At 38.1% G+C, this 71656-nt stretch overlaps 6 protein-coding genes across 6 annotated transcripts; 3 read left to right on the forward strand and 3 right to left on the reverse strand.

Annotated features, from left to right (window-relative positions):
* The first annotated feature begins 10293 nt into the window (after window positions 1–10293).
* Window positions 10294–13826, forward strand: LOC137720317 (BTB/POZ domain-containing protein DOT3-like). Its single transcript, XM_068459370.1, has 5 exons — window positions 10294–10650; window positions 10760–11655; window positions 11758–12016; window positions 12086–12214; window positions 13224–13826. Exons 1-5 carry the CDS (start codon window positions 10294–10296, stop codon window positions 13590–13592), a joined length of 2010 nt encoding a protein of 669 aa, XP_068315471.1. The 3' UTR covers window positions 13593–13826.
* A 148-nt stretch (window positions 13827–13974) lies between these two features.
* On the reverse strand, window positions 13975–14827 carry LOC137720318 (uncharacterized). The gene has a single exon (XM_068459371.1). The coding sequence runs from the start codon at window positions 14710–14712 to the stop codon at window positions 14194–14196; it is 519 nt and encodes a 172-aa protein (XP_068315472.1). The 5' UTR covers window positions 14713–14827; the 3' UTR covers window positions 13975–14193.
* A 13089-nt stretch (window positions 14828–27916) lies between these two features.
* Window positions 27917–31291, reverse strand: LOC137720932 (UDP-N-acetylglucosamine transporter ROCK1-like). Its single transcript, XM_068460051.1, has 6 exons — window positions 31059–31291; window positions 30691–30966; window positions 30233–30431; window positions 30005–30148; window positions 28893–28967; window positions 27917–28399 (listed from the first exon to the last, which is right to left on the reverse strand). Exons 1-6 carry the CDS (start codon window positions 31187–31189, stop codon window positions 28238–28240), a joined length of 987 nt encoding a protein of 328 aa, XP_068316152.1. The 5' UTR covers window positions 31190–31291; the 3' UTR covers window positions 27917–28237.
* A 4551-nt stretch (window positions 31292–35842) lies between these two features.
* LOC137720770 (asparagine synthetase [glutamine-hydrolyzing] 2) lies at window positions 35843–41824 on the forward strand. Its single transcript, XM_068459885.1, has 14 exons — window positions 35843–36011; window positions 36119–36257; window positions 36455–36550; window positions 36686–36827; window positions 37139–37234; window positions 37593–37687; window positions 38154–38315; window positions 38934–39014; window positions 39422–39643; window positions 39805–39939; window positions 40331–40405; window positions 40626–40712; window positions 40994–41101; window positions 41392–41824. Exons 1-14 carry the CDS (start codon window positions 35932–35934, stop codon window positions 41620–41622), a joined length of 1749 nt encoding a protein of 582 aa, XP_068315986.1. The 5' UTR covers window positions 35843–35931; the 3' UTR covers window positions 41623–41824.
* A 1414-nt stretch (window positions 41825–43238) lies between these two features.
* On the forward strand, window positions 43239–45735 carry LOC137721203 (uncharacterized). Its single transcript, XM_068460306.1, has 4 exons — window positions 43239–43326; window positions 43869–44136; window positions 44917–45061; window positions 45250–45735. Exons 1-4 carry the CDS (start codon window positions 43243–43245, stop codon window positions 45254–45256), a joined length of 504 nt encoding a protein of 167 aa, XP_068316407.1. The 5' UTR covers window positions 43239–43242; the 3' UTR covers window positions 45257–45735.
* A 5652-nt stretch (window positions 45736–51387) lies between these two features.
* On the reverse strand, window positions 51388–53775 carry LOC137721440 (linamarin synthase 2-like). The gene is made up of 2 exons (XM_068460534.1): window positions 53216–53775; window positions 51388–52502 (listed from the first exon to the last, which is right to left on the reverse strand). Exons 1-2 carry the CDS (start codon window positions 53727–53729, stop codon window positions 51577–51579), a joined length of 1440 nt encoding a protein of 479 aa, XP_068316635.1. The 5' UTR covers window positions 53730–53775; the 3' UTR covers window positions 51388–51576.
* Between the last annotated feature and the right edge of the window lie 17881 nt (window positions 53776–71656).

Raw genomic sequence — 71656 nt, forward strand, 5'->3', positions numbered from 1 at the left:
CCATAGCCATTATCACTCTAAAAGCATCTTTAGTTGATATTGGACTAAAAGTCTCTTTATAATCCACACCCTCTTTTTGAGTAAATCCTTTCGCCACTAATCTTGCTTTGTGCCTTTCGATATTACCATTGGAGTCTCTCTTCATCTTGAACACCCATTTTGAACCTTTTGGTTTGACACCCTTAAAAGGTTCCACCAATTCCCATACACCATTGTCGTACATCGAATTGAGTTCATTTTTCATGGCTTCAATCCACTTTTCTGAGTTGTCTTCGAGATTGCATCGTTGAAGTTAGTAGGGTTTTCAAACTCTAATAAATTTTCTTCATAATTAGCCAAGTATACAAAATCACTTAGAATAGTAGGCTTTCATACCCTAGTAGACTTTCTTAAAAGAATGTCAACATGCTACACTAGGTTTAAGGGTTGAATGGGCTGCTGCTCATTCTCATTCACGACTCCACCATAATTATTTGTTGCAACATCATCTTGAACATGCTCATTTTAAAATTCTTCCACTTCACTTGTAATTACTGCTTCATGATCGTCAATGCCTCATTCTTCTTCTGCACACCCAATGATGTCGATCATTATTGTTTGTGGTGCAAGTTTCTTAACATTAGTTTTATCAGTGGCTATCTCCTTGAGAATAGAACCCTTCAAATTTATTCCAGGATCTTCTTCTTGTAAATGCTTGAAGAAAATGGCCCTTCGAGTTTCAACAATCTTGCTACTGTTATTAGGACAATAAAAGCGATACCCCTTTGATCTATCTGCATACCCCACAAAATAACAACTTATGGTTTTGGCATCTAGCTTCTTAGCATTTGGGTTGTAAATCTTCGCCTCTACCTTGCATCCCCAAACGTGGAGATGGTTCAAATTGGGCTTCATCCCTGCCCACAATTCAAACGGTGTTCCTTCCACTGATTTTGTAGGAACTCTGTTGAGGATATAGCTTGCAGTTTTCAACGCCTCACCCCATAGAAATTCTAGCAAGTTTACCTTACATATCATACTTCTTACCATATCAAGTAATGTCCTGTTTCTTCTTTTTGCCACCCTATTTTGCTTAGGGGTTCTTGGGGTAGTATATTGGGCAACAATCCCATTATTTTGTAGAAAAATGGCTTGATCATATTTACCATAGTATTCCCCTCCGCTATCGGACCTTACAATCTTTATTTTTCTTTCCAATTGGTTTTCAACTTCATTTTTATAAATTTTAAAAACCTCAAGTGCCATAGATTTTTCATAATTAAGTATACATAACAAAACCTAGAAAATTTGTCAATGAAGGTGATAAAATACTTGTTTCCTTAAATGGTTTTTGTTGGAAAGGGACCACAAATATCCGTATGAATAATTTCCAAAATTTGATTACTACGATTTGATCCCTCCTTTCTAGACTTAGTTAATTTTCCTTTGACACACTCCACACAAAAATCAAAATCTTCAAAGTTTAACGATGGCAAGATTTCATTTTTAACCAAAATTTCCATTCTTCCTTTTGAAATTTGACAAAGCCTTTTGTGCCAAGGATTTGAAGATTGTTGTGGCTTAAGTTTTTGGTCTTCCATGTTTAAAACAATTTGATCAAGTTTTAATTTGAACGTAAACATCCCATCAACTATAAAACCAGTGCAAACATGAGAAGAATTATAAAAAAAAGGTTGAAGTCAATCTTATTTATAGTAAAATAAAACCCAACAATACCAGCCTTGAAACTAAAACTAACTTCCTTCTCATAGAAGGTACATAAACAACATTGTCTAAATCTAAATAAAAATCAAAACCAAACTTAAGCCTAACGGTGCCTATAGCCTTGACTTCAACTCTTCTTCTATTGACTTCATCTTTATTTGGTGTTTTCTTTGTGATGAAGTCCTGCAATGAATTTGTAATGTGAATAGAAGAGCCAAAGTCAAGCCACAAAGCATTGCTAGGTATATCAATCAAATTGGACTCAAAACAAGCAAAAACATTTGAAAAAAATATTTTTACCTTTCTTTGCCTCTTGTTTGGCAAGCCATGACTTGTATTTAGGACAGTTTCTCTTCATATGGCCTGCCTTTTTGCAAAAATAACACTTAAAAATTGTTGAGTTATTAACCTTGAAGGTCTTTTTAGAGGGAGGAATGTTTCTGGCAAAATTCTTTTTGGTAGTATCCAAGTTATTGATATTGGCATTCTTTGCATAACCCTGAACAAAATTCACCGACTCACCCTTTTCCTTTTCAGCCCTTTCCTTATTAATCCTCACTTCCCCACCCACAGATATAGATATTAATTCATTGACATCCCACTTTGCTTGCAGTGCATTATAGGATACTTTCAACTGAGTATAAGAATCATGCAAGGAATTCATGATGACATGGACCTAAAATGTTTCAGAAATGGGTACCTCGAGTGTTCTAAGTTTCCTAGCAATGTCGGTAACCTTGAGAATGTACTAACGGAGACTACCTTCACCATATCTAATGGTTGTCAGCGAGTTCATCAAGTTTCCAGTTTCTATCTTTCCTTTGCATTAGTTGCATCTGGGAAACCTCCATGAACTACATCAATCATAGACCTTTTGTTTATCATGAGACATATTTTGTTCGATTTCTCCCATTTTTCATGCTTGGATCTCTGGCTGGAATTGCATCCTTCATTTGGCATTGGTGGTTCCTTGGTTCTCAGCACTAGATCCATATCCATGACACCCAAAAGTATCTCCAAATCTTGTTTCCACTTCTTATTGTTGACACCGGTGAGGTGTTCAACTGTGTTGAGGTTTATGGAACTTAGGTTCAATGCTGTATTCATATAGAATGAAAATATTAATCTTTAATCCCCAATCTTTATATCACAGACCCATAAATCTTTGGATTAACGAGTTATATGAAAATTTTCTTTAATCATGTCACCTTTATAACCAACATTCGAATTTCTGTAATCAAAATTATAAATGTTTGTGGCTTGACAATAGTAATTCGATTCAAACATTTGTATGTAAAGTGATATACCGCTTAAATTCTAAGCATGAAAGAATGATCTTCTTTAGATGACCAGTGATCACGTCTTGAATTTAAGCACCATCACTGGTATGTACAACTGAATGAAAATATATGTCTTTATGATCAAGGATAGCTTTGTGTTCATATATATTTCCCTAATGATATACTACCAGTTCTGTAACCTGCGAGACAAGAAAAATTTCTTGATGCCTTCAACATAAGGTTAAATGATATGTGAAGTGCTCTGATACCAAATGTTAAATTATATATAGCGGAAACAAAAAAAACTCAACATATCCAATTAACCACTAACCTTGCAAAGACATTTTAGCAGAAAATAAAGGTTCTTCTCCTCTCAACACTAACTGTATGCACTGTCAATTAATGGGGCTTGACGTTTCTGTTTTCATGTGTTATTTGAAAGTATGGACCCTTTACTTATATTGTAAATAGTGGTCTTTGATAAGGATATTTCCCATCATGTAATCCTTATCAAAGTCATCAGTTTGATAACCCTTATCACTAATATCCAAAGCATCCACATCAGAATGGTTAACACCAATTGCATCGGGACTTCTTTAGGTTATATTTTAGTCTTTATACATTCCTTAATAACCAACAAGTATTGTCATATACAAACTATTATGATCTCAATCCCTCATGCATGTGCTAAACAAGTGTGCAACTCTTATTAGACTTACAAATGGGTCTTCAAGATCAAGTACCATTTTGATGGTACAAAGCCCGCCTTGTCGCAAAGGGGTTCACTCAACATGATAGCATCAATTACAAAGAAACGTTCACTCTGGTTGCTAAACTAATTACTGTCCGTTGTCTTTTAACTATTATCGTTGTTCAGAATAGGCATTTGCACCAGATGGATGTGCAAAATGCATTTCTTCATGGTGCACTACATGAGGAAGTATATATATTACCGCCTCCTGGTTATCATCGACAAGGGGAGACCATGGTTTGTCGACTCCACAAGTCTTTATACAAACTCAAACAGGCTTCTCGCAACTGGTTCCAACGATTCTCATCTGCCATTCAAGAAATTGGTTTCCAATAGTCACGTGCTGATTGCTCGTTGTTTACTCAGGTTCATGAAAATTCTATTACTGTGGTGTTGCTTTATGTTGATGACATGATCATTACAGGGAATGATGATGAAGCAATTAGTAACCTCAAGAAGTTTCTTAGTGGTTGTTTCCGAATTAAAGATCTCAGACCATTAAAATACTTCCTTGGTGTAGAAGTTGCACGTTCAAAAGCAGGGATTTCCATTTGTCAATGTAAATATACCCTGGATATATTGGAAAAAGCCGGTTTACTTAGAGTAAAACCTGCCAAGTACCTATGGAACTTGATTTGGTATTGACAACAACAGGAAGTGATGCTCTCAAGGACCCAACTCGATATTGATGTTTGATTGGGAAATTGATCTATCTTACAATCACAAGGCCAGAGATTACGTATGCAGTGAACACTTTCAGCCAGTTCATGCGAGAACCCAAGCTTCATCATCTTAAGGCAGCACACCGTCTTCTCCAATACCTAAAGGAAGCACCAGGACAAGATTTATTGTTTTCTTCAGGAAACCAACTCAATTTGATTGGCTATTGTGATGCGAATTGGGCTAGATGTCTAATCACACACCGATCAATGACAGTCTTTTGCATTTTTCTTGGTAAGTCACTTGTATCATGGAAAAGTAAAAAAGCGAGTCACGACCGCAAGATCTTCAGCAAAAGCTTAATATCGCTCCATGGCTGCAACCACTTGTGAGCTTACTTGGCTAAGGTACTTATTGAAAGATTTACGTGTACATCCCCCTGAGCCAACGAGATTGTTTTGCGACAAACAAGATGCCTTACATATTGCAGCAAATCCCATGTATCATGAGCGGACTAAACACATAAAATTGGATTGTCACATAATCCGTTAAAGTATTCGACGGGGAGAAGTCAAGACCACTCATGTGCAAATAGGGAATCAGATAGCTGACATATTTATGAAGCCGCTAAGAGCACATGCCTTCCACTCGCATCTTAGCAAGTTGGGTGCCATTGACATCCACACTCCAACTTGATTGGGAGTGTTAAAGGAAATAAAATAGTTAACTATCTGATATGATTTGGAGTGTTTGTAGGATACATTAATCCATCTTGGAGTGATTGTAGGAGATGATTGTAATAGCATAGAATTAGTTCCAGTTTACCTAGAATAGCAATCACAATTCTTATTTAAATTCATACCTCTGTACAGCTTCAGTTATGTAATACAAAATACATTCACATAACAATTTGATAAAATGCAACATCAATAATTGAATTTCCAAACCAAGTGGAAGAAAGTGAGGGTAATTATAATGATGATTTTGTCGTTCAACATGGCAATTGTAATATTGATGTGTTGTTGCATGGTAAGCATCAAAGTGATGATAATGTAGGGTGCATGGAGGTGACAACTCCAAGTGGCAATGACCGCCGACTAGAGCATGGCACTGAAATTGGAGTATTATTTAATGGTGAGAAACATGCAGAAAATCAGGAAGGTCACGTGGAGGAAGCAGCTGCAAAAGGTAGCAACCACTGACTGGACTCACCAGTTTTGGCAGTTGGTGATGTTCCACCATTTTGAGGAAATCAAATAGGGTGAGAAAGTCAACATTCTCATCATATTTTATGTATTTGGCAAAGTCTGATTTCAATTTATCAAAGTTCGATGATCCTGGACTTTCAAACAAGCCATCTTGAATCCAAAAGCAGACAAATGGATTAAAACATGCACCAAGACAATGGTACCTAAAATTTCATCGAGTTGTAAAAAGGAATGTTTTCATAGAGAACCCCTCAGACAATTGTGTTTATTTGAGAGTTAGTGGAAGCACTTTTATCATTCTAGTTTTTATATGGATGAAATATTTGCTTGCCACAAACAGTCATAGCTTGTTGGATGAAACCAAAGTTTTGTTGCAAAGACACTTCAAGATGAAAGACCTGGGAAAGATCACTTATGTCCTAGGGATTGAGATCAAAAGAGAGAGAAGAATAGGCTTACTGGGATTGTCACAGAGGGTGTACATTGAAAAGGTAATGGAAAGATTTAATGTCTTCATTTGGAAATAAAAAATGCCTATATCAAAAGGGAGATAAAATGAGTAAGCTGCAATGCCCAAATACTGACTTGGAGAGAGATTATGGAAAACAAGCCATATGCATTTTTGGTTAGTAGTTTGATGTATGCACAAGTGTGCACAAGGCCTGACTTAGCCTTCACCATTTCGGTGCTTGGTAGGTTCCAATCCAATGCTGGAGAGACTTACTAGAACACAACACCAAGAGTGCTGAGATATCTTCAGAGAACTAAAGATCATACGTTAGTGTACAGAAGAACATAGGACCAAAGATCATATGTTAGTCTATAGAAGGACATAAAACATAGTTTTAGAAGGTTATAGTGACTTAGATTTCACGGGTTGTCCAAATGATATGAAATAAACGTGGGGCTATGTTTTCTTAATGTCATATGGAGCAATTTCTTGGAAGAGAGTAAAACAACAGACTCTGGCTACTTCAACTATGGTTGCAGAATACTTGTCTTATTGTGAAACATTGAATCTAGCCATTTGGTTGAAGAATTTCATAACACAACTACAAGTGGTGGACTCAATCTCGAGACTTATATAGATTTATTATGATAACAATGCCGCTATATTTTTCACTTAGAATGATAAAAGGTCAAATGCAACAAGGAACTTTGATATCAAGTATCCCATTACTCAAGAAAAAGTGGTAGCTAGTTTGGTCAAGATTGATTACTTGGAGACGAATTCAATGATTGATGATCCATTGAATAAGGTTGTTCCCATGGCAGTTTTCAAGAAGCATGTCACGAGCATGGGGGTATTGGGTGATTGTGATGCAACAAACTCATGCAAGAAACCAGTGGGAGCAAATTGATGTAGGAAATTAGTGGGAGCTGCATATCAGATTTATTTTAAATGTTAGTTTTCTTTAGTTGCAATTCATGTTTTGGAAGTTGTATTTAAGTATTAGCAATAAAGGCTTCTTAGCTAATAAAGAAAATGATGTAAGGTTGTTAAAGCTCCCAAAAAGTATACAACATATAGATATGATAATGCATGAATGTTTTTATGCATGATGATTAATGATCTTGAAATATTATGAAGGAAAAACAACCTAAGGGCTTCGTTCAGAAGCATTGGGATTGTTTTCAATCCTTAAGGGGACCAGATGTTTGACATATTACAAATACATATCCAACCATGTCTTACATTGTTTTTATATCTTGTTGGAGTCTCATGCGTTGGTTAGTTTCATTGTAAGTAATTATGGGGACGATACTCTTTGAAAGGTTAAGTGTGTTGCCCGATAATTCTCATGAATACTTGTTAATGACAGAGACTGGTAAATCGAGGAAATGTCAAATACTAATCTCATGGCCAATTCAAATTCATTCCATATTAAATATAAACTATACAAGTTGACAAAGTATTTGCTCTAGTGGGAGAATGTAAGTTCTATATGGAAATTTTTGTAAGTTGAAAGTGTACAAGTTGACAAAGTATTTCCATGTACTTATATTTTTCTCATCACTTTGCTACTTTCCACTACTATATTGAAATTTTTGTAACATTGAAAGTGTGATACATCAGTATTTGAAATCATCCTTAATATCATATTGCGTATAACCATACTATAATAAGGTTTTCTTAGTTGTTTTCGGTTGGCCCCATTAGAAGAAATTTCTGGCTCCGTTTCTAGGCACGGACAACGGCGAGTGTGATGCTTACTAGCCAAACTGCGGGGGCGAGTACAACGGTGATGAGGAGAAAGCTTTCAAAGAGTTTGGAGAAAAGAAGAAAAGTTTCTGGTTTTTCTAGAAACTTGAAGCTTGAATTCAAAATGGCAGAGCTTCTAGGAGTTTTAAGAGTGTAAGGGAGGAATGAGAAAGCTTTGGGCTTTTTATAGACAAAAAGGGGGAAAACCTAGAGTTTAATTTTTCAAAAAATCAAGAGAATATCGGGAAGAAATCCCCTAATCATCATGATTTTAGATTTTTTTGGTGATTACTTCACCCCTAGTTCGCATGATGATGACGTGTTCCAATTTCCAAGGCACGCCCATCAATGATGGACGTCTTGACGATTTACGTGCTTAAAGCCGATGGCGCGTGGAACAACGAAAGACAGATACATGCCACAAGAATTCAACACGTGGCTATTTTGTGGCAATCGAGGGTAGTGACATAGATACAGGAATCAAGTGCATTAAATACTGGTGAAGTTGGTGGTTGAGTAGTTTTCACTTCTTCAAAACCTTCTGGTTAGGTGTCTTTGGCCGAAGGTTTCAAAGACGAGGGGCAATGTATGGACCCAAAATATTAGGTTTAGGCCAAAGATAGTCGTACGCTCAACTTAGAGTAGAGATCTTCGACCCATGTTTCTAAACTTGGAATAAGTCAAGCCCAAGGTAGGATGGCTAAATCTTAATAGGTGAAAGACTCTGGGGAAGTCATGTTGAAATGATTCAGTTGAGTCCGAGTATGAGTGAAATTGTTTTAAGGATCAGGATGAATGTTGATATGATTCGTAATATTCCAAGAATCAAGGTTCATGGCTGATCAAGTTTAGGAGTGAATTGAATACGAAAAATGGACTGGATTCAAAGTCCTAGTTACAGTGGGAGTGGCCGAGCTCTACACGGAGATCAAGTTTATCTGATAAGAGTTTGGGTCTAGGAATGTCGAGGAGGTATAGTCTAGGTAGGACTTTACTTCGGCATAAAGTGATCAGCACAAAAATCACCCCTATAAATAGAAGTGGTTTTGCAACATTCAAGGGACCTTTAACTTCACACACAAAACTGACCGACGCAAATTCTCGCTCTACACGAAACCCTCTAAAACCTTTGAGAAAATACGAACCTTCCTAACTTCGTCAACATGCCTTTAGTTTGGAGTAACAGCATTGTGTTGGCAACTAGCGACATCTTCAATTTGGATTAACAGCACTAGAGCCACACAATCAGGCGATCGAGGAGCACCTTCAGTTTGAAATAACGGCACTGCTTCGAGCTTGTTCGACTATCTATCCAAGTCTCTGTCAACAAGGAGTCTTTGAGTCCTTGTTTGAAAAGGTGTTACCAGGTTACCTAGTGTTCAACACATTGAAAGTCGAGCCCTTTTTATGATTTGATATTCTCAAGTACACTTCATAGTTCGCATTCCAACGGTTGAACCACATTCAAAGTCAAGACACTTATATCTTTTGAGTATTTATGTCCTTATAGTTTAATTCCAACTTGGTGCACTTATATTTTCATGAATATAAAGCAGTCAAACCCAATGTAGATGATCCTGAACTTTGCAATTAACAGCCTTGTCTTTAGGCTCTAAAACCGAGAGGCCAAGACGAGTTCCTTCCTTAGCCAAAATTGCTCAAATACATAAGTGGGCAACACATTTAACACCACCACCACATTCATTCTACTCATCGACCGAGCTCAGTCGTCGAGTTGTCAAGTCCGTATTTCACCAAATGACGTATTTAGCTCATTAGCTTTCAGTCTGCGCGCACCGTAGGCTTAGTAATTTTAGGATCAACGGTAACATACTACTAACGTAGAGGTTAGAGTTTAAGAGTAAAACACCGTTGAGACATAGAATGAGCTGCTAGTGTTTCTTCATTAGTAGAAAATGATTTCCATGTTTTCTCCTCCACTCATTCCATGATTTATCCTTTGATTCTCCTTTAATTTATTCAATTCAAATGCCAAAATAAAAAGGGGTACATTGAATAGGGACAAAATAAGAGCGAAGATCATTTCTCTACCGAAAACAGTGATCCCCTAATAACGAAGAAACAGAAAACAAACTCGTCTCCATAACCCATACAACATGGTCCGCATTCGGCTAAACTCGTCTCCATAACCAATAACAAAAAAGAAGTCAGTGCAAGTTGTTGGCATTGATCTAGACGTAGACAGGTTAAATATAATCCACAGAATAGAACTCGCATGCACAAGTAACTTTAGTAGATCTGTTGATTCACCGAACCATCTGTTGGTTGCTTCCATGTTTACATGGCACCCGTCAGTCAGAGGTTGCAAACTCACATTCTCCCTCCATCTCTTTCAACAACATAACATTCAGAAATTTATTAGAGAGCATTACCCAACCAACCCCCTTAAGGGCTACATTGTTCACAACCACAGACTCACTTCTCATTCATTCATTCTTTTAGATCACATCCCCACTCTCTTATATCATGTTATTCCATCCAAGTCTCTCATCTTTCACTCCCTACACATCCGGCCAAAAGATGAACAAGTCCCTGAATCCACCGCAAATTCCAGAGGCCGACTACGAGGGCACTGAGCGCATCCTAGTTCCTCCAAAACACATCACTTTAGCTGGTGCCTTCGAAAAGAAACAACACTCCTGGTATAAACAGATAAAGTCTGGCCTAAACTACTCAATTAGTTCGCCTCCATTCCCTCTTCGACTGTTTATCTTCCCTCTCACTCTTTCCTTTCCTTTGGTGGATTCATGCAGGTTTATCGATTCTCATGTACCAACGGACCTAACCATTCAAGTTGAAGGCGTCGCCTTTAACGTTCACAAGGTAACTACAGAGCAATACAAACATGCATGGTTCAAGATATAACTTGATACCTAACACACATCTACAGAGTAGTCAATAATTTCATGGTCCATGCTCTTTATTTTTGCAGTGTCCCTTGCTGTCAAAATGTGGCTACATAGGTCGACTGGAATTTCATCCTTCACATTCAAACTTCGGTTATGAACTCGAGCTTGAAAACTTCCCCGGCGGATCAGAAACCTTTGAACTCATTTTAAAATTCTGTTACGGTCTTCCAGTGGGCTTAAACCCTAACAATATAGCTCCGCTGAGATGCGCCTCGGAATTTCTTGAAATGACTGAAGAAATTCAAGATGGAAATCTCATTTCTAAGACCGAATCTTTTCTCACGCTTGTGGTCCTTTCTTCATGGAAAGACACCGTTTCTGTGCTCAAATCTTGTGAAACTCTATCTCCATGGGCTGAAAATCTTCAAATTGTCAGACGCTGCTGCGACACAATCGCTTGGAAGGCTTCCAGAGAGAAGGTAATTCGGGATGCAGATGGTCAAGAAGGCTGGTGGCTTAACGAAGTGGCTACCTTTCGAATAGATCATTTCATGAGGACTATAACAGCAATAAAGGCAAGGAGTACCAGACCAGAGTTTGTAGGTAAATGTATTATGCACTATGCAGAAAGATGGTTGACAGGCATGGATGTGGAGTTTGAAGGACTAAGAGGATACGGGCTTGGAAAGAATGAGCTGCGGTTCAGTATATTGAATAGGAGCAAGGAAGACGGGGGTTACGAATACAGCAAGGAGCAAAAAGCAATTATTGAAAGCCTAGTAAGCATCCTACCTCCTCAAAACGAGGCTCTTCCATGTAAGTTCTTATTGCGGATGTTAAGGTTGGCCATGCTGTACTCTGCATCGCCAGCGTTGATTTCAGAGCTTGAAAAAAGAGCAGGGATGATGTTGAAAGATGCCAATGTGAACGATCTGCTGATTCCTAGTTACTATGATGCAGATCAAGGGAAACTGGCTAAGTGAGTATTCTACATTCTTTATTTATTACGAATTGGAGAGATACTTACAGTATAATCTTTCCGGCGTAACCAACCTTCATGTTCTTGTTAATTATAGTACAGTTCACCTGAAGAATGCATGATGCACGACATTGAAGTTGTGCAACGGATTGTGGAATATTTCTTGATGCATGAGCAGCAAGAACAGCAACAGAAGACTGCTAAAATCGCTGTTAGTAAGCTGTTAGACAACTACCTAGCAGAGATTGCAGGAGACCCAAACCTCTCCATAACAAAGTTTCATGTATTGGCAGAATTACTGCCAGAAAATGCTCGAACATGTGATGATGGCCTTTACAGAGCCATTGATACCTATCTAAAGGTTGCCTTCTCACCTGTTTCCCTAGTTTTTCCTTTTTCATAACCTAAAACCTAACCCTTTTTCTTTCAGACTCATCCTACGCTGCCTGAGCATGACCGGAGAAGGCTATGCAGAATAATGAACTGTGATAAACTATCGCTTGATGCATGCATGCACGCTGCACTAAATGATCGACTGCCTATGAGAACCATTGTCCAGGTAACATTTTTCAAGTTCGAGTTATGAGAATACTGAATTGGCCCATGCTGAAACTTAGTTTTAAAATGTTAAGATATCACTTATATCCTTAAGGAATCTAGACCTTTTACCATGACAGATTTACATGCTTGCATTCCAATTAAAACCAACATATATATATATATATATATATAATTTTATCATGTAATAACAGGAAACGAAATGCAACCCAATAACCTCCACCAACCACAGACTAAGGTATTTATGGTTTTATAAGCAGCACGATAATGAAACTAACTAGAGACTGCATGACAAGAAGATACCCAAAAAAAAAAAAAAAAATTAACCTGTGACTTAAATAAGCGCCCCAATTTATTTTGCTTCGCACTATTTTTATGCACATTGAATTCAAAGTACAAACATACAGGCATCCGGCTAAGTGATGAAAACATGAGATGGAATTCCAGCAGTCTCAGGAATATATAATTTAGCAATTGGAAGGAAAAAACTTCGATCTCACACAAAACATGCTAGAACCTCAGTATTGTATAACAAAGTAACTGAACAAATTTCAAATTCAAATTCAAATTTAAGAGTTCTCTAGTGAAAGTTGAATTACACAGCATGATAAAAGAAAAATATTGCAGCAAAAACGATCCAAATATAAAACCAATCTGAATATCAAAATAAGAACCCTAAATGGACACTTATATCTTGTATGGACTAAATTGACTGATGTATGTCAAATTAAAATCACTCAATTGAAATGTACGAAAAAATTACATTAACTGAATAGAAATCCTAAAACCCTCAAATAAACAGAAAATTTTCAGAAACCATAATTCTAAAAAATGGGTTTTACAAAGGCATTCCTATAAAAAAGGAAAGATTAGAATCTAATACCCTTATATAATCTAGGTGTAAAATCCTCACAAAGGCGTAGACAACTATCTGAGAATTCGATGACCATTGCATTTATGACACATGGAGACACCTCTAACTGTAGAAAGCAATTATGAAACACGTGCAGGTGCTGTTCTCAGAGCAAGTAAAGATGAGGACAGTGATGCAAGAGAAGGAATCACCAAGCGGCGATAGCTCTGAACAGCACGGGAACTACTCATCAACAGATGCAGAGATTAAAAATCTTAAAGCAGAACTTGAGAATGTAAAGATGAAGATGGCAGAGCTGCAGAGTGACTACTCCGAACTGCAACACGAGTATGAAAGGATAATAAGCAACAAGCAAAAGAATGTATCGGGTTGGAGTTTGGGATGGAGAAAAATCAAGAACTCTTTCCATACAAAAGTTGAGGAAAATGAAACTGGAGACAACCAACAAAGAACCAACCCAGCTAGGCGCAGAACCACCTCCATACGAAGGTCGTCAATTACCTAAATTGCATCAGCCCATGAGGCAGAGACATCCCGCAACATATGAGAGTTACGCCTTTCAAGAGCATCATCCATATCAACTGGTTTGTTCACAAACACTTGGAATGGTTGATAGTTTGTAATTGCACATCTATACGTAATGTATCCATTATACATTAAAAGAAATAAAGAGTAAACTGTGTTTGAAGCTTTGCTATTATTCCTTTGCTACCACTAGAAGCCTGCAAATTTTCAGAATTGGAACGCACGGGATGATGAAACATATTTATGGATGGGTATAAATAATCTTGCGGAGGGGGGAGTCGTCATGTTTTGACACCGATTATCAACGAAACAAAAGACATTTCTTTCATATCATATGTCATAATAAGCCTATTAAAGTTCCGTCCTCGACAATTTCGAACTTTATAAGCAGCTACTGGGTCAAGTAAAGCACATAACCGCACAATGCATCATCAGGCAAGATTAAGCATAAACATTACACCCATATGCTCTACTAATCGAAAGCATAACAGCCACCACACGGCCATATAATTTATCAAACCCTCAAATATCATAAAATTCAAAGTCTCCAAATAAAAACCTTAAAATCTCGTCAAACCTGCCTAGCGGAACCTCATGCTGCTCCAGGGGAACTTGGCCGGGCCGTCGCCGAAAACAGCCGAACCCTTATCGGTGTTCTTAACCCTGTGAGTGCTTGGCGGCTGCTGCTGCCGCTCCTTGTTCCCGTAAAGCCAATGCTTCTCGGTCTCGCCCTCTTCGACGACGGCGGACTTGGTCTGGTTGGCTGTCTGCTGCTTGCGGTCCTGCTGGACGATTCCGATGGGGTAGAGGTCCTGGGAGAGGGAGAGGGGAGCCTTGAGGGTGACGTAGGCCTTCTTGTAGTCGGGTTTTGCGATGAGAAGACCGCCACGCTTCTTCTTCTTGCCCTCCATGTTGAGGGTGCGGACCTTGTCGACCTGGAATCCGTAGAGGGACTCCATGACGCGCTTGATTTCGATCTTGGAGGCCGATGGGATGGTTTTGAGAGCGATTTCTGTGATGTTGGTGAAGTTGTTGGGCATCAGAAGCTTGATGGGTAGGTTTGCGAAGTGGACTACCCTCCTTCCCAATCTGCTTCCCATGGTGAATGATTTTCTCTGCTTCTTTGTGAATTTGGTATGACTGGCACTGGAGCAGCTCTGCGTGCAGCTTTGGGTGCGGGAGAGAGACTCCTCCACTTCTCGTTTCTCAGCGGGAGTGGGCCTATGTTGGTGATGAACCCAAAAACTAAGGTTGAAACGGCCCAATAACTGTTCTATAATTGCCTAGCAAACGGCTCGTGTTTGTCGTGTTCGTGTTATATCCTAGACTTATTATCTTCATGGATAACCCGATAACGACCCAATCCGTTAACTGGATGACCCAAAATCTGTTATTTTCGTGTCCTTCCGTGTCATGTTAACGAGTTGTGTAATAAGTTGACAATCTTAATATTTTTCTTTCCAAACGTAGAAGGTTTGGAACAAATAATGAGACTTTTGATTACCAATAGCGACACCCTAAGAAATTATTTACAGTACAATTGACACAAATCATATGTGCATGAATCTTGTCGGGACCGGTTAGGGTGCATCAAGGTTACGTATTGACAATCAGATATGGTCGTTACATGGCATTATAGCATGTCTGGCCATTGAATGGGCAATTGCCAAATACATGGATGTATAGCCAAGTTCCGATATTGTATTAATAGTAAAAAATTAGGATTTACTACCTGCGCATTGCTGCAGGGTGAGAAAGCATATAGATAAATATGGATAAAAAATTATAAAAAATAAATTGAGTATAATTAGTAAGTTTAAAACTTTGTAGTAGCAAGAGTGAGTGGAATTGAGTACTTACTTGGGTTGAAAATCTGAACAATCTTTGTTCATTGTCCAAATTTGATTAACACCAGAAAAGTTGAGTTTGTTGTAATTTAATATAGCTAAGATGAAAATTGGTGTGTTATTTAATAAACTGTGTTTAGCAACAATAGTTACATAAGAGTTAAAAAAAAAGTTATGGAAACGATAATACCATTGAAGAACAGTTATTTTCTTAATATTATAACTTTAAAAATGAAATGAAATTGCATTCTGATACGAATCAAATTTATGAGAAGTGATAATCTTAGCCTTGATTATTTAGAGCAATAGTCATCATTTCCGTTTTTCCTCTTCAGAGGAATTAACTATTACCAATTTATACACACACTCTCTTACTCTAATCAATTGTGAATACATAGTTAATTTTTTTTTTTCACCGATAGATTTAAGATAAACATTAAAAAGCATAAATGGAGATACTTCTACTAAAGATATACTATGTCCATGATCTTTAAACTAATGAAAGAATATATTAGATTAAAATACATGAAGAGGGTATAATTCTAGTGGTAATGTCTAGGTTCATACTTTTGAATGTTTGACCTAATCTTTCAATGCGCAAGCAAGTAATCAGTCATGTATTTAGAGTATATGAAAAGAAGATAGTTTGTATATGTATTAGTAATAACTAATTTCCCCAAAGAGAAAGCTCAGTAAAAATTGTAATTAAATATAATATTTGAATAAAGGAAGTTAATAAAATGCTAATTTATTTAATATGCCTTTGAATCTCTGTGTCCTTGTGTTCTTGATACCTATTTGTTGAAATTGTAATTTGGTTGGTTACTCAGACATGTATTTTTTGTTTTCCTAAAATTGGAAAACAAAATGTTAGAGAAGAGTTTTAAAGGCATTAATAAAAAAATATTTAACAAATAATTCATATGGATGATAAAAAATGGTGAAAGTTAGAGAGAAAGAGTAAAATTCAGATTTCGACACAACAAATATAAAAGGATGTGTAATGTTGTTTCACAACCAAATGACATGCATTGTACAAACACTAATTGTTTGTTCATTATTAGGGAATAGGAAGTGACATGAATATTTAAAGGAGGGAAGTTAATTGGCTTTAATTTAGAGATGTATGCACAGGTTTAAAGCTAATGTATAGAATGGTATATTCTGACTAGTGAAGTTTGTAAACACAGAAAATGGGACAAAAATAAGTGGTTTGAAACTAATTTTCATGTAATAGATGTGCAATCACTGTCAATATTTATGTTTTCATATTATGAGAGCATTCCAAGATAATCTTCAGCTAAACTATCTTTCAAAGAGATAATTGTAAAATTGGATAAAAAAAATATAAACACAAGATGGATTAATTGGGATTACATAGAAAATTGAGTAAATTATTCATATTGGTTTTTTGACACACGGTGTGTTGAGTGATAAGCAAGGCAATCAATTTTGACTAATCTATGTTCTCGTGTTTCATAAACATATCCACCACTATCCATCATCATCTATTCTGGCAAACACATAAGACAAAGTGTTTTACAATTACTAAACCTCATCATATTTATATGGCTGGACTAAAGCTTAAACAACTGAGAAAAAAAAAAAAAAAAACCAGATTAACATCAATTTGGATAAAGGAATTGAGAATTAACGTAAGTTTTAAGAATATTGTCTCTTGTGTTTTGGGTTTTAAATTGAGATAACAAAGAGAATGATAGTTTATAAAAATGTTTGGATAAATACACAATAGTTATAGAACAATTCAAATGACACAATTATTAACAATTAGCATGCTGTTGTAAAATCGACGATGTGTGTACAGTGGAATAAATAAAACAAGACACAAAATTTACGAGGTTCCTCTACAGTCAGTGTGACTGGAGTACGTCCTCGGGCAGTAATGGTGCTTTCATTATAATTGGAATAATGGGAGTACAAAGATAACTCTATTTATTCTCTCCTCTCCTCTTCCTCTCCTTCTTTTTCTGCTCTCTGCATTCAAAGCATATGGAGTGCTCTATTTATAGAGCAACTCCAAGCACACAATATAATCTCCACATATCAATATTCTGCCAAGGTTTTCAACACTTTGGCAATGTTTTCAATGTTGTGGCAGGTATTCAATACTGTGGGCATTCATTACCCACTAGTATTTTCAACACTCCCCCTTGGATGCCCACATATCAACATTAGTTGCCTCGTTAAAATCTTGATCTATTTTTGGATGCTCCCTCTTGATGAGTATCTCCCCCTGATTTCAAATTCTTTAGGCTGATCATTGATCCTGCTACTTTAGTCTCTTAGCGGTGATAGTTGCCGAATGAGGTGTTTCACTTGTTATTAACTTTCCACAGACTTGTTCTTGAACTGGGTTGGAGGGCCTTCTGCTAGACTTCCTCCAAAGGTCTGAATTTACCTATTTTATCTGGAGCTGAATTTGATTCAAGGGTGGTGGACACTTGATTTTGAATCGGACTTGTGATTTCTTCAAAGACCGTCTAGGCTTGATCTTGAATGAAATTAGACCATGAGGAGCTTCATGTGACAAGTGATCTTAGACTTTGTCGGGGATGAACTGACATGTGTTTGTTGTGGTTGTCTCCACAGGCTTCAATGTATCATTTTCACTTGCCTTACTTGCTCCTTTGCAGAAGTGGTATTTTCCTTATGCAGGTTTGGCATCTTCTCGTGTAGTATTTTTCCTCTGATACAGGAGTGGGATGCAAACCTTGCATTTGAATGGACCATCACTTCTTGGTGGCAGCGAAAGTTTGAGTGGAGGTTCCGACATATTGTTTTCTTTGTCCTTGTCTTGGCAGGTAAGAACAAGGACAAAGGAAATAACAGGGAGATTGCATGATATGAGATACTCTTGCTCTCGTCCCTGATGATATGAGATACTCTTACTCTGGTGTGACTTGTTTGTAGAGGTATTCTCAGAGAGGAAGAAAACTGAGTATTTCGAGATACTTTGTGAAAGATGCATTCTCGGAGATGAGGAAGAGTTAGATATTTTTCAGTTCTGCCTTGCCATGGAGGACAGAGGTTGACATATATATGGATTTCCCAATAGCAGGTAGTAGTGTTGTGCCTTTACTCTTGTCAGCAACTGTGGTGTAATTAGAACAGTAAGATTCACGCGTTTTCAACTTTATCAGAGATCTTTGACAAAGTTGCACGTGATATCCAAGAGCTGAGATTGCGTCTGAGAAAAGTTGATAGACGTCATGCAGGGAAATCCGGCTTTTGAAATTCGAAAATCGGTGTCTCTTCGATTTTTGAATAAGTGGTCCTGTTGCCCCTCCTTTTATAAAGATATCAATTTTGTTCAGAAACACTCAGAAAATTGTTACCTGCAGAAATTTCCCTTTCTTGCACTTCTGAGATTTTATCTGACTTCCTTCATCATTTCTGAAAATGTCTTGCCCATCTAACATTTACTTAGATTTGAGTCTCAGGATTGATACAGACGAGCAGCGTCAGGATAACATATGACGCCCGTCCTTCTCATCTTCTAATGGTCCTCTTACGGTTGGGGACTCTGTGATGAAGAATAACATAACTGCTACAGTGGTAGCCAGGAATCTTCTCACTCCAAAGGACAACAGAATCCTTTCAAACCGGTCTGATGAGGCGGCCGTTCAAGACTCATTGGCTCTCAGTGTTCAATGTGCGGGCTCTGTATCCAATATGGGCCAGCGCTTACTTGCTCGAACTCACCAAGTTGAATCATTAATGGCTGAGGTAGAGACTGCATAACAACTAGATAGTTCTCGGCTTGTGAGGTAGTGTCTGTCAAGCTTCTTGAGTTAGAACTGCTGGATCTTAGCCCTAGATCGTTAGGTTAGAACTGCTGGAGCCTTCTCTACGGGCAGCGATGAAGGCTTTTCTCAGGACTAGATCGTTAGGTTAGAACTGCTGGATCTTAGCCCTTTTGTTGCAACTGGAGAATAGCTACTGCTAGGAGGCTGCGATCCGGTGATGACCTTCTTACGTTTCTCCTCTGCCAGATCTAAGTTTATGGCCATCGCATTTCTGTTATGCTCAATGCTTGGTAATAGAGTGCTAATACTTCCTCTGCCAGATCTAAGTTTATGGCCATCTCATTTCTGTTATGCTTGATGTTTGGCAGTAGAGTGCTAATACTTGGCACGATGACATTGGGATGAATGATTACTTTTGCACCAAATGCCAAAGAGCAAGGAATTTCACCGGTTACTCATCATTTAATTGTGTGATACGCTCATAGACATCCGGGAAGTTCATCTGGCCATTTTCCTTTCTTGTCGGAGATGGATCTTTTGAGGCAATCGAGAATCATCTTGTTAGATACTTCGACCTGCCTATTGCCTTGGGGATACCTCGGTGTGGACATGCACTACCTGATATCATATTTTTGGAAGATCTTCTTACGAATTGCAGGTTGTTGCCTGTAACGATAGATTGAGGGATGCTAAATTGGCAAATAAAGTTCCTCCATATGAAGTGTTTTATGTCCGTCTGAGTTGTGGTTGTCATAGGCTCTGCTTCCACCCACTTGGTGACGTAGTTAATTACCACGATCATCATGCATATGCCCCCAGTAGCCGACAACATTGGCCCTACCAAGTCGATTACCTATTGTATGAACGGCCAAGGACTCATCTGCGGGTGTAGTTCGCTGGCAGGCAGTGCTGGTACTAGCTTGTAGTGTTGGCAACGGTCACATTTTTGTACTAACTCCTTAGCGTCTAAATGCATAATAAGCCAGTAGTAGTCTACGTTTAGAGCCTTTTTTGTGCTAAGGATCGGCCTCTAGAGTGATTTCCATAAATGCCTTCATGGATTGAGCTTAGAACCTTTAGGTCATCAAGAGGCATTAGACAGCAGAGATAAGGTCCAGTGTAGGATCTTCGGACGAGAATGTCGTTCCATATGTAGTAGCATGAGCTTTCTAAACTCCAACCTTTTAGCAGGGAGTGTGCCATTGACTAGGTAGTCTATAATGGAATTTTGATAGTTTGGATTTGTACTAACCTGTGACACCTCGGCTGTTGGCTCTACCTCTATGTTTGGGTTGTCTAGATACTCTATCGGAATAGAGCATTTAAGTTGGTGGTCAAAGGCAGAGCTTAGGCTTGCTAGTGCGTCTGTGTGGGCGTTGTCTGCCTGCGGAACTTAAGTGAGGGTGTAAGTCTGAAACACCTCAAGTTGATTTTGTACCTTCTCTAGGTATTGCGCCATCTTCGGATGTTTTGCCATGTACTCCCTAGTAGTTTGGCAGTGATTCTGGGAATCAGAATGAATTGGAAGCTTTTTCACCGCCAAGTCTTTTGCCATTCGGAGGCCTTCCAATAGGGCCTTGTACTCTGCTTCGTTATTGGATGTTTTGAAGCCTAGAGTGATCGCCTTCTTGAGCATGAACATTGAACCGTCTGGGGTGACAAGGACCACGCCTGCTCCTAAGCCTTTGCAGTTAGATGCGTCGTCGACATGCAAATAACAGAAGTCTCCATCGGGTGGAGCAAGCACGGCTAGGGCATGCTTGGCTACTTCCAAGGCGTCGTTGGGTCGCTCTGTTGCATTGCCTAGGCTAGGCATGAAAGCGCGGTAGAGAGCTTATAGGAGCATATTTATGTGACTTTGTTATCTTATTTCTTTGCATTTACTTAGTTAATTTCCATTTATTATAGTGATTTAAGTTATTTTCGTATTATTGTAGGTCCAATTGGTAGAGATGACAATAAATGGTCAAATTGAGCAATTTGGAGCAGTTTTGGACTTGGATTGGATAGCATGCGTGGAGAACAAGTGGGTTGGATGTTTTTGTTGATTAGAAGGTGTTTAACATGTCTAAGACATGTGCCAAGATTTAGAGCAATCAGAATTGAAGCTTAGAAGACAAGGAAAAATATTATCCTTATCCAGTCTTATCCTATCTTATCCAGTTCATCTTATCTTTATCCAACCTTATCCAAACTAATTTTATCTTATCTTATCATATCCTAATCCTACCTTACCTTATCTATATTATCCTTATCCAATCTTATCGTATCTTATCCAGTTCATCTTATCTTTATCCAACCTTATCCAAACTAATTTTATCTTATCTTATCCTATCCTAATCCTACCTTACCTTATCTCCAGCTGCAAGGGGGATTCCTTATAATTTTAAACCCCCTTTTATCTTATTTCTAAGAGTCCTAAAACAACACTAAGAACTAATCATTTTCCTCCACAAACAATGTCGTGTGTCTGCCCTATAAATGCACACCCTTGCCGCAGAACTCAGGGGGAATTTTCAGAGAGAGTTTTAGAGAAAAAAATCAGAAAAACAACTTTGTGCCATGCTTGCAAGGAAGGAATGAGAGAAGGAGTTTTGAGTCGTGCTGCATCCAAAGATTGTGCAATTTGCCATTGGATTGCTGGAGCATCTTGGGTTCTTTCTATCCTTAGTTTTAGTTTTGATGTTTATTTTAGATTGATTTTCAACTATGACAAACATGTGGAACTAATTTCTTTTTAGCTAGAGGTGAGTTCGAAGCCATGGACATATGTTTTATATGAATTGATTTCCTCCAATTATTGTTTCGTAAAACATGAATACAATTTACTTATCTGTTTGATTGATAACTTATTCTTGTATGTTGATTAAAAAGGCCTACTTAGTATGCATGCATGAATTTGATGCTAAAATATAAGGGAATTTCACCTAATAGTTATGAATTTATATTTATAAGTAGTGGAGGTTGCTAGTCACAATCGCGTTAAGTAAATTCCTGGCAGGAGTATCATGCAGTTCATAGTTACGAATGTCATTGTCAATGCTTATGATTTTCATAGAACTTAATGATCTTTGATATGTATCTCTATTATGCAGTTCATATAGGGAACTTGATAAGAATAATTTGATTCCGTCGCTGAGTCCAATTCAATGAAATTAGGAAAATCTGAGAGTTAATTTGTGCAGTTCACAATTAATTTGGGGCATTGTCATTCATGGTTTATTGGAATAATAATTGGAAATCGATTTGTATGCATATGGTTCATGTGTGGAGAAGAATCATCTAGCTAGCCTTTCACCCTTTAATTCACCCAAATTCGTGCAACCTTTAGTTTGTTTCTGCAATTTACTTATTTTTAGTTAAATTCGTCAAAACAACCCCCCATTTAGTATCTTGAGTCTTTTTAGTTTAATTTTCGTCCAAACTTCTCTCTAGTTCCTGTTTTGAGTCTATTTAACTTAGTTTAGTGTTATTTGAGTCAATTTAGCTTGTTTTGAGTTGTTTGAGTCTAGTTTTCTGCTTTTGAGTCTAATTAGTGTAGATTAGCATCCCTTCTAATCCCCGGCCTAGAACAATCCCTACTTTCACATACTACAACTATCAAAACGAGGGTTTAATTTGTGTGTTAGTTATATCACATCAAGAGCCATAGAGCTGGGCCTATGTTACATGTAGCAGGAGATGCTCAACTGCTAATATTGGGCCATTCTAGAGCTGAATTATGGAGCAGAGGTCGGCTGGGGCCATGTGACGCATAACAGAAGGTGGTGCTCAACTGCCGGTACATGTTGCTCATATGTAGAATCTTTTGGGGCGACGAGGACAAAACTTGCTTCCAAGTGTGTCCTTCTAATGTTCGTCTGAAAACTTTGCATCCGTCAATGTCTGCGCTTTTATTATCGCACGTTTGGATTGGGCGGAATAGTGCGTCATAAGGATGACTGCGTGCGTCAGAAGGTATAATTTGAGCTTTCGAGTTGCAACAACTGTTGCCAAAGTTAGCTTTTGAATTTTTGGTAGCTGGCTTCCGCTTCGAGAAGAGCTTTTGAACTGTGGAATATAGTTAGTCGGCCCCTTAACTCTTCTCGTATGAGAGTAAAGCTTATTACTGCTTCAGATACTGTCAAGCATGTAAATAAGTCCTTCGTTGCTTCCGGTTTGGATAATAGGGAGGTGATGTCAGGTACTTCTTCAAGTATTTGAATGTTTTCTCACATTCGTCGTTTTATTCATCTTGTTGCTCTTTTTCGATTAAGTCGAAAAAAGGGCTCCCGTTGATCGATAGACCATAAAGGTAAACAATTGAGTGCAGTTGTTCGTCTAGTTAAACCTTGGATCTCTTTCAAAGTAGTGAGGGACTTCATATTCAAGATCGCTCAGATTTGCCTTGAATGTACATCAACGAACCTCGTCCCAAAGTGCATACCTTTCTGCCATAGTGAAAAGAGTTTCCCAAAGTTAGATCTTCTTTCATGATCAATTCTCCAAACAGCGGGCGGTCTACTGGGAGTCCTTTTTGGAAGGCTGCACGAGTTATCGAGTCAATGCATCCAACTATCTTTGCCTTCCTTGCTTTGAACCTCTTCACATAGTCGGGAAACGATTCTTTTGGGTTCTTTTTGACGTTGAACAAGTGATCAGACTTCTTCTTGATCGAGCAATATGATGAATATTCTTTGGTGAAAACCAAAGAAAGTTCGTCGAAACTCCGGATAGATTATGGCGGCAGGGTGTAGAACCAATCTTGCGCCTCACCTTGTAAAGTGGTGGCGAATATCTTGCATATGAGATCGTCTTGTGTCGATAGAGGATCATTTCACTTCGATAGTGCTTTAGGTGTCTCTTCGGGTCTTCATCCCTTTTGAAGATGTGAAATGTGGCATGCTGAACTTGGATAGAGGTTATGCCTGCTCGATTTCGTCCGTGAAAGATGATCTGCTTATGTTGGTCATGTCCCGTCGTAGTGCCTCGTCAGTGACCCCGTTGCATTGGAAATCGTACAATCGTTTAATCATGAGCCTCTCTACTTTTTCCTGAATTTGTTTTTGTTGGGGTAGCGGAGCTTTCGGCTGTCCCTAGTCATGACCTACTAGTCTAGGTTGCTTTTCCATGTGTTCGGCTCGTCTATGCCATGGCTACAGTGAATGTGGTACATTCCTAGTAGGTGAGGAGTTATTCGCAAACTGCCAGTTGAACTTAAGCCGGATTGAGTGACTGTTTCTCTCCATCCATCGTGTTGCCTACTCCGATGTGAGGTGGAAAATGCTCTTTGTGGGCCTAGCCACAAATGAACAGTTCACCTAAAAGGTTGCTCATGTTGATTATCAGAATGTGGCCCCAACCGTGAATGTATGCTCGTCCATAGGCCTAATTGAGAGTGCACGCTCATTCGCGCATTGAGACGAGAGGATAAGCTATCTCGGGGGCCCAGTCGGAAGTGTACACTACCAGAACGCTTGGTTCGTGACTGGTCGAGCAGCTGCTTGCTGGGACGCTGCTGGAGAGGTTCGTCATCTACCCTTGTCCTACTTCAGGACACCTCATCTTGGGCACATTGCATCTCGGTGCCCTGCAAAAGCTGATTCACCAAGGTCATCTAATGTGCGAGTGCGCTTGTCAACTCTATGACTTGTCGAGACAAATGTTGTTCACCATTTAAGTTGGAAGAGCTTGGAAGAAATGCATCTCCTTGAGTAGTGGAAGTGTGGTAGACTCCAGGCCCAAGATTTGAGTTAGGAAATGTCAAATCTGCAAAGAAATATAGTGAAAATGCCCCCGGTTCAATTGTCGGCCTAGATATTTGGAGCCAGGATGGTTGAACCGGTCTTGGATAGGTTTGGGCTGCTTGAGACACCACGGGAGTAGGCTGCAATGCACGTGGGTGCTGGCCTTAGACTTGACTCAGGAGCACACTAGGCTCGAGTCGGGTCACGGCTTGGGCCGGCTCTCCTTGGGCTTGGGCCCGTGTAGGTTGGAATGGCACAGCTTAGGCTTACGGGCCTTAGGCCGTTGTCTTGGCACCGTGGGTTTAGGCTTTGCCGAGGGTGGCCATGGCGGCTGCTGCCATGGTAGCTGCTACGGTGGAGCCCCGTGGTGGTGGTGACACTCCACTTGTCGTTACGTTAAGCCTTGTGGATCGTCGTGGTCCCAATTCTTGAAAGTTGAAATTTTCGTTTTGGTTTTCAAGTTTCTAATCATTGTACTTTCTTTTACGTTTTATCAAAGAATTTTTATAAATAAAAATTCCAAGAATAAGAATGTACCAAAAATCTACAAATGAACAAGAAAACAAAAACCTTGAATGTGAGAGTCTTTTACAAGCGTTTGAATCAAGGCTCTCAATGAAAGCACCAATTTGTGGATGCAAATTTCTGCCTTCTTCTTCTTGGACGAAAATGCACCTGCAAAACAATAATCACCTTAGGTCAAAGCCAAGAGCCTCACGCACTCACAATGAATGAGGGGGCTTTGGTTGAAGAACCTCTTATACTAAAGTTAGAATTTGAGAGAGAGTGTTTGGAGAAATTTGGAGAATTTTAGAAGAGAATTGGACATCGATTCTGGAGAAAATGAGGGGCTATATATAGGGGTGTGGCCGACCCTATTATGAGAATTAGGACTGGCCACATTTGGTTGATTTGTGGGATTTATTGCAAGATATTATTAGGCAATTAATCAATTAATTAGATAATTAACCAATTAATTTAGGTAATTAATCCCAATTTGAAAAGAATAATTAGGAGTTGCCTTGTGGGTAAAGATTTGATGAGGAGTGATGAGAGGGTTTAAAAGAATACCATTTTGATCACATATGACCTCGATTGAGCCATTATTATCCGTTGTATGTGCGTGGGAGTCCCGGTATGCCTCAAGAGTAATTATATTTTTTTACCCAAAAGTTCACGTGTCGTCTCCATATTCAGATAAAAGATTGGATTAATCACCAACAAACTCTTTTTCCAGATCCATACCATCGCTTGTCAAAGCATTTGCAGACCTTTTTGACATAATGAAAACAAATTGAAATACTAATTCTAAAAGAATTCAGTGGAAACTACGTTGGACAAAAACCGAAGAATGAGAAAAAAAAAAGTGTCAACAAACATATAATACAAATGCAAAAACAAATATACATCACACATAATGATTAAAAGCAATGAATCACATATATTCTTAAGATATGTCAAAAAAAAAGAGAAAAAAAACAAAAGAAAACAAAAAAAAAAAAAATAGCCAAAAACTTAAAACCAAAGAATTCAGAAGTTTAAATCGCTTACCTTAAGCAGCTGGAACTTTGAAAAATAGGACCGTCAATCTGCGCAAAAAGGCAAACAATCACTGATTATTACATTGGAAAATCCGACTCAATTTATTAAGTACAATCTGAACAAAAGTAGATCATGGATACAACCTTTTTAAATAACTAATCGGAATTGAAAACCATATGTGATAAATTTAAACAAAAGTAGATCATGGACGCAATTTTTATATTTCGACAAATAGAATAAAAAACAGACAATTATTAAGACAATAGCAAAAGAAGCAAATATTATCTAGAAATGAGATTTAAGACCAAAAGAAATATTATATTGTGAGATTGTGAGCAATAGTGAAAATAAGAGTGAGAGAAACACACAGAAATTCTACAAAGAACACAAAAAACAACGAAATCACACACACACTAAGAAAAAAACATTATATTGTGAGATTGGGAGTGTGAGAGTGAGAGTAAGAGTGAGAAAAATTATAGTCACATTGTTAGTGAGAGTGATAGTGAGAGTAACAGAGAGAGAAAGCCGCGAATAAAATCTCTGTTATGAAAGAGTAGGCATACTACGCCCATTCCTTTATTAGTGGCTTTAGGAGATTAGGGTCTCCCCTTGTATTCTCCCTCCAGAAGGTTGTTGACAATTGGTAAAATTGATAGCCTACAAAACTCAAAAATAACTATTTTTTAAGATACAGGATTAATGATAACTCAAAAATAAACAACAAAAAACGTTAAGTCATCCAATATTAAAATAGCTTCTTTCTATGTTGTATGTACGTTGTAGTATTGGATGACTTAATGTTTCCTATGTGAGATCCTCGAACAGCCAAGAAATAAAATTAATACAGACGCAAGTGTAATTAGATGCTTTAAATGAATTACTTGTCAAATCTGAATGCTGAAAATCTCAAAGAATATCAAATATTCAACATCACAATCACATGCACCACAAAAGTAGATGTACACTGTCTCTAAAGTATAGACCAGTAGGATAAGTTAGCCTAAACCCTAAACCCTAAACCATAACCATATCCATTCCTCAGCAAAACAACTAAATCACACACTAAAAAGCCAAACAAAGACAGGAAACCCCTACTTTTTGTTGACTAAGTATGATATCCATGCATCGTTGATCGCGTATCGACACTGCGTTTCTGTTGACAAGAAAACGGTTTTGGTGACGCGCTCTCCCAGTCTCACTACACCTCAGAAGACGCTGTTCTTATATTCATATAGAGAGGTAATTTCACATCTTAACCGAACACGCGCGGAGGCATATCGAGAGGAGAAGGGGTGGGGGGAACCAGATGACCTCAAGTTATCCTTTGTTGCACTAGGGTTCAAGGCCATAACCAGATGACCTCAAGTTATCCTTTGTTGCACTAGGGTTCAAGGCCATAAGCTCAAATTTTCTTTCGCTTCTGGTGTCTAGCCAAATACTGACAATCTTCTATATTCCACAGTAGCAGAATTTTTATCATCTAAAAGATCTTCATTTATCTGTTGCACTATTACAACAAGAAAATATTACAATTACCGTCGTATCGGTTCCGACACGGGCCAAAGAGGTCATGCTCAAGCCAAATACAATGCGTGATTGAATTCCCTTAACTAGAAGGTAAAATCGAATAAATTCCAATAGCTCTCTACCATTCTGGCATCTATAAATTACAATATGTCCAACCATTTAAAGCCGTTTGTGATCAGGGTTAAAGTAACTCCACCGATGTTGCAATAGGATTTAAGCTTCCTTCTTTTTAACCCGGTATGGATACTTCTGGTATATTGAAATGCTGCTAGCCACGAGAGGAAGAGCCAGGAGACAATATAGTGAAGGTGGTTTCCCTTCAAAAATGAACTGCAGCATAGCGGTAACAAGAAGAGCAGAAACAATAACAAACCCCTGCAATCATGTTAGAGCTTCCGCGGTAAGTACTTTTAAAACTTAATAGGCCTTGCAAGAATATAACCGTATAAGAAGTTTGTGTAAATCTAGAGGGAGTTATCTTCCCAGCCGCTCTCACCAAAATGATCACTCAGAAACTATAAGTGTATCCCAAAGGATTAGATTAACTTACCAAACAATTCCGTATATTTTGTCAGATTTTCAAAGATATGTGAATGAAGATCAGTATAAAACTTAAGAACTAGAGAGCTATGATTGAGATATCCCGTGAATAAAGCAGATCAAGGTAACCTAGCTATTATTTTCTTAAAGTAGGTAGCATGTTGATTCTAGTGATCAAGCATAACAGTGAATTTATAAACAATGTCAGGGTTTTATTTCTCTTTGCTTTCAGCCTAAGTTTGCAACGAAATTTCAAATAAAGCTAGTAGTGAGTGAGGTTGAGAGCATCGGATAACTGCTATTGTTATCCTTGTTTTGTTAAACTTGCCTTTTTCACGCCACCAGCATAACTTGTGACTAGGCCAACAAGAATTCCACCAAGGGCATTGGACATGACTGGGATCTGGAAATAAAAACAGAACAAAAATATTATTTGGAAAGGTACACGATAACACGTGCAACGCATAGTTAACAGAGAAAACATTACATTTATTTTCTTTGCCAAGTACTATTTATTGAAAAAGTATATCTTCTAAATAATATTTGGGATGGGCGGTACTTCCTTTATTTATTTATTTTCCTTGGTGATGCAAGATGTTTCAAATACAACAAAAAAGAAGACCCAAGTATGCACCGTTTTGCTTAACGTAAGATAATTACTTCCCACAGATACAGTCCAATAATTAAAATAAGACAAAGTTTTGCACAGAAATAGAATTAGAGCCCACTAAGAGAGCAACTTAAACTTAGCAACAAATGGGAAAAAATAGACCGACTGTATAATTGTGTTTACAAAAGGGACTATATAGTTTCTATGGTTACAAATCAGACTTGAGAACACCAGGAAAGAAAAAAAGAAAAAAAGAGGAAAACAGACAACGTGCGGATGGATATCTACAGGAACAGCAAACCATAGAGAAGCAGCATGACCATCCAAAATGTTTCCCTTTGAATTGAATCCAGAGCTGATGACAAACAATAATTTCTTTCATATGACTATTATTTTTCAGTCTGCCTTCCAAACAAAACCAATGGTTTGTGGTGGTTTTGATTATTGCATGGGTGTTACTAAGCAATTAAAGAAACTCCAAGTATGTTTCGACAAGGGAATTGCAAGTTCCAAGGGATTTAGGCTAAATTAGTTAGGGAGACAGCACAAATGATTTCGAGGAGGGTTTGAAATGACTTAGATACAACGACTTTTAAGGGGCGCTCTAAATGACTACTTGAAAGCAGTCACTTGTGAATCCTTTCTATGGTATTTGTAATGATTATAGTGCAAGTAAAATCCCTCAATCTATTGTTTTTTGGTTCATTTGTAACTAACTTATCCTAATTTTCTTTGGTACTTTCAAATCCCTCATCCGAATATAGCCCCAAAGGAATCAAACAAAGATCCAAAAACTGAAGGAAAATGTTAAATACAGTGATGATCATTACCCAAGTCATCAAAGTCCATCCATAAAAAAATCCATGTATTCTGATGGCTTCTCCATCTGGAGATTTAGAGGTACTGGCCAACAGGCACAAACTTCCCACAATGGACATCTCTACTGTCATCAAATACGATGAGTGTTTCTTAACCTGGAATATAAGAGCAACAAAGTTAAATTGACGAGACTAGGAAACAGCGCCTTCAAACTACAGGATCCGAAACTTTTTGCTCACCTGGGAAGCCCATTGACACAAAGAGGATGCCAAACCTGAGAGTACAGAGGCCACCAGGACAGGAATTATCCCACTAAACAATATTTGGTCAGAACTGCCACTACCAGTCCCTTTTTTGGAGCCTTCCCCAAAACTTAAAAGAACAGCAGCCATAATCAATAAAACGAGCGCCCCAATTTGCTGAATCGATTGCTTCTGCCTACACATAACAGATTGCACTCAAATATCAATCTAATGGGTGATCTCATACACTCGGAACTCTCTGAATCAACTAACATTCAGCAAATTCATAAACTAGAAACCGAATAGCGACATATCTTAGGCTCAAACGACGACAAATTCAGTCTAATGAGTACTATATCATCAATATTCAAATGCCTTAGAGCTCTTTAAAAACTACCATAGCTACTTAACCCGGCACAAATATTCGGAGTTTACAATGCATCCATTCCACATACCTCAAAATCAAATAGGTAAAGAGAGCAGTGAAAATGATTTTAGTCTGGTTAAGCATTGAAAAGGTGAGCGAATCAAGGTTCTTGTAAGAAATCTGCAGCAAACTATTCTGCAATGCGTAAATGGAGGCGGGAAGCCCCGAGGCGGTCAGTGCACCAACCAACGTCCACTCTCTGTACACCTTCTTCAAGCTGCCGTCTCTAGCCATGAAAATTAGGGCACAGATAATCTTGGCTATCTCGCACGTCAGGACCGATGACGTCACGATCACTTCTCTACTGCGAGAAGAAATTACAGACAAAATGTACAAGTTTTAGATAATCAATCGGTGATTGGGGGATGTTAGGGATCGAGGAAGGGGTGGGAGTACCTGGTGAAGCGTTTGGAGATGAGGGGCTGAGCTCCGTACTGGAGTGTGAGTAGAAGGGAGTAGAACCAGACCCTTGAGTTTATTTTCTCTGCGCTCGGCGGTGCCGGAGCTTTTTGCTTTCCGGCCGCCATTTTTGGCGGCGACCTTGGGAGGGTGAGAGAGAGAGAAAGCGTCGGAGATTTTTCCTGTGATTTGGAATCGTCTTTTGCTGCTACTTTGGGGAAGACACGGGGGGCCGGGCAGTCCCGACTCACAGTCAAATGACGTCGTTTTGAGTACAGGTTATTTTGAAATATGAATCCTAATTATGCTTTTTTATCCTTTTTCTTTTTCTTTTTTTTCTTTTTTTTTCTTTCTTAAGGGACCAGTTTTTGTTAAAAAAAAGATCAATTGGATTTCATAGGATTAAGAAACTTAGGATTTTAATAGATTTTGTTAAGTGATGGATTATGAGACTTCTACAAAATCTATATGAATTTTGGAAGATTTGAGAAGATTCATATAACAGATTTCTGTGAATTTTGATAAATTTTACAATGTTGAATCTTGACCGCCAAATAAATCAAATGATAATAAATCTAACTAGGTTATGAATCCACCAATCAATATTTTCACACAAACCCAACTACTTCAAAGTCTCCAGCTGCACCCCCTTTCAATCTTAGTTTCTCCCCCACTTTATTCTTCACTCTTTTCCGTTCCAGCTAACCTCCCTCCTCCAAACCCCTCTATTTTCTTTTTTTTCTTTTTTTTTTTTCTTTTTTTGTCAATACTCCTCTATTCTTGTTTTCCTCGACTCTCTCTTACTCATCTTCCTTCACAACCCAATTCAAATTCCCCTTCTCTACCATGAAGAAAAAAAATTGCACAAAATTGCAAAAAGAATTGTAGAAAAATAACAGAGATAAAAGAAAAAATTGCAGAGATGAAAGAAGAAGATAAAGTGTGAGAGGAAGAGGGAGATGATCTTGGATTTGAAATCCTAAGGTGTGAGGTAGGATTCTATTTGGTCTTGGATGTATATACTTCTTGCTCTCAAATCCCACAAAATCCACAACTTAATAAAATCTTACAAAATCTTTAATTTTTCAATACACAGAGATTTGGATGGACTTTAAAAATGATTATTGAAATCTTGATTGACTACACCTAGATTTGCATGGATTCTAAAAATCCTTTAAAATCATTTGGTTGACTACAGTAGGATTTTAAAGTCTTTTAAAATCCTTCTAAATCTAAGTTTGAGTGCACCCCCCATGAATACTAATTATGTTTTTTTACTTTTTTTTTTAAAGGGACCATTTTAAAAAAAAAAAAAACAAAGAAAAAAAAAATCAATTGGTGTTTCGTTACAATAGTTCACATTTTGATACTAAAATCCTAAAAAATATTTATAACCCTTCTTTGCAAAACCCTAAATATTCATTAGCAAAACCCTGGAAAAATGTTTTTAACCCTTCTTCGCCAACTAGGGACGAAGACAGAGATCTATATATGAATGTGGTCATCCTCAAACAACAAAATTATAAATTAAAAAGCTAAATAATTTACTAAAACAATACTAATATATTAATCTATATTTCATACAACATATTACGACATCTCTCCACGCTTTTTCATTTTCTAAAAGCATTGCATGACAATTTCATTACCAATACAATCAATTATCTCTCTCTATAAAAATAGTTATCATCCATCCATAAATCTCCCAACCAATTGTTCAAAAATTTCATGGCCTAAAATGCTCTTTCAATGTTGACAGTAGCAATTGAAAGCGTTAATGCTAATATTACATGATTTTTTTTCTACCAAAAAACTGTGTGGGGTCATCTGCCCCTGCAGGGCCCAAGGTGGCTTTGTCAATGTCGCGAGCAAACATTTATTTGCCAAAAAAAATTCTTTTTTAGACAACAATATATTTACACTAAAGTAATGGAGAAATAAATTTGTATTAAACTCGTCATACACGAGATTAAAACCTAAAATCTCTTATTTACAAATGAACAAGAATTTCAATAAACTATAATATTAAGTGACACATATGCGTCAACCATTTCTTCTAAAAAAAACGGTGGCACATGCATTTTAATATTAGTTTTATTCATTAATTGGAGTCAAACTGTGACATCCCACATTGTCCAGGGGAGTGGATCTTGTAAGCCTTATATGTATATTCTCATCTTTACCTAGCACGAGGCCTTTTGGGAACTCACTAGCTTCGAAGTTCATCAGGCGAGAGCAATTCGGGCGAGAGCAATCCCAGGATGGGTGACCCACTGGGAAGTTCTCGTGTGAATTACCAGAAACAAAACCGTGAAGGTGTGGTCGAGGCCCAAAACAGACAATATCGTGCTACGGTGGAGTTGAGCTCGGGATGTGGTGGGGGAGTGAATCCTGTAAGCCTTATATGTATATTCTCATCTCTACCTAGCACAAGGCCTTTTGGGAGCTTACTAGCTTCGAGTTCCATCGGAACTTCGAAGTTAAGCGAGTTCGGGCGAGAGCATTCCCAGGATAAGTGACCCATTGGGAAGTTCTCGTGTGAGTTCCAAGAAACAAAACTGTGAGGGTGTGGTAGGGGCCCAAAGCGGACAATATCGCGCTACGGTGAAGTTGAGCCTGGGATGTGATGGGGGCTTGAGCGGGGATGTGACAGAAACAATATATGGAGTACCCAATAATATAATCATTAATTTTTATTAAACCGATATTATACTGTAATTTACAATAAGAAGGTGAAGCTAAGCTACTTGCACCGTACTTAAATTTGTGCAAATTTTTTGTAAGAAGGTGAAGTTAAGCTGTATTACTCAAAAGAAAAGAAATGCTAATAAGACTCGCTCAAAAGTATGACTCTCTACACCTCATGTTATTGTGCAAAAAATATGAGGTGACGGAGAAACCATAAAAAGTTTCACTTTTAAGAAAGTCTCCTTTATTTTATTTTTTTTAAGGAAAGGAATTCATTAAATAGAGCCCTCTACCAATTCCAGAAGCATCAAACAATAGAGCATTCAAAGCTTCAACCGGGATACAGGCATCCTAAATATGAAGATTTACAGACTTGATACCAATAGAAGTTAAAGCATCAACCACAAAGTTAGCTTTCCTAAAGATATGACACCACCTAACTTTCTGAAACACAATGGGGCACCACTTGACATCTTCAAGGATGGACCTCAAGTTCCAAGGCGTCTTGCACTTCCCTTGAACAACATTGATGATAAGTTTGGAGTCTCCCTCAACGATAATATGGGAAAAATTCTTTCTTTTCATCCAACATATATCTTCTCGGAGCGCTAAGGCCTCTGCCACATTAATGGAATTAGACCCCAAGTTCAAAGCTCTCGCAATTAGAGGGTTCCCCGTATCATTCTTGATGATAAATCCTCCAGCTGTAACCGAGTTAATGACAGACCCTCAAAATTGATTTTAACAAAAAGAAGGGTCGGCTTACAACATTTAATGATATCAATCGAGCTCAAGGTTCTAGCTCAATCACTACACTGCACATTTTCCTTAAGAGAACTCATTAGCAACTGAAATTGTCCTAATGTAAGTTTGGTTACAATTAGGATTTTCGCTTCTAAATATGATACCATTCATGTTGTCAATGCAAATTTTCGCCGTCTCTTGCTTTGACGAAACGAAAATGCATCTGTAAAATAATCAACACCTTTGATCAAAGACCTAAGCCTCACGCTCCCACAAGTGTAGGGGAAGGGGGGGGTTAGGCCAATGGATATCCGATGCCTAAATTAGTTTCTCTGAAAATAGTAAGTGTTTAGGGTTTTTTGGGATAGCAAAAGCTTACCGAAATTTGATAGAGATAAAGATATTTATAGGAGGAGTGGCTGGCTATGGTGTTCGGGTTTTACCCTACACAAGACGACATCCTATTGGTCAAGGTTTATGAAAAGAATATTTTCAAGATATTAAATAGGAAATAATATATTGCGATAATGGTGTAAATATCCTTAATTGATTTAAATAGAGATTACTTACTTGAATCGAGTCAATATTCAATTGAGAATGTATTAAAGATAGGATTTGGGTAATTAATTTATATCTTTAATGCCTTAACTCTTCCTTGTCATAGACAGGTGAGCTGTGGGCAATCGTATTCAACTGCATGGACCTTCATGGGTGTTGAGCTGCTCGATCTGAGAAGCTTGCCCATTTAATGAGGGCAATCATGTCTTTATTGGGCAAAAATTCATGCATAACCTCTATAATTTTTTGAATTACTTTAGGCTCCACACCTGTTGTTCCAGATTTGCCAGCAAACCATTAAAGCTTTGCTAAAAAATACTTAACTCCTTCTCATCCTTATGAGGAAGATTGTTCAACCAATCCACCACATTTTTAGAGCATATCTAAGCGAGTCAACATTAGCAAGTTCCACACTTGCCCAACAAAATTGCAATGTAAAAAGATATGATCCTGAATAATCACCCACGTACCATGTCAAATTACTCTTTTACACATCTCTGGCACACAGAATGCCTTTCCAAGCTATGGAATGATTTAAAGTCTACTTTAATATCTCTCTCAAAAGAAAACAAAACTGGAAGGCGGCCGTCAAAAAAGTTGTACCCACGTGTTAAAGTAAAAAAGAGTCGCCTGGCCCAAACCAGAATCTAGAATCTCAGACACCACACTAGTATCAAGTGTCAATTAAAACCCTAAATTTAAATGTGGAATCTCATCACACGGTAGTCAGCTCGTCAAAATCTACGGCCGCGATCAAAGCGAACAGATTATAAAAGCACCCGATTCCTCTGATTCCGCAGTCACAACTTTCACACTGCCATTTTCCTTCACCGTTCCGCTCCCCTCCGCTGCTATTCGCCTCGCCACCGCCACCGCCACCATGTGTGGGATTCTGGCAGTGTTCGGCTGCATCGACAACTCCCAGGCCAAGCGCTCCCGCATCATTGAACTCTCGCGCAGGTACGCATTTCCATTTCTTGCTTTTTTCCCCCACCTGAATTTTGTTTGATTTCGCCTGGATGGATGAGAGAAGAAGAAACGTTTGGGTGCGGATGAATGGATTGTAGGTTGAAGCATCGAGGTCCTGATTGGAGCGGATTGCACTGCCATGGAAATTGTTATCTTGCTCATCAACGGTTGGCGATTGTCGACCCTGCTTCTGGAGATCAGCCTCTTTACAACGAAGACAAGACCGTTGTTGTCACTGTACTCTTTCTCTCTCTCTTCTCTCTCTCTAGCGTTGTGTTGTTGGTAATTTGTAAGCATTGCATGTTCTAGTCACAACCCTGTGATTACGAACTTCGATTGATCTTGAATTGGCTGCAACATTATCCAGTTCAGATTTTTTGTAGTTTTTTTTTATTTTTTTTATGTTGGATTGATTGTTGGAGCTGTGCGTTTAGGTCAATGGTGAGATATATAACCACAAGCAATTGAGAGAAAATCTGAAGTCGCATCAGTTCCGAACCGGCAGTGACTGTGAAGTGATTGCACATCTTGTAAGTAAATGAGCAATGCTATGAATCTGGTAATGAAATTACTTTATTTAAATTGGAATAACAAAAATGGTTCCCTCTTGCATTAATTTATGTAAATTGTTTTCATATTTAACTACTACCGTTTATCTTTGGCAGTATGAAGAACACGGAGAAGAGTTTGTAGACATGTTGGACGGCATGTTTTCCTTTGTCCTCCTTGACACGAGAGACCAAAGTTTTATTGCAGCTCGAGATGCAATTGGTATCACCCCACTTTACATGGGCTGGGGTCTTGATGGTATGTACTGTGTCAGTTTCTTAAAGGCTTATTTTTATTTACGCTCTTGTAACTCCATTTTGATCTCACTTTGCCCCTTGTAACTCAAAAGTCACCACTTTACTCCTTGAAACTCGAAATTCACTCCACTTTGACTCGTGGACTCTCTCTTCTTTCTCCCTGAAACTTATAGGTCGCCTCCTAAATGAGTTTAAAATCAAGTTTCAGGGGGTATAACTAAAAATAAGCCTTTCTTAAACTCTTCTGACCAAAACAAGAAAATTACATATTATTTCCTAGACTGTTGCTTTATTATCATTATCTTTTCGCAGGATCAATTTGGTTTGCTTCAGAAATGAAAGCTTTAAGTGATGATTGCGAAAGATTCATATCTTTTCCTCCTGGGCATATTTACTCTAGCAAGCAAGGTATGTACATGCCGAGCTCTTGTTAGTAGCAATGACTTGTATTGGTGAATCATATGAGATCTGCATACAGCCCTCTTATAATGTCCTTGTCCAATTTAAGAAAAAGGTAGAAGAAATGATTCTATTTATTTAAGGAAACTAAGACATTTTGCACATACTTGGAGGGGTAGGACATGTTTTTTATCTTATTACCTTAAAAAGGTTAAATACTTGTGTACTGAGTGTTGTCCTTTTAGATTCGTATAACATGCATGTAAAATGTTGTCCCAAACAAAATATGCATGTATAATTCTCAAGTTGTGGGCCTATTAGATTTTGCATGCACTACTAATTTTATTTATCCATTTTATTTTTGCAGGAGAACTTAGAAGGTGGTACAATCCACCCTGGTTTTTGGAACAGACACCATCGGCTTCTTATGATCCCATAGTTTTACGTAAGGCTTTTGAGAAGGTATGCAATGAAGAACTTTACATTTCTGTTTTCTTTACTATAGTTTATGAGTTAGTGGCAATATTTGTAAAGAATCAAATTCCATTTTTGCATTTTTTGTTTTGAGAAGCGTGTTACTTGGACAAATATACCTATCATATAAATTATTTCTTTCATTTACTCATAACCTTGTTCGTGCATTTGGTTATGCTATGCTGGGTGAATTAAGATGGATCGAAAAAAAAAAGTTGTATCAATTTTGTGTTATCCCTTCTCCCTAGTGGGGCCTCATGTCATAATATCAGTGTATTAGTTTATTTTAACTCAAGGCTAGGAATGGTCTTCAGATAAGTGGTTTGTACAGATGAATTTGAATCTATTTAAGACCAGGTAGTAGGTCAAATTGTCCTGCGCATCTCACTCTTATACCACGTTTATTGTATATAATTTCTAATTTGTCTTCTACTTCGGTACTGAAATCTTGTAGGCTGTGGTGAAGAGACTTATGACAGATGTACCATTCGGTGTTCTTTTGTCTGGAGGACTGGACTCATCACTTGTTGCTGCTGTGGCCTGTCGCTATTTGGCTGATTCAGAAGCTGCATGTCAGTGGGGATCACAGTTACACACTTTTTGCATTGGCTTGGAGGTAATCTTTTTAGATTGCCAAAATTGGTGCTTACTCAATGTAGTGCTATCTTGTTTAGATAGCCAAATGTGATGCCCTCTCAAGGTCCCCACCCCTTCCCCTTTTTTCCCAGTTCTCTTGACAGCGTGGCTTGGTCAATTGGAGTACCACATCTGTTCACTTTGCGTACAAAAGATGTGTGTTTAGATAATGTTATATCTTCATGCTGCGAATCTGTTTTTTATCCTTTTAAAAACTTGTACAGAACTTGATTTCCAGTTTGAAATAAGTATGTATTACACTTTGTAGTAAAAAAAATCAGAAAAGGGTGGGCTTCGTCCGTTTGTTATGCCTAATGACATCAAAATCTCACTGATAAATAGTTGTACTCTGACACATTTATGTCTATAATGAGCAGTTGAGCTGTTAATACGTTTATGATATCTCTATACTTGTATGGTTCATTAAAGTGGCAAGTTCAAAGAAATAAAAGGTCCTTGTTGTAGATGCTTAATCGTCTTTCACATGTAAATTCTGGCACCGGAGAGATTTAGACACTTTATTGCAATCAATATTTTACGAGGCTTTATCTAGTGATGGTTTTTCTCTACATTTAAATGCTACATTTTCAATCTTCAGAAATCACCAGATTTGAAAGCAGCGAGAGAAGTTGCAGAGTATCTTGGGACTCGTCATCATGAGTTTCACTTTACTGTCCAGGTAATTGATGAAAGATGCTAGAGGAACATTTCTACTAAGGCTTAAGTTTATGTCTGAAATTTAGGAATCAGTTGATCTGTTTAGGGATTGAATTTTAAGGTAAATTTGCGATTCCAAAACTTTGTTATCCTTTGTATTTAATGATTTTGAATTGCTTATGATAGCCTTCACAGTATTGGTATATTGATTAAAAATACAAAATTGTGTTTATACCGATTTTGTTTCTCCATAAAATTTTCTGTCTTTGTCTTTCTTTTCTTGTATTCATTTCTATACTTTTTTCTATTTTCTACATTAATTGTTTCTTGAGGAAACTTTGTCCTGCATCCGTAATCTGAGGACAAAAACACGGATCTACATTCCTAAGATTCACACAAATAATTCATCTTTTTACTTTGATGTTTCAGGAAGGCATAGATGCACTTGAGGAAGTTATTTACCATACTGAAACATATGATGTAACGACTATCAGAGCTAGCACTCCCATGTTTCTTATGTCTCGAAAAATTAAATCTTTGGGAGTAAAGATGGTTCTTTCTGGGGAAGGTTCAGATGAAATTTTTGGAGGTTACTTGTATTTCCATAAGGCACCAAACAAGGAGGAGTTTCACCAAGAAACATGTCAGAAGGTACCCCACGAAACCATCTCTTCCCCTAGTTGTTTCTTTTCTGTTTCATTTGAGGCAAATGGTTATGTACTTTCAACATTTGTGAAAGAAAATTTCCTACTTATTTGATGGCCATTTTGACATTTTTTTCCCCTTCTTGAACTGTTGTAACTACTGGACAGATTAAAGCTCTTCATCTGTATGACTGTCTGAGGGCCAATAAATCAACTTCAGCTTGGGGTGTTGAGGCCCGTGTGCCCTTTTTAGATAAAGCTTTCATCAATATTGCCATGAACATTGATCCAGAATGGAAAATGGTATAGCACATATATCGCTGGTATTTCCCTTTATTTCCAAGTTTTTATGTAGCAGCTCATGTATCATATACCAAGTCTACTACTATTATTTGGCATAGCGGCTTCCATCCATAAAACAAAGTTAAAGAATGCCTCGGTCTCGTTGTATTCTTTAATTTTACACCCATTTTATTCATTCCTAGGCGCGAGACCTGTCATATTGGTTTGTTTCATTGTATGTAACAGAGAGTTTTGGTGGTCTCTGCTCACTCTTTTAGATTTATGTTCCTATAGTTGCGCTTTTGAAATTTTTGGGATTATATTGATTATTATTTTTTCCTTCCCCTTACAAAATCAAACTAAAAGTTATCATTGGCTTCCTACATCTAAATATTTGCACATTTAATTGCAGATCAGGCCTGGGAGAATTGAGAAGTGGGTCTTACGCAATGCATTTGACGATGATCAAAAGCCATATTTGCCAAAGGTCTGTAACTTTTGGCTTTTGTGTCAGTAATCGTGTTCTGCATGATACAAAATGTTCAATATGTAATATACATACACACAATTTTCAAGTATGGATGGTGAGAGGCGGGCTCTCAGCAGTGCATGGTTGGTTGACCAGCCACTCACACTCTGCAGTGTGGCGGTGCCCTATTTGTGCAATATATAGCTAACTTGTTTGTACCTTGTGTTTTTTGTTATAGCACATATTGTACCGGCAGAAGGAACAGTTCAGTGATGGCGTTGGCTACAGTTGGATTGACGGCTTGAAAGATCATGCAAACTGTCAAGTAAGCATGACCTTAAGTTAGAGTTATCTTTTTGAATGGAAATCCGTTGTCGTCTGTGTATTCTGCCACTTGCCAGGTTATTAATTTGGACTGTTGATTAGGCATGTCCTTTCTGAATTTGTGCTCCAAATCGAGAGTTTAATGACAGAACATGTCATTGCATTTCAATTTAGAGTTCTGTCTGTACTTTGTTCCAAACCAGAGTCAGAAAACATTATAGATGCTTCTTCTTTATCTGCATATAATTAATTAATCGTCTTTTGTTTCTTGTAACTGGACAGGTAACAGATTCAATGCTGAGCAATGCTAGCTTCGTTTACCCTGAAAACACTCCTACGACAAAAGAAGCATACTATTACCGGACAATATTTGAGAAATTCTTTCCAAAGGTGAGATACAAATTCTAAGAATAGCCAAGGAGGCTTGGCTACATGAAAGAGATTTATTCACTCGCTTTATCATTATATCTCGCTTCATTTTTGTTTTTTCGTTTTTTTGTTTATCATGATGGAGTTGGTGAAAGATTTCTCTGCACGCTATATTCTAGTACCAAGCATGCCAATAGTATCTAATGAGAGTAGGACGGGCATGCCATTTCTTTGCTCTCATCTTTAATCGTGCACCTTGATGAAAAATGGATAATGGTTGATTGAATTGACTATTTGCCATTTGTGAACAGAATGCTGCCAGATCAACAGTTCCGGGTGGTCCAAGTGTGGCGTGCAGTACAGCAAAAGCTGTGGAATGGGATGCAGAATGGTCAAAAAATCCTGATCCATCTGGCCGTGCTGCACTTGGTATTCATACAGCTGCATACGAGGAAGCAGGGGATGCAGAAAACGGAAATGTTGTAAGTGGCTCTAAAAAAGTAGGAGAAGGGGTTGTAGAGAAAGCTGCGGCGGTTGTTTGAGTTCAACTCAATTTCAAAATTACGGGTTCAGGTCTTAGCTGTAGTTAATTTGTTCATGTCTTGGTATTGGTTTCTATTCTTACACGTTTAAAAGATTGTCTTAGTTGGTATTTGTTTTGCGTATAAGAAACACATTGTGAACCAGTATGGTATTTACAATGATTACTATCTAATCAAAATCCTAAGGTGGTGTTTATGTACATCGAGTGACTTTTATGTACAAATACCAATATGGTATTCTTACACGTTTAATTACGCTGCCCAGATAGCGTAATTAACCTTTTGGTAAGGTGATGGTACAACCACCATCACCCTCACCACCAGAGAAGAAGAATGCCATTGAACCCATGCTAATGCCAATCAAGATGGCCACCTGCATCGACGTCATTAATAATGAAGTAATAAATTAATAAGAAATTAACCTCCAAAGTTCCATATCTCAAGGAATAGTTACTGAGGCAAGATGAATCTCACAATATTAAGAACCTAAAATGCATATATGTTCACCCAATACCAATGGAGATTCAAGATGAATCCACTTCCACCGATTCCAGCCACCGCACGGCTCCGGCACTGTACTTACTCCACGGTTTAGATTAGATTAGAAAATCACTAGAGAAGAAACAGGACGGGATGGGGGCGGGTTTAAAACTTAGAAAGCATGGCCCCCCGAACCCCGTCCGTTTATAATATAAGTTATAACTAGTCTTTTGTTATACGCGTACGACTGTGATAATTGACTATTTTGATTTTTTTTATTTGCAAAAACAAAAAAGCAAAATAATAATATATCTAAGCAGGGGTTTTTTTTTTGTGAATTTTTTTTATTTTATCTGAAAATTGGGAGAAGGCAATTTTAAAATTACTAATGTTTCACCAACTGTTGGTTTCTCCCTATGAATGGATTGGATTGAATAAGGCAGGCGACTTAGGGGAGATCATGATAATTCAACTTCCCAGTTCAGAGGCTTCTCGTGCACACTCGACTCTCCCTTTCCCTGACTGGTCCTCTCCTTTCTCAGAGCCAGCTCCGTCCACCGTTCATCCTTCGTCGTCCTGACTGGCTGATGCCTCTCGTCCATCTCTCAGACTCCCTGAACTCCGCTTCTCCGACCACCAGGCACAACCATCATCTCCTCTCAAGTTTCAACTCCCGACTCCGACTCCGACCACCATCATCTCAAGGTATGGAACTATGGATGGGTGGACGTGAGTGATGAGTTTTGGGAGGGTTAAGGGCTGGTTTGGTATTGTTGTGCTTTGAAAAAAAAATTGATTCTGCTGATTTATGAGAATAAGCGACTGTGAAATAAAGCAGCAGAGTGTTTGGTAAACTTTTTTGTAAAAATGCTTTTGAAAAAAAAAAACAGTATTATAGTGTTTGGTAAACTTTTATGTAAAACAGATGTGAAAAAAAGCCGATTTTTCAAAGCTGGGTTTTGCAGCTTCTTGTTTTTGGCTTTTTTTCACCCAAAACTGTGAAAAAAAGCTGAAGCTAAATGTTTACCAAACACAAAAACAGCATCCATTTTTTTTGATACCACATCACCAAACCAGGTCTAAGTAGTACTAGGCATAGCCATATAATTGCTTAAGTTTCAGAATACAATTAGGTGGAGAATGGATGAGACCATGAAGCAATTCCAGAAAAGCTTAATTGAACTCGAGACTGAAGCTGAGCATCTCCTCCTAGCTCGAAACCAGGTAATTTATACCTCTAGCTTCTTCTTTACAGACTTGTATGTTTTACCGTTAACAAAGATAAATTTTGAGAAGTTGCTGTGAAGTTGGAAAGTCTGAATTCAAGCACGATGTCAACTGTACATTTCATAAGTTTCAGTAATGAATGATTAGATTAAAGGATTGGAAAGTTTCAATAACAAATGGTTTGATTAAATGATTGGAACCATAAGATTATTATTTTAGATATTGCAGCCCATATGAAACTGTCTGGAAAAATTAATCTATTACAATTTAGTTACTTGTCAACATTAAAAAAAACCCTTGTTACCCAGCTTAATTTTTCAAAATTCCCTTGGTCGGTTGGTCCCTTTCTAACTGATATATTTATGTTGGGTTTTGTTAAACCGTCATTCCCAGTAGTGTTTATTTTTTTCGGTCAACAATCCCAGTGCAGTTGAGTGGCTTTATTATGTGAACTAATTCAGTTTTGTTAAAGTTAGTATTCTATTGTGTCGTGTTAGTAACACAATGGATATTTGGTGTTTGTTATGATGGAAACGCAGATGATTGAAAATGACAGGGTGAGGAATGGGAACAGAGAAGCACTTACATCTCTGAGGAAGATAGCTCGGACAACCAAAACTAGTGTTCCATCTCCTTTTGAGTCAATAATGAAGGAGATTGGGGGGCCTCAATCAAGACCTCTGGTGAAGGAGGTATGCCCTACCTGTGGCAACCATGATTCAAATGAGCGCACTTGGATGATGTTCCCGGGAACTGATGTCTTTGCAAGGATTCCATTTCATGCTGCCCATACCATCTTGGAGACAGGTTTTCTCTCAAGCTGCTTTTTATTTTTCTTTTTATGCAACTAATTGGGACATATACCCAACTGTATTATTAAGAAGTGCAACTCTTTCACATATCAATATATTCATATAACCATGTATCACGAAGGATTAATGAATAATCTCGAGTGTCCACTGTAGTAGCCCTTGTGAGCAAAACGGGTTAAATAAACTATGTAGCATCTTTAAACAAATTGGTTGAGCTATTTATGAATTCTTAAACCTTTGAAGCTCTAGTGTTTTGTTTAAAAGGCCTATAGATGTTCGTGAAGATGCCATCTTCCCTGATGCAACTTCTATTTATCTTACAAAAGGAAGCTATGCTTCAGATTACATTGGCAAATTTGAAATAAGATCAGAGGGATTTTTTCAGCATTAAGTTTTTGTTATTAACTCAGTTTCTCCTACTGAAAAGTTTCAAACTTTTAATGTGTCAGACTGGATAGTGTTCTTGCTTGTCAATCATAATTTCTCAAACTTAACCATTGACGCTTCTTAGAGGAATTCATTCGAGTTTCTAGACGCTTCTTAGATGTTCGTGTTTTGCTGCGTTGCTGTCCTGTCTCTTATTGCTGCCAAAGTTGGGAAGTATGGCTCATGAACTCTCAGAATTCATGAGTTGTCATCTGTGCCTTCTTATAAAAAATATATGTTTTTATAGATTTAAATAATTTTATAAGTCGAATGCTTTGTAGCTTCATTATTTACTTTTCAGAAAGAAAAAAAAGATTCTGAACTTTTTGCTATTACCTTTGGGATGCAGAACAAGAGCAACTTGATTTAGACTCTAGAAGGTTGCAAGGCATTGTGAAGGAAAAATCCCTTGTGATTTCGGACAAAGGTGCCCTTGCTGACAAGATCTGTCCGGGTGTGCTGAAGTCCTTGGTAACCCTGACAGACAAACCAAAGTGAGTTGTGCTTGATGCATTAATATTCAATTCTGTTATAACCTCACATCCACCCCCAAGTAAGGAGAAAACGAATGAACGTTAATCACTCTGGCTATCATCACAGACAGAGCTCTGTGTGGGCTAGTGTTTATAATTTTTCCAGTGTAGCTCTAGTGCTGTTAACATCAGAATTTTCTTCGAAACAGGGATTGATTGGAATGGAAAAGCTAGCAATTGTCACTACTTGTGGAATAGGAAAAGTGTGATGTATCTTATTTAGATTTCACCTCCCCCTTACTTGTGTTACAAAAAGTTGTGATATGATGTGTGGTGTAAGCAAACTGTGTTTCTTTCGCTGCGGCGGAGGACAAGCGTGCTTGTCTTGGGAAGGAGAGGAACTGAACCATGGATCACTTTGCAGGCAGAGTGGCACAAGAAATGGTGGGTTTTTTTTTCTGCACTTGTATTGTTGTTGAGTTGATTTCTCGTAGTTTTGTGGGCACTCTAGTATAACGCAATACAAGCGTGATAGGTTATTAGCCGTCAATCCAGATGGATATAACTATGAATCAACATCTGTTGAAAGTCTAAATTTGGTTGACATAGGATACCGTAGCAGTGGCATTTTGTTTACGGAAGTCGTCATTGACACATCTTTCCTTAGCCGCTCGCTCTATTTGAGAGTTTGTCAAGTACGGACCGGCTCATACCATGAACATGATCGTTGGAATATTCGTTGGATTTTTGGCGTATTAGTCATTGACTTGTTAACGAAGAATTCAACAACGATGAATCTTAGTCATAGTTTGAGCTTGAGATCCATAATCGTTAAAATAGTTATTAGATTTTTGGCTTGTTAGTCATTGACTTTTTTGCTAATAATCTAATTGACTTTTTTGCTAATAATCTAACGGCCATGATCCATTTATTAAACTTTGCACTAAGAAAGTGGAACATAGCTGACAAGGCATTTGTGGGAACACTCTTTGAATATTTTTTGCAAGCATAGGTAAGCAAAAAGTATTGAAGTGTTGTCAAACTGATGGTGTGTGCAGTGGAATAAATAAAATAAGACACAAAATTTACGAGGTTTCTCTACAGTCAGTATGATTGGAGTACGTCCTCGGAGCAGCAGTGATGCTTTCATTATAATTTAGAATAATAAGAGTACAAAATAACTCCCTCTATTATCTCTTCTCCGCTCCCTCTCTTTTCTCTCTTCCTCTTCCGTGAGCCTTGTGGCTTCTATCTGTTTGCTCTCATCCTCAACATTTCTTTTTATAGGCACAGATGATAGTGCTTGCTGCCAGCTAAGCTACAGTGTTCTAAAGTGGTTGATATAGTCATTCATTACGTCATTTAGTGGTCAGCCACCAATGTTTACAACATAAAGGATTTTTTTTTTTTAATTTTATTTATTAACTTGAGAAGGCATTCCACTAGAGCAATTCACCGTGGGTTAATCCCCTAGGGAATTGGCTCTTTAATCCCCAAAGGTAACAATTCAATACTCATGCCATTTAATGTAAAGTATAATTAATCAGATATGATTCAAGATGATAATCAAGAAGGATTATACAGTTGTTAACTGATTGAATTTCTTTTGTTACTTGATTTTATGGCTTTAGGTAACCATTTATGTAGGAGAAGAAAATTAATATCATTCTTTTCTTTTTGTTTTTTTGCCTTTTATTTGGGAAACTCTGTTTGTGTTGCTTTGTTATTGTCTTTGAAAGGAAGAGAGGTGTTTTTTTTTTTTTTTTTTTTTTTTAAAGATAATTTAAATTTGTACTTTGTAGTTCGATATGGATGGATATTTGAATCTGTACTAGCAACCATTCGGAAAGAATTGAAAACTTATTATAATTGTATCAATGTATATTTTCAAGAAACCATGCTCAGGTTGTTGTCTTAGTGGACTTTGCAGATTATGGTCTTTTGTTTCAATTGATTTTATATTTTTTCTTTTCTTTTTGGGTTTGTATTGATTGAACTTACTAGCATTTGACCTTGTATATATTATTGGAAATCCTAGGGTACTTGTGACTTCCGAAAGAACAAATGGCAGCAAGAAAGAAAGCATTTTCAACAGTCCAAGAGGTTTTTGAGACGCATGGTGCCATAACCCTTGAAACTCCACTTTTGGAATTGAGAGAAACCTTTACGGCAAAATATGGGAAAGATTGGGAATCGATTGATGATCTTCCCGAAGAGGTATTTCTCAGTTTCAACTGTTGTCAACTTGAGGGAAGTTTTGTTTTTATTTCTAGTAGCTAATTTCAATGTTTTTCTTGTTGTGACTCGTACAAATGTAGTGTGAAGAGAGACGCGGGTTAAAGGCTTAACTCAGTTTGATTCTTAGCACACACTCTATTTTATCCAAAGATTACTCTTTTTTATACTTGGAGGTCTTTGATGATCTTTAGTATTTCCAAAGATGGTACATTATTCCAACCAAGAACAACATTCCTGAGAATAATAAATTTCAACTAACAAACGAAATTCAATTAGTTAACAACAGTACAATCCTTCTTGATTATCATCCTGAATCACATCTGATCAATTATACTTTACATTAAATAACACAAACACAGTTCCCCAAATAAAGAGGTAAAAAATAATAATAATAAAGAAAGCTGGAAATTTTCTCCTACATGATGAATAAATGGTTACCTAAAGCCACAAAATCAAGTAACAAACAAAATTCAATCAGTTAACAATAGTATAATTCTTCTTGATTATCATCTTGAATCATACGTGATCATTATACTTTACATTAAATGGCATGAGCATTAGATCTTGCCATTGGAAGTCTTCCACTCTCATTGCTTTCTATTGTTATCTCCGCCATTGTCGAAGCTCAGAGGAGGAGAGAGAGAAAGACTGTGAGGGGTAATAGCCGGGTTTTGAGGTAGGGATTTTCTTTATGTGCGCTAGGGTTCCACTTTCACAGTGTCGAGAAAATAGGGCTTAGGGCACAAGGTAATTGGCCTGATATAATAAAACTGCAAGAGAGCTGGTAATGAGAGTGGAAGACTTCCAAAGGTAAGATTGTAGTGCCATTTATGTAAAGTATAATTGATTAGATGTGATTGAAGATGATACTCAAGAAGGATTATACTATTGTAATTGATTGGGTTTCGTTTGTTACTTGAAATTTCTTTATTATTCTCAGAAATGTTGTTCTTGGTTAAAATAATCTATCATCTTTCGAAATACTAAAAGATAACTGAAGACATCCAAGTACAAAAAGAGTGATCTTTGGCTAAAATAGAGTGTGTGCTAAAAATCAAACCGAGTTAGGCTTTTATCCCCACCCCCTCGTCACACTGCATTTGTATGAGTCACCACAAGAAAAACATCGAAATTATAAAAACAAAAATCCACTTAAGTTGACAACAATTGAAACTGGGAAATACCTTTTTAGGAAGATCATAAATCGATTCCCAAGTTTCCACATAGTTTCCCATGAGGGTTTCTCTCAAATCCAATAGTGGAGTTCAAGGGTTGTGGCACCATGCATCTCAAAGACCTCTTGGAGTGTTGAAAATGTTTTCATTCTTACTGCCATTTGTTTTCCGGAAGTCATAAGTACCCTAGGATTTCTAATAATATAAACAGGGTCAGAATGCTAGTAAGTCTACTCATCACAAACCCAAAAAGAGAAAAAAAATCATAAAATTGGTTGAAACAAAAGATCATATTCTGCCAAGGCAACAGAGACAGCAACCATAGTATGGTTTCTTGGAAATATACATTAACAATTATAATAAGTTTTCAATTCTTTCCATATGATTACTTTTATAGATTCAAACATCTATCTGTATTGAACTACAAAGGACAAAGTTAAATTATCTTAAAAAAAAAAACTCCCTTCCTCTCAAAGACAATAACAAAGTAACACAGTTTCCCAAATAAAAAGGTTAAAAAAAATGACATCCATTTTCTTCTACATGTCGAATAAATGGTTACTTAAAGCCACAAAATCAAGTAACAACAAAATTCAATCAATTAACAATAATATAATCCTTCTTGATTATCATCTTAAATCATATCTGATCATTACAGTATGAGTACCAGAATCTTACCTTTGGAAGTCTTCTACTCTCATTGCTTCTATTGCTATATCCGCCATTTTCGGAGCTTAGAGAGAGACTGTGTGAAGGGTTGTAGTTGGGTTTTGAGGTAAGGTTTTTCTATATGAGTGTAATGGTTCCACTAACGTCGAGAAAATTGGGCTTAGGGCACACAGTAATTGGCCTGATATAATGAAACTGCAAGAGATCCATTTAATGTAATGAGAGTGGAAGACTTCCAAAGCTAAGATTCCAGTGTTCATGTCATTTAATGTAAAGTCTAATTGATCGGATGTGATTCAAGATCATAATCGAGGAGGATTATACTGTTGTTAGTTGGTTGAATTTCGTTTGTTACTTGAAATTTATTATTCTCAGGAATATTGTTCTTGGTTACAATAATCTATCATCTTTGGAAATACTAAAAGATTATCAAAGATATTTAAGTACAAAAAGAGTGATCTTTGGCTAAAATAAAGTTTGTACTAATAATCAAACCAAGTTAAGCTTTTATCCCCACTACCTTTTCACACTGCATTTGTATGAGTCACGACCTGAAAAACATTGAAATTTACTTAAAAAAAATAAAAACAAAAACAAAACTCCACTTGAGTTGACAACGGTTGAAACTGAGAAATACCTCGTCAAGAGGATCATAAATCTATTCCCAATCTTTCCCATATTTTGCCGTGAGGGTTTCTCTCAGTTCCAAAGGTGGAGTTTCAAGGGATGTGGCACCATGCATCTCAAAGAACTCTTGAACTATTGAAAATGCTTTCTTTCTTGCTGCCATTTGTTCTTTTAGGAAGTCACAAGTACCCTAGGATGTCCAATAATATATACTAGGTCATAATGCTAGCAAGTCCACTCAGAACAAAAGCCAAACAAACAAAAAACAAAAAAAAAAAAATCATAAAATCAGTTGAAAAAAAAAAAACCACAGTTTCCCAAATAAAAAGGTAACCAAAAAAAAACAAAAAAAAAAAAACAAAATGGAATGACCTTAATTTTCTTCTCTTACATATCGAATAAACAGTTACCTAAAGCAACAAAATCAAGTAACAAATGAAATTCAATCAATTAATGACAATATAATCCTTCTTGATTATCATCTTGAATCATATTTGATCAATTATACTTACATGAAATGGCATGAGTACCGGAATCTTACCTTTGGAAGTCTTCCACTCTCATTGCTTTCTACTATTATCTCCACCATTGTCATAGGTTAGAGGGAGGGAGAGAGATTGTGTGAGGAGTTGTAGCCGGATTATGAGGTAGGTTTTTCTATACGAGCGCTAGGGTTCCGCTTTCACAGTGTCGAGAAAAGTGGGCTTCTGGCATAAGGTAATTGGCTTGATATAATAAAACTGCAAGAGAGCCATTTAATGTAATGAGAGTGGAAGACTTCCAAAGGTAACATTCCAGTACTTATGCCATTTAAAGTAAAGTATAATTAATCATATGTGATTCAAGATGATAATCAAGAAGGATTATACTATTGTTAAGTGATTGAATTTCGTTTGTTACTTTAAATTTATTATTCTCAGGAGTGGTGTTCTTGGTTAGAATAATCTATCATCCTTGAAATACTTAAAGATCACCAAAGACATCCGAGTACAAAAAAAGTGATATTTGGCTAAAATAAAGTGTGCGCTAAGAATCAAACTTTTTTATCTTTTATCCCCACCCCCTCTTCACACTGCATTTGTATGAGTCCTGACAAGAAAAACATTGAAATTAACTACGAAATATAAAAATAAAACTCCACTTAAGTTAACAACAGTTCAAACTGAGAAATCCCTCCCCTACAGGCCACTTGCTCACTTAGGATGTTTCTTTGTGCTCTTTGTTGTTGTCTACATCTAGTGCGCCTCACAAGACATATTGAGTAGTGCACAACACACAACACATTTGGATAAGTCACTTACTTGAGCTCTACATATACCTCAATTATATGGATATGGGTCTTTCTAAACATAATGATTACAATTATACACCAATAAGAGGTATTGCCTTGGGTCCATTTATCGCCTTGTAGATCAACTTGAATTTTTGGTTGCATGCTTGAACTTGCGATTCATGCTTATGAAATTCCGGTGTCAACACACACGCAAAGGACAAAATTGTCCAAGAAAATGAATAAATTTGAATGGAACCAAGCCAATGCATTTGAGGTTTCTGAGTGCATCACATACTGATAGACGAGAGAAATAGAGGGAAGCAAAAAGATATAAAATTAAAGACATAACAGAAGATCGACAAGGATGAACTTTGACACGTGAAGTTGTTTATTTATAATGAAGGGCTATAAAAACTAGAGAAACTGAGATCCAAATTACCAAACATAAACATTAAAAGGCAATACTAAATGAAAATAAGATAAATCCCTGGTAAATAAAAGCATATATGATAGTTCAGGAAAAGGGACCAAACTTGTTCCTGACCCATAGCAAGTCATTCACCAAGTTGGAGTGCCTCCTTAAGCAATCTCTCAAAATTATTGTATGATGATCCTCCAATATCAGTAGCTTCAACAGCTTTTTTCTTCCATTCCTTTGCCTTTTCCCTCATCTTCATCCCTCCTTCTCCTTCCAGCATTTCCTTAACCAGTGCTTCAATTTCATGGCGCTTCACATCAGGGCTCACCTCCATTCCAATCTCCCAAGTTGTGCATGAGTACCGACAATTCGTTTGTTGCTCCGCAAAGAAAGGCCAACAAATTACTGGCACACCATGAGATATAGTTTCAATGGTAGAATTCCAACCACTGTGTGTTAGGAAAGCCCCAACAGATGGATGCGCCAACACTTGGTCCTGTGCACACCAACCTGTAATATAACCCCTATCCTTAATCTCCTCCAAAAATTCCTTTGGCAAAATTGGTGAGTCGCCCTTTACCACGTCAGGCCTAACTATCCATAAAAATGGGTGCTTGCTATTTGCCAGCCCCCATGCAAACTCAATCAAATGCTGGCCTGTCATCATCGTTACGCTGCCATAATTGACGTACACAACTGAATTGGGTTTCTTTTTATCAAGCCATTCCAAACATTTTGTGTCTTCTTTCCATAAGTTTGAGTTAAGTGACTTGCTTTCAGGGAAATGCCTGCCAAGCAAATTAAGGGGGCCGATGGTGTATATGTTGGGGAACATTGTCGATATTACCTTTAACACTTCGTGTTCGAATTCGTCAAATGTGTTGAAGATGATTGCAGAAGAGTTCAAACAGTTAAGTGATTCGGATCCCAAGTAATTAAACATTATGTCGTTGAGATCAGTAACTCTAATGAAACTTGGGATGTCCTTGAGCCGAACATTTTTCATACCTGGGATCCAATCAGTTGGTGTATCGAGTGTGCCATCATGCATGAAATTCTCATCTGAAATGCATGGAAGGTGAAGCATGTGTGATGATAGATAATTATGTTGACGGTTAGTTGATAAAAAAAAAAAAAATGAGATCTCATAGTTTTATTGGTGATTGGTACAAAATCCCATAATTTAATCCGACAATCATTTCAACTCGGTCAGGACCGACTCTTACAAAGTTAAGATTGATTTTATTAAACCAAGTGATCACTACAAATTGATTGATCTTCCCCAATAACGTGGCAGAAAAGATTTCTGAATAAAATTAACGCATTGATGTACTAAATTTGGCAACCTGTTTATTAGACTGGTCCACTTCTATTAGTAGTGTGATGTGATGCTGGACTAGACCCAATCACACACTAGAAAACAGGACCAGAATCTATGAGCCCCATAATTAATAATAAATCAAAATGAACACAAGAATATAAAAGGTACACAGGAAAGAACAAAGTGTCAAGTCTAGGTTATCTTATCCTTTGGACATGCTGGATTGCAGAGAAGATAAGAGTGCTGGAGTGCATAGAAGGTACGAGGGAACACTGGAAAGACTAAAGAATCATCTTCCTGGATAAACAAAGGAATATGCCCTTGGAAGGGAAGGATGTGGATGATTTAACTCAAGTGTGTCATGATAATTTATGTATACAAAAATGTTCATATACATAAATAAACTGATTAACGACAAAAGCGTAAAAAAAACAAATGGAAATTAAAGAAGTACCTTTGAACGGAATAATGCCACGTTTGACAAGTTCGCTGTATTGCAAGTACCCCATGAAGCCACAAGCAGAGGCCGTCCATAACGTAACCTCCGGAATGCCTAATTCTCTAGCAGCTTTGCTCCCGAAGGTCATGGTACCATCTGCAACTATGCAAGTAACTTGTGGCACTTGAGATGAGGAATTGATCTTAGTCACTAGCTCTTTAAACGGACCAAGACAAGTTTTCTTAATGGAGTCAGATAAAGTTGGAACATCTTGGGTTCCATCCTTATCCGAAGGAGGCAACCCGTCCGGTATGGTCTCGAACACAAAGTCCGGTAGACCCTTAACGGAGTCGGGACCTTTTGACCGGATTAAACGGTTGTGGTTGAACTCGGTGTTGACAAAGGTTATGTGGAAGTCCCTTGAGTGAATAAACTTGGCCAATTGCATCATGGGGTTAACATGGCCTTGTGCTGGGTATGGGACAAAAACCGCATGCCCTTTTTTGGTTGCTCGTTCTAATGGACTCATCTTCTCTCTTTGGTCTTTACCGAAAACTCGGAAAGTGCTCAGCTTCGAGGTCTTACTCGTGTGGTGAAAGCTTAACTTCAATCCTGTGCTATTTATAGAAAATCTGGGTCAACTTTTCTTTGGCACGTGAAACTGACTCTGGCTAATGCTTTTCACTTTATAGATAGTCTCATAAGCAATTCAGTTTTTTTTATTTTTTTATATTTTTTAAATATACTTTTGAGATGAAAAATAATAAATAATACATTTTTCTCCACTTACACACCATTGGTCATAAATAAAAAAAAAGTAGGTAAAAATAACTCCCTTTTCAAAGTTTATAACAAGAAACTTTTGCCACACGTCTAATTTTTGTCACACCTTCTAATTATCCTAAAAGAGCCTAGTAGTCTATTATCATTTTTTTTTATTTTAAATCTTAGCAGACTCTATAGAACATAATTCACATTTAAGTGGGATTCGGGTCTCATCATCAGGTTTACAACTTGTCCAGGTGACATTTTCACAATGAGTATTTACACGTGTATTTACAGACCAATTGGACTAGAAAGTCAAAGTCAGCTCTATAAATGGTACATCATGTGTTATTATGTAAGTGGTGAGAAATTTTATTTTTTATGTTATTAATTTTTTTAAGACAAGAATCTCACCACTTGTATAAAAACACGTGATGTACCACTCTGTATTCCGGACACATTGAAATTTTCATCTATTCATCTCAACTTCTTTTCTTCCCTTTCGCAGAAGCTAAGATCTGGATCAGATCAATATTCATACCGCTACTCTCTAAGACGTATTACAGTATTGGTGTGGTCCTTTCCTCTTTTTTTTTTTTTTTTTTTTTATATCCAACAAATCACTGAATACAGCCAATGAAAAAAATCTAATCGATTGGCGTGTCCCTTTCCTTTTTTTATTTTTATTTATTTTTATTTTTTTAATATCCAACAAATTATTGAATACAGTCAATGAAAAATTGTAATTGACTTACGTGGTTCTCATTGAAGGGTAAACTACGAAAAGCATTAGTCAAATTATCCAACAAATTATCGTATTCCTACCAAGACTTTACGTACCAAACTACGAAAAGAATGAGAGGTTGTTAGATTATCCTTAATTGATCCAGGATCCTCTGCGTATAGAATTGTTAATCTAATCGATTGGCGTTTCCTTTTCCTTTTTTTTTTTTTAATATCCAACAAATTATTGAATACAATCAATGAAAAATTCTAATTGACTTACGTGGTTCTCATTGAAGGGTAAACTACGAAAAGCATTAGTCAAATTATCCAACAAATTATCATATTCCTACCAAGACTTTACGTACCAAACTACGAAAAGAATGAGAGGTTGTTAGATTATCCTTAATTGATCCAGAATCCTCTTCGTATAGAATTTTTATTTTCAATTATATTTAGGGTAGGATTCCTATTTTAAGAGGGATTAATATTACTTCATATATATTGTAATATTTTATACACATCAATACAAGAAGTCACAATTCTACATAATACCACTCATCTAGGTTTTCTATTTAGTTCATCTGCTTCTCCTTCTCTTTCTTCTCTCATCCACCATATTAGGCTTAGGGGTAATTGGGCCTTGTCTTGTCTTTTAGTGTTGGAAAAAAAAGGGTGTAATTGCTATATTAAATCATATAAAAAAATAAAAAAAATAGTACATGCAATTATATATCAAAGTAATGCATACACATAAGTAACCATTGTTAAATGAAAATGACATAATGGATTAGAAAAAACTTAAAAATACGGTCTAGGCCAATGTTAGGCATTCTGGCCTTGAGACAAGTTTACATCCACTACGGTGCTCATGGTTGATCGGCAGTTGTCTCCCAGAATACAACGACAACATTCTTGTAATAGTAGCACTCCAAATCACAAGACTCTAATGAATCACGATTGTGTTGAAAACTCTCTCATATAGACTCAATGAGACTCTCTAATGTTTGGTGCACTATTTCTATTGTTATCTCTGCGATTGTCGAAGCACAACCGGAGAGAGAGACTGTGTGAGGGGTTGTAGTCAGGTTCTGAGGTATGGTTTTTCTATATGAGCGCTAAGGTTCTGTTTTTGTTGCGTTGAGAAAATTGGGCTTCGGGAACAGAGTAATTGGCCTGATACAATAAAACTGCAAGAGAGCCATTTAATGTAATGAGAGTGGAAGACTTCCAAATGTAAGATTCCAGTACTCATGCCATTTAATGTAAAGTATAATTGATTAGATATGATTCAAGATGATAATGAAGAATTATTATATTGTTGTTAATTGATTAAATTTCGTTTGTTACTTGAAATCTATTATTCTAAGGAATGCTGTTCTTGGTTAGAATAATCTAAAATTTACCAAAGACATCCAAGTACGAAAAGAGTGAGCTAAAATAGAGTGTATGCTAAGAATCAAACTGAGTTAAGCTTTTATCCACACCCCCTCTTCACACTGCATTTGTAAGAGCCACGACAACAAAAAAACATTGAAATTAACTACGAAAAATAAATACAAAACTCCACTAAAGTTGTCAACAGTTGAAATTGAGAAATACCTCTTCAGGAAGATCATAAATCATTCCCAGTGTTCCCCATATTTTGCCCTGAGTGTTTCTCTCGATTCCAAAAGTGGAGTTTCAAGGGTTGTGGCACCATCCATCTCGAAGATCTCTTGGACTGTGGAAAATGCTTTCTTTCTTGCTGACTTTTGTTCTTTCGGAAGGTCACAAGTACCTTAGGATTTCCAATAATATATACAGGGTCAGAAAGTAAGTCTACTCAACACAAACCCAAAAAGAAAAAAAATCATAAAATCAGTTGAAACAAAAGACCATGATCTGCAAAGGCAGATGAGACAACAACCTGAGTATGGTTTTTGAAAATATACATTGACATAATTACAATAAGTGTCCAATTCTTTTCAAATGATCACTATTACATATTCAAACATCTATCCGTATCGAACAACAAAGTACAAAGTTAAATTATCTGAAGAAAAAAAAAAAAAAAATCTCCTTTCCTCTCAAAGACAATAACAAAGTAACACAAACACAGTGTCTTAAATAAAAAGGTAAGAAAAAAGATAAGAAAATAGTCATATTACTTTTCTTCTCCTACATGTCGAATAAATGGTTACATATATAGCCACAAAATCAAGTAACAAACGAAATTCAATCAGTTAACAGCAGTATAATCCTTCTTGATTATCATCTTGAATCATATCTGATCAATTATACTTTACAGTAAATGGCATGAGTACTGGAATGTTACATTTGGAAGTCTTCCACTCTCATTCCTTTCTATTATTATCTACGCCATTGTCGGAGTTGAGAGGGAGAGAAACATTGTGTGAAGGGTTGTAGCCGGGTTCTGAGGTAGGGTTTTTTCTATATGAGCGCTAGGGTTCTGCTTTTGCAGTGTCAAGAAAATTGCTTAGGGCACAGGGTAATTGGACTGATATAATAAAACTACAAGAGTGTCATTTAATATAATGAGAGTGGAAGACTTCCAAAGGTAAGATTCCATTACTCATGTCATTTAATGTAAAGTATAAATGATCACATATGATTTAAGATGATAACCAAGAAAGATTATAATGTTGTTAACCGATTCAATTTCATTTGTTACTTGAAATTTATTATTCTCAAGAATGCTCTTCTTGGTTAGGATAATCTGTTATCATTGGACATACTAAAAGATTATCAAAGACAACTAAGTACAAAACGAGTGATCTTTGGCTAAAATAGAGCGTGTACTAAGGATCAAACTAAGTTAAATTGTATCCCTACGCTCTCTTCACACTGCAATTGTATGACTCACGACAAGAAAAACATTGAAATTAGCCACGAAAAATAAAAACAAAACTTAACTTAAGTTGAAAACAGTTGAAACTGAGAAATACCTCTTCAAGAAGATCATAAATCGGTTTCCAATCCTCCCCATATTTTCTGCAAGGGTTTCTCTCAATTCCAAAAGTGGAATTTCAAGGGTTGTGGCGCCATGCATCTTAAATACCTCTTTGACTATTGAAAATGCTTTCTTCCTTGTTGCCATTTGTTCTTTCGGGAGGTCACAAGTACCCTAGGATTTCCAATAATATATATAAGGTCAGAATGCTAGTAAGTCCACTCAGCACAAAACCAAAAAGATAAAAAATTAAAAATCATAAAATCAGTTGAAACAAAAGACCATAGTCTGCAAAGGTAACTAAGTCAGCAAACTGGGTATGATTTTTTGAAATATACATCGACATAATTATAATGAGTTTTCAATTCTTTCCAAATGATCATTATTAGAGATTTAAACAATTATCCGTATCGAACTACAAAGAACAAAGTTAAATTATCTTAAAAATAAACTCCCTTCCTCTCAAAGATAATAACAAAGTTACAAAAACACAGTTTCCCAAATAAAAAAATAATAATAATTAAAAAAAAAAAAAGGAAGAAAATAATGATATTAATTTACTTCTCCTACATATTGAATAAATGGTAACATAAAGCTTCAAAATCAAGTAACAAACGAAATTCAATTAGTTAACAGTAGTATAATCCTTCTTAATTACCATCTTGAATCATATCTGATCAATTATACTTTACATTAAATGGCATAAGTACTGGAATCTTAGCCTTGGAAGTCTTCCACTCTCATTGCTTTCTACTCTTATCTCTACCATTGTTGGAGCTTAGAGGGGGAGAAAGACTCTGTGAGGTATTGTAGTCAGGTTTTGAGGTAGGGTTTTTCTATATGAGCGCTAGGGTTCTGCTTTCGCAGTGTCAAGAAAATTGGGCTTAGGGCACATGGTAAATGGCATGATATAGTCAAAACTGCAAAACTGTCATTTAATGTAGTGAAAGTGGAAGACTTCCAAAGTTACGATTCCAGTACTCGTGCCATCTAATGTAAAGTATAATTGATCACATATGATTCAAGATGATAATCAAGAAGGATTATATTGTTGTTAACTGATTGAATTTCGTTTGTTACTCGAAATTTATTAATCTCAAGAATCCTGTTCTTGATTAGAATAATCTATCATCTTTGGAAATACTAAAGGATCACCAAAGACATCCAAGTACAAAAAGAGTGATCATTGGCTAAAATAGAACGTGTGCCAAGAATCGAACTGAGTTAAGATTTTATCCCTACTCCCTCTTCACATTGCATTTGTGAGTCACAAAAAGGAAAACATTGAAATTAACTATGAAAAATAAAAACAAAACTCCACTCACTTTGACAACAGTTAAAGTTGAGAAATTTCTCTTCACGAAGATCGTAAATCGACTCCCAATGTTGCCCATATTTTGTCGTAAGCGTTTCTCTCAATTCCAGAAGCGGACTTTCAAGGGTTATGGCACCATGCATCTCAAAGACCTATTGGACTGTTGAAAATACTTTATTTCTTGCTGCCATTTGTTCTTTCAGGAAGTCACAAGTACACTAGGATTTCTAGTAATATATACCAGATCAGAATGCTAGTAAGTCCACTAAGCACTGTCACGCCCTGGATTCGGGGTCGGTAATAAAAACTAGAACCCGAATCTGAAACGTGAGTTAAAAGCTCAATAAATAAAAGGAAATTGGAACAGGTTGGAAAATAAATTTCTTCTTATAAAATAACTCATGATTCTTAAACAAATCAATTACTCTTTAAAATTCTATAGTAAAAAGATGAATAAACATTCTATTCTCACAACTAATCCGATCTCATCCTGCCTACCTTTTTGAATGTCTAGTTCGTAAATCTGCATAACAATAGAGGGATGAGTTTCAACAGCTCAGTAGAGACATAACCTTATCACAGTCAATTGACAATATTAAATTAAGTGTCATGAAATCATATGGCCAAATATCAAATTATTATTGATAAATATGCATGAATGCAATGCAACCTCTTCAACTATTCCCGTTAACTCATATAATAAAGTACGCAGACCTGTACGTCCCATACCTTGCATTTTACGACTACAGTGGTGGTTCGAATATTCTATTATACAAATTAACCCCCATAAGATATCCCGAGTTCATAAACCCCTTTTGTTAGTCATCTTATCTAATTCATTGATCTCCAGCCCACATTGACAATTTATCTCGCTGATATCCTATTCTAATGTGCAAACCGAACTTTCCTGGGACCTAGTTCACAATTAATAGATTCAACTACACAAAAGATCCTTTCCAATTACCTTCATTTCCAGACCAATCTCAACACTAAATAATGTCACATGAATGATGCACAAATAATGTCATTCATCTTTCACATATATCACAGTATATTCTCAACAAATAACATTTCAGCAATAATTCCATAACCAATAACAAGTAAACACTCAACTAAAGCAATTAGCCAAATAATATCCAACCACATTAATCAATAAAAAAAATCAAGAATATTATAACACTTCACGAAATTTAATAAAATCAATTTCCCTAAAGGTCTGCCGTATTTCCCCTACCTGAATTCCAAAGCTAAACCGAGAATCTACATCACTACCGAAATAACTAAACTCTACGTACTTGAACAAGCTCCTTGATCACGTCTAAATACCATGTATTTCTTCTACTCTTATCTTTTCTAATCTCTCTTACTATATATATGACACACCCCGACCAAGATCAGGGCGTGCTGGCCATCACACGAAGGTGACGTAACCATGTGCACGTGCGGAAGCTAAAAGAGTAGTAATATAAAAGTACGAATAATTAAAAACTAGCATAAGTGAGATACAAATTCAGAGCAAGACTATAGCAGTCCAAAAGAAAAGTCACGACATAAGTACACCCGAAGGTGACCCTACGCTGGTGAGTATCTGTCAGAAATGCCGGACAAGCCCTCTGGGAAACCACCGAAACTGCTAATCAACTAGAACCTGGAGGGGCGCAAAACAAAAGCGTGAGTGGGCAAAAACAAAGCTCTTTGAAAACCATTTAGCAAAATACATTCTAACCCCTCGCCGTAAAACCTGTATACTTCGCAGAAAATAAACGTATATACGTATGTATAAATATGCCAAACATGCTCAAGGGTATATCAATCCTGCTCAAGATATGCCATGACAAAGCCTCATAATGAAATGCAAGTGCTCAGGTATAAATCACATCAATAGCATAACATCTGGCAGCCGGAGTCACTTAACGTGACCTGTACGGCTGCATATAGAGCTCAAATCTCAAACTCAATCACTGAACCTGCCCACGAGTCGGAACCACCTAAAGTGGTCTGTACGACAGGCCTGGGTGTAATATATATATACGCTCTAGTGCTACGATCACGTGAAGGCTGTGCGAATAATCGCGGGTCACCTACGAGTCGAAACCACCTAAAGTGGTCTGTACGACAGGACTGTGCACCTAACTTGGATCCAAGCTGAGCGTGTGGTGCGGGAGGTGAACATCACGTGAAGGACTGTGCCCTACTCTGGGCGGGAGCACTAACACCGGGGGTGCAGGTTATGAGCTCTCTAAGCATCTCAAACTACTACTGAATATAAACATGCATACCACTTACCTGGCACTTACCTGTGCGTCCACGGCACCCAATACGCATATATAAATGTATGCCACTGCTAATGCATGTGATGATTCATAAACAATAATAATATGGTGCATGGCATAACGTAATTAACCCTTTTTAATCAATTTCTGGGAATATAAATGTATATAGGTATATACGGAAAACAAAAGCCCACTCACTGATAAGTGGAAGGGTCGTAGCCCCCCTGCCTCGAGTGCGAACGCTCGTCCTCGGGGTACGTGTCACCTATATGCGAAACAACTATAAAAACGTTAATTTTAAAGCACATAACCAACTTCTCGTAACAACTTCTCATACATTGCTCAAAATGGACAAATGAATATACTAACGTGCTCTACACAACCTCAGGATCACAACCATATTTTTAGAAAAAATTTCCTCCGCCGCACGCGCCGGCCACGCGCAGGCACGTGCGGCGCACACGGACGGCGTCAACTGACGCCGTGAGGAATATTCCGTTATCTCTAACTGATTCCGTCAACGGCGTTAGGAATATTCCGTCACCTTCTCCGGCGAGCCTCCGGCGACGTCGCCGGCGCCAGAAAACTGGAAAAATTTCAAATCGTGTTTTTTCACTCGTTTCTCAACCATTTTTCATGATTCTTGAACCAAAATGAAGCTTAGGACTTGTAGAATCACGATAGACTACTTTTAAAGCCTAAAATTCACGAGATCATACCTGTCTCAAAACTCAAAAACCGGCCAACTTCGAAACCCACGATTCCGACGTCCAATTTCGTCCAACGAGCTACTCCGATGCTCCTTAGGACCTCACTAAGACACCTATGAGCTTCAAAATCCCAAAAACGAGCTAGATCAATGTTTGCATGAACAGTGCTCAAAACGGACATCGTCGAATCGACGTGAAAACGATGTATTTCTCACCTGAAAATGGTACGGTTGTGCTCCCACGAGCTTCACGATCTCAGCTGTGCCCTTAGTTCCCTCGATCTGTGATGATTTGGTGGGTTGTGTGTGTGTCCGTACGTATTAAGGTGAACGGGAAGGGAGAGGGAGATGAGAGACAGAGACAGAGAAAGGGCAGAGAGAGATAGTGAGTTTGCATGTGTGTGTGTGGCCCAACACATGCCACAACACACAAAACAACCAATAATGTCAAAGAAACGAACTAGGGGTAAAGTTGACAATTCACACGTGCGTTTCGATATTTCCGGGACGGGATGTCACAACCTTCCCACCTTAATAGAATTTCGTCCCGAAATTCAAAACAACCAAGTAACAACCCCTAGTGGTCAAAGAACAATCTAGGATACAAATTCCTCATCCGATCTTCTGTCTCCCTTGTAGCTTCCTCGACTGAATGATTCCTCCACAAAACTTTCACTAAGTTCACCGTCTTGTTCCTCAGAACCTTCTCTTTCCAATCGATGATCGTCACCGGTTCCTCGTCATACGTCAAATCCGGATTAATCTCTAACGGTTGAGGAGGTATCACGTGAGATGGATCAGCAACATAGTGTCGGAGCATAGACACGTGAAAAACGTTATGCACTCTAGCCAACTCCGGAGGCAACTCCAACCTGTAAGCTACCTCACCAAATCGTTCTGTGACCATGTATGGTCCGATGTACCTGGGACTCAACTTCCCCTTCTTTCCAAACCGCACGACACCTCTCCACGGTGAAAGCTTTAGAAATACCCAATCTCCGACCTCATACACTCTGTCCGTAGCATGCCGATCCGCTAAACTCTTCTGCCTGTCCTGAGCTGCTTTCAGGTTAGACTTAATCACCTGAACATTCTGAGTAGTCTCCTCAACAATCTCCGGACCCACTAAAACTCTCTCACCAACCTCTGACCAACACAACGGTGTGCGACAAGCTCTGCCATACAATGCCTCAAATGACGCCATGCCAATGCTCGAATGAAAACTGTTGTTGTAGGCAAATTCCATCAAATCTAACCGCTGGTGCCAAGCATCACCAAACTGCAACACCGAAGCTCGCAACATATCCTCCAAAGTCTGAATAGTTCTCTCTGACTGTCCGTCTGTCTGTGGATGATATGTCGTACTGTAAAGTAGTCTCGTGCCCAAAGCTTCCTGAAAAGCCACCCAAAACTTCGATGTAAATCGTGGATCACGATCCGAGACAATACTCACTGGGACACCATGATACTTCACAACCTTCGATATAAACAACTCTGCTAACCGGCTCAAAGAATACTTCTCTCTCACTGGAATAAAATGTGCCGATTTAGTGAGTCGATCGACGATCACCCAAATGCCGTCAAAGCCATTTTTTGTACGTGGCAAGTTGTACACAAAATCCATAGTGATATTTTCCCATTTCCACTCTGGAACGGGAAGCGGTCGCAACAACCCAAACGGCTTCTTTCTTTTTGCTTTAACCTGCTGACAAACAGCACACCTGCTCACATACTCGGCTATCTCCCTCTTCATACCCGGCCAATAATAAAATGGTCGAATGGTATGATACATTTTAGTAGCTCCTGGATGCATAGCATAAGCCGAGATATGTGCTTCATCGAGAATCTCTTTCTTCAACTCCACGCTATTAGGCATGAACATTCTATTCTCTAGCATCAACATGCCATCCGAATCACGAACTCTGAGGTCTCGCCTCCTTCCTTGATCTCGAGCTTGAATTAGTTCTTGAGTCTCCTGATCAGCTACCTGAACTTCAAGCACCCGATCAACAAGAATTGGCCTAACTTGGAAATTAGCAAGTAACGCCACTTCTCGATCTTCTGCTTCTAACCTCACTCCCGTAGCACGCAAGTCAGCCAAAAGAGGAACACGACTAGCGTACAACGCATTAATGCGGCCCTGTGACTTCCTGCTAAGTGCATCAGCCACTACGTTCGCACGACCAGGATGATAATCAATCGTGCAATCGTAATCGCTGAGCAACTCCAACCACCTCCGTTGACGAAGATTAAGTTTCTTCTGGGTAAAGAGATACTGAAGACTCTTGTGATCTGTAAAGATCCTACACTTCTCTCCGTAAAGATAGTGTCTCCACAACTTCAACACAAAGATGATAGCAGCCAACTCCAAATCATGTGTAGGGTAATTCAACTCATGGGGTTTCAACTGCCGTGAAGCATAAGCAATCACCCTACCATGCTGCATCAACACACATCCCAGACCATTCAAGGAAGCATCGCTATAAACCTCGAAATCACCACTATCGTCTGGGAGTGCCAAAACAGGTGCATGAGTGAGACAATGCTTCAACTGCTGGAAACTCTGCTCACACTTATTATCCCACTCAAATTTAACCTCCTTCCTCGTTAACCTCGTCAGTGGCAAGGCAATCACCGAAAAATTCTTAACGAATCTCCGATAATACCCTGCCAAACCAAGGAAACTTCTCACCTCGGTGACGGTTCGCGGTTGTTCCCAACTCTCCACAGCTGCAACCTTCTGAGGGTCCACCAAAATACCCTGAGCAGAAATGATGTGCCCCAAGAACGCAACTTGATCTAACCAGAACTGGCACTTGCTAAACTTAGCATACAATTGGTGTTCCCTCAACCTCTTCAACACCAAAGTAAGATGTCGAACATGCTCCGCCTTCGACTTAGAATACACCAAAATATCGTCAATGAAGACAATAACAAACCTATCCAAGTAAGGCTGGAACACCCGATTCATTAAATCCATGAAGGCGGCTGGTGTATTCGTCAACCCAAATGGCATAACCAAAAACTCGTAATGACCATAACGAGTCCTGAACACCGTCTTAGGGACATCATCCCTACTGATCTTCAGCTGATAGTAACCAGACCTCAGGTCAATCTTAGAGAACACACAAGCACCTCTCAGCTGATCAAACAAATCATCGATACGAGGCAATGGATAACGGTTTTTAATCGTCACCCGATTTAATTGCCTGTAGTCGATACACAGCCTCAAAGTTCCATCCTTCTTCCTCACAAATAGAACTGGAGCGCCCCAAGGCGAAGTACTAGGCTGAATAAACCCCTTATCCACTAACTCCTACAACTGAACTTTCAATTCCCTTAACTCCGCGGGAGCCATACGATAAGGAGTTAAAAAAATAGGATTAGTACCTGGAAGCAACTCAATAGTGAACTCCACGTCTCGATCTGGGGGTAGACCAGGTAAATCCTCGGGAAAAACATCAGGAAAGTGTCTGACCACTCTCACATCCTCAACTCTGTTAGGAACAGCCTCATCTAACACCACATGAGCTAGATACCCCTGACAACCCTTAGATAACAACCTTTTCGCTCGCAGCGCCGAAATAACGTCATGTCTCACCCCACTCTGCTCACCCACGAAAGTAACCACAGGTAGTCCAGGTCGGTGAAACGTAACTACTTTCCCGTAACAGTCAATGTTGGCACGATAGAAATGCAACCAATCCGTGCCCAGAATCACATCAAAGTCCACAATATCTAACGGGATAAGATCGGCTGACAAAGCAACACCCTCTACGATCACTGGACATCCTGGGTACACACAATCTACAACACATCTCTCTCCTCTAGGCATAGCGAACTCTAAATCGTACCCTAGAGGTGTGGGGCGAGGTTGCGTCACTTGAGCAAATGTATGAGAAATTACGGAATGTGTAGCTCCACAATCAATTAAGACTCTAGCAAAACAACCAAGAATGTTCAACGTACCCATAATCAAGTCTGGGTTGTTCTGAGCATCCTGCAGAGAAATATTATGAAGACGCCCCTAGCCCTGCTGACGTCCGTCGCGGCCTCCGCTCGCCCGAACACCGCGTCCCTGAGCACCACGCCCCTGACTGGGCTGACCCGACTGTCTCGAAGACCCTGCACTGCTGGTAGCAATCTCACCCTGCTGATACTGTCCTCCCTGATACCACTGAGAACCACCCGCTGGAGCTGGAGGATACGGCATATAGCCGCCAGAATACTGAGGATAGCCACCCTGGGAATAGGGATCCTGGGGGTACTGATACTGCCCCGGAGCATAAGGGACAACATCACCCTGATAGTGGTAAGCACCACCTCGACCCGTCTGGCCGTAGCTACTAGGACCCTGGATCTGCTGGAGCGGTGCAGGTGGTGGCATAAAGGTCTGCTGCGTTTTCTGCTGCTGACCCTGGGGACAATTCGCAGCTCTATGTCCCACCTGTCCACACGTGAAGCAACCACTGCTACCACGCCTACACTCGCCGAAATGCCGGTTGTTACACCTACGGCAAACTGGGGCTCGGCCTCGACCACCATCACCCTGCCTCTGGCCTCTAGCACCACCAGAAAATCTACCTCCACGACCCTGCCCAGTGGCACTGAAGCCACCACTCGAAGAACTCGAACTAGCGCCATCCCTCTTGAAGTTCTGAGTCTGGCGAGGCCCGAACGATGCTTGACCTTTACCCTTGTCATCTTTCTTCTGATTGCCGTCCTTTTCTTCATCAGTGTCGCTCGACATGTTCTCAGAGTCCTCAATCCTCAACAAAATCTCATAGAAATCCTGGTAGGATTCACAGTGTGTGGTAGTCGCCATAGAACGCCACCTCTTCCTGGTGCCCAAACGGAAACGACGGAGCATCTCTGTTGGGTTACCAGCAACATCAGGATGGTAGCGGGACAGATCAGTAAACTTGCGATAGTATTCATTCGCCGTCATCTTCCGCTGTTTCAGCTCGGTGAACTCCTACTTCTTCCGATCGATGTACTCAGAGGGCACATACCTCCTCTTGAACAAATCCGTAAAAACATTCCAATCAGTCCTCTGATCTGGAGTCAACCTACGAAGCATGTGATGATTCATAAACAATAATAATATGGTGCATGACATAACGTAATTAACCCTTTTTAATCAATTTCTGGGAATATAAATGTATATAGGTATATACGGAAAACAAAAGCCCACTCACTGATAAGTGGAAGGGTCGTAGCCCCCCTGCCTCGAGTGCGAACGCTCGTCCTCGGGGTACGTGTCACCTATATGCGAAACAACTATAAAAACGTTAACTTTAAAGCACATAACCAACTTCTCGTAACAACTTCTCATACATTGCTCAAAATGGACAAATGAATATACCAACGTGCTCTACACAACCTCAGGATCACAACCATATTTTTAGAAAAAATTTCCTCCGCCGCACGCGCCCCCACGCGCCGGCCACGCGCAGGCACGTGCGGCGCACACAGACGGCGTCAACTGACGCCGTGAGGAATATTCCGTTATCTCTAACGGATTCTGTCAGATTTGACGGAATATTCCGTCACCTTCTCCGGCGACGTCGCCGGCGCCGGAAAACTGGAAAATTTTCAAATCGTGTTTTCTCACTCGTTTCTCAACCATTTTTCATGATTCTTGAACCAAAATGAAGATTAGGACTTGTAGAATCACGATAGACTACTTTTAAAGCCTAAAATTCACGAGATCATACCTGTCTCAAAACTCAAAAACCGGCCAACTTCGAAACCCACGATTCCGACTTCCAATTTCATCCAACGAGCTACTCCGATGCTCCTTAGGACCTCACTAAGACACCTATGAGCTTCAAAATCCCAAAAACGAGCTAGATCAATGTTTGCATGAACAGTGCTCAAAACGGACATCGTCGAATCGACGTGAAAACGATGTATTTCTCACCTGAAAATGGTACGGTTGTGCTCCCACGAGCTTCACGATCTCAGCTGTGCCCTTAGTTCCCTCGATCTGTGATGATTTGGTGGGTTGTGTGTGTGTCCGTACGTATTAAGGTGAACGGAAAGAGAGAGGGAGATGAGAGACAGAGACAGAGAAAGGGTAGAGAGAGATAGTGAGTGTGCATGTGTGTGTGTGGCCCAACACATGCCACAACACACAAAACAACCAATAATGTCAAAAGAAACAAACTAGGGGTAAAGTTGACAATTCACACGTGCGTTTCGATATTTCCGGGACGGGATGTCACAATATAAATATATAAAAATATAGACATAAATATTTATACACACACACACACACACACACATTTTTTTGCATGGTTTCCTGAATTGCACAACCGATCCTTTTCCTAGGAATCCTAGAAATCTCGTGATCGTGATTGTTCATCGTACATTGTGCGGTCAATTTTTATTAGGAATTATTTATATTTAATTTTAAATTTTAAAATTTAAAATAATTTCTAACTGGACAATGTACGATGAACAGTTATGATAACGAGATCCTTATAAGAAGGATCCGACGAATATCGTTTCCGGATTAACTTGACAACTATTCAGAATGGGATAAAGAAAACAGATGGAACACTTATGGAATTGACGCATGGCTATGTAGTATTAGGGTTCGACACTTGGTATACATGTGTCATCATAAAACGAATGCTGGAGGCTTATCACAATGTTTGCAGGAGGTGTACTAACCTAATGCAAATGCATGAAACTGTAGATATCTATACCACTAGGGTTTAATATATATATATACACACACATATAAAGAGGCACATGTCAAATTGGCCATTCAAACTTGTAAATATCCATACGTGTAAAAAGAGGCACAAATCAAATTGGCCATTCAAACTTTCAGCAAGATAAAAAAATCAACCTATCCAATCAAAAACCCCTTTTGGATTGGATGGGAATGTGTTTGGACCCAAAATTACATCATCGGCCTGAGCAATCGAGACCGTTGAATAGGCGAATTTTAGACCGTTGGATGATAAAGTGGTTGAAATAATTTTTAGTTATTATTGAGAAGTAATATTTTGATTTTTATCGTAATATTATATCTTAATAATAACTAGGGTAGTTAAAACCTAATTTTTGATATATCCAGGTGGTTGTTTCGGAACAAAGTGACTTGGAATTCATGGATGAGATTGGTGCACGTGGTCTTATCTAGGAATTGGTGAAGGAGTCATGCATGCACGTGGTCTTTGGCAGAAGGTTATGATAATGAGGGATAAAGGTTATTAGTCAAAGCAGGATTGCATCAGGTTGCAGGATGACAACAAAATTTTGATAAGATGAGAGCAATAAAGACTTAGAGTCACAGTACAATTAGGATTGATTTTCGCGACTTTGGCTTGCAGATCTCTATAAATACAAGGCTGCGAACACCATTCACGCATCTCCAATTCAACACACAACTGCCCTGCGCAAAACCTCTCAAAGATTTTGAGATTTTTGTTTTCTTTTTTCCGCCGACACATCTTCAGTTTGGATAAACAGCACTGTGAAGGCAACCGGCGAACACCTTCAGTTTGGATAAACAGCACTGTTGCCGTAGAATCAGCCGTTCCCGAAGCACCTTCAGTTTGGATAAACAGCACTGCGTCGAGGCCGACTGGTTATCTATCCAAGTCTCGGTCGAGAAGGATTTTGCAAATCCTTATTGGCAGAGGTCACCTCATTAGCCTTCTCGGCGAAATGAGGTGTTACCAGGTTACTACATTCGGCACCTTAAGAGCCGAATTTGATATTGAACTTCGTAGAACTAGCAGCCTTGTCTTCAGGCTGTAGAACTCAGAGACCGAGAGTGTTCCTTCCTCGGTCGCAATCGCAAGATAGAGAAGTCAACGACGCGCTCAAAGCTACATCAACAAATTTTTACTCCTCGGCCAAGCTCGGCCGACGAGTTGGCACGCCCCGCATTTGACTGAAGGACGTAGTTAGCTTATTAGTTACTCGGTCTGCGCGCCACGTAGGTTTTGTAATTTTTAGGATCAACAGAATGAATAAAGAAATACTAAGTCGACTTATATCAAATCTAGAACTTTGATTCTTGCCAAAATTTGTGAGACTTTATAATAAGTATACGTGTAAAGAAAGGCCACCTCCTACTTATATTTGTTTAGCAATTTGGCTACCTTATCTAGTCACTTTACTAACATGACAAATGTCTTTGGACTGGCATGTTGGCTAATCCCACGTGGAAAACTTAGCCACTTAGTTGCTGCCATGTGTCATCAATTCATGGGTCCAGCTGTAAATCCTAAATTCATATGAACTCTGAAATGTATTTTAAAAATGCCACGAGCTCATAATAATTCCTACTATCTTCATAAAATGACCTTTTCAATAAATAATTTCCAAATAATTCTCTTCTTTAGTAATAAATTATCGGGGCCTCACAAGCACAAAGTACAAACCCAAAAAGAACAAAAAAAAAAAAAAAAAAAACCCCATAAAATCAGCTGAAACAAAAGACAATAATTTGCAAAGGCAACTGAGATAGCAACTTGAGTATGCTTTCTTGAAAATATACGTTGGCACAATTATAATAAGTTTTCAATTCTTTCCAAATTATATAATAAATTTATAAGATATATAATAAATTTACTTTAATCTACATAGACCTGTGCCTAGGCGTTAGACCTTAGTCCGACGTTCGATTAGTACCTAACGTCTTTTAGAACCTTGCCATGATCCATTATAAAATTTTGCACTTAGAAAGTGGAATATAGCTGACAAGGTATTTGGTGTACAATAAGAGAGGCCAGAGGGCAAGGTATTTTGCTATTGTTGTATCATTGGCAAAGACCATATATAATGACGTTGTACAATGCTAAGGTGTTGTTTATGTACATCGAGTAACTTTTATGTAGAATCGTAATATACTCGCTGCTCCAGATACCGTAATTAACCTTTTGTTAAGGTGAAGATACAACCACCATATGCTGCAGGACCCGAGGAATACATTTGTGTGATGTTGCATTAGGCATGAGGTTGAGGAAGGCAGACAAAATGGGCAGCCTTGCTCCGAAATGACTGAGTCCTACCTACCCATCTCTTCCTTTGACCTCTCAACCATCGTCACTATCAATCATCCCACGGACTCCTTTGATTTTCCCAATTTCTTGTTTTTGTTTTTCGGCCAGTTGGTCAAAGTGTCGATCAAAAAAGAAGGAAAGCTTCGAGCTTTATCAAACAGAGAAATGGGTTTTTTTAGAGGAGGGAGGATCCCGAAATTTTTTAAATCACATTCGTTCATTGTAAATCGTGCAGTCAGAAATCATTAAAAAAAAATTTTAATGACAAGAAGGAATTCATGTCCCAATGGATAAAGGCGAATTTCAACGAAAGTCACGCGTCTGGGTTCGGTCCCCGAAGGAGTTGATTCTCTTCGTTTTATTTTTCATGTTTTTGGAAGAGGATCCTCTCTGGATTTACTTTGTGGGAATCCTAGGGATCCTTACATCTTAGCCGTCTATCGTACATCGTGCGGCCAATTTTCATTAGGTACTATTTGTATTTAACTTTAAATAATAAAAAAATCAAATAATTTTTTACTGCATAATGCACAATAAATGACTAAGATGTGAGGATCCCTAGGATCCCCACAATTTGGATCTGGATGGGATCCAAATCCCATGTTTTTATGCTTTCCTTACATACGCGGCATTTCGTTGATTTGAAACATCATCAGATTTTATGGGCATACCGCGCATATGGCAGACAACTA

This window comes from Pyrus communis, chromosome 16, assembly GCF_963583255.1.
Source record: "Pyrus communis chromosome 16, drPyrComm1.1, whole genome shotgun sequence".
Taxonomy (NCBI): domain Eukaryota; kingdom Viridiplantae; phylum Streptophyta; class Magnoliopsida; order Rosales; family Rosaceae; genus Pyrus; species Pyrus communis.

Bases quoted from the DNA above. Each gene is read 5' to 3' on its own strand.
- LOC137720317 (XM_068459370.1), top strand. From the start codon at position 10,294: ATGTTATTCCATCCAAGTCTCTCATCTTTCACTCCCTACACATCCGGC. The intron at 10,651-10,759 runs GTAACTACAGAG...TTATTTTTGCAG, and splicing joins TCGCCTTTAACGTTCACAAG to TGTCCCTTGCTGTCAAAATG. The intron at 11,656-11,757 runs GTGAGTATTCTA...ATTATAGTACAG, and splicing joins GATCAAGGGAAACTGGCTAA to TTCACCTGAAGAATGCATGA.
- LOC137720318 (XM_068459371.1), bottom strand. From the start codon at position 14,712: ATGGGAAGCAGATTGGGAAGGAGGGTAGTCCACTTCGCAAACCTACCC.
- LOC137720932 (XM_068460051.1), bottom strand. From the start codon at position 31,189: ATGGCGGCCGGAAAGCAAAAAGCTCCGGCACCGCCGAGCGCAGAGAAA. The intron at 30,432-30,690 runs GTATGTGGAATG...TGTTATGTGTAG, and splicing joins TTTACCTATTTGATTTTGAG to GCAGAAGCAATCGATTCAGC. The intron at 28,400-28,892 runs GCAAGTTTAACA...ACATGATTGCAG, and splicing joins ATGCTGGTGGCGTGAAAAAG to GGGTTTGTTATTGTTTCTGC.
- LOC137720770 (XM_068459885.1), top strand. From the start codon at position 35,932: ATGTGTGGGATTCTGGCAGTGTTCGGCTGCATCGACAACTCCCAGGCC. The intron at 39,015-39,421 runs GTAATTGATGAA...TTGATGTTTCAG, and splicing joins AGTTTCACTTTACTGTCCAG to GAAGGCATAGATGCACTTGA. The intron at 39,940-40,330 runs GTATAGCACATA...ATTTAATTGCAG, and splicing joins TTGATCCAGAATGGAAAATG to ATCAGGCCTGGGAGAATTGA.
- LOC137721203 (XM_068460306.1), top strand. From the start codon at position 43,243: ATGGATGAGACCATGAAGCAATTCCAGAAAAGCTTAATTGAACTCGAG. The intron at 43,327-43,868 runs GTAATTTATACC...ATGGAAACGCAG, and splicing joins TCCTCCTAGCTCGAAACCAG to ATGATTGAAAATGACAGGGT. The intron at 44,137-44,916 runs GTTTTCTCTCAA...TTTGGGATGCAG, and splicing joins CCATACCATCTTGGAGACAG to AACAAGAGCAACTTGATTTA.
- LOC137721440 (XM_068460534.1), bottom strand. From the start codon at position 53,729: ATGAGTCCATTAGAACGAGCAACCAAAAAAGGGCATGCGGTTTTTGTC. The intron at 52,503-53,215 runs GTACTTCTTTAA...CATGCATTTCAG, and splicing joins TGGCATTATTCCGTTCAAAG to ATGAGAATTTCATGCATGAT.